The sequence below is a fragment of the Diadema antillarum genome, unplaced genomic scaffold (assembly GCF_040938485.1).
Source record: "Diadema antillarum isolate AM-2024a unplaced genomic scaffold, OU_Dant_1.0 seq00000466_RagTag, whole genome shotgun sequence".
Lineage (NCBI taxonomy): Eukaryota > Metazoa > Echinodermata > Echinoidea > Diadematoida > Diadematidae > Diadema > Diadema antillarum.
Genome location: NW_027271436.1, coordinates 520,743 through 592,831, shown reverse-complemented (window position 1 = coordinate 592,831; position 72,089 = coordinate 520,743). Strand labels below are relative to the sequence as shown.

The 72,089-nt window shown below is 36.1% G+C and overlaps 1 protein-coding gene across 1 annotated transcript; it reads left to right on the top strand.

The window, feature by feature from the left end:
• The first annotated feature begins 25,519 nt into the window (after positions 1–25,519).
• Positions 25,520–31,446, top strand: LOC139733252 (uncharacterized). Its single transcript, XM_071644091.1, has 4 exons — positions 25,520–25,728; positions 28,429–28,632; positions 29,271–29,337; positions 30,547–31,446. The coding sequence occupies exons 1-4, from the start codon at positions 25,648–25,650 to the stop codon at positions 30,789–30,791; spliced, it is 597 nt and encodes a 198-aa protein (XP_071500192.1). The 5' UTR covers positions 25,520–25,647; the 3' UTR covers positions 30,792–31,446.
• Positions 31,447–72,089: the final 40,643 nt, after the last annotated feature.

The window sequence follows — 72,089 nt, the reverse complement described above, 5'->3', positions numbered from 1 at the left end:
TACGGATGGATACATATTTGCTACATACACACCTTTTTTTTTTTAATGTAAAGTTCCAATAGATTCGCAATAATGAGCTAGAACACTACTATGACACCACACAGATAAATATTTTGGAATCAATCCGGAACATAAAAGAACTGAGAAGTGAAAGTTTAAAATGATAGTGCTTCTCCCTGTGTACTTGTAAAGTCTGAGTACCTAAATTGTTTATGCATTTCACTATTCATCCAAGAGGATGTTTCATCGAGAGAGGGCGCTCTTTTTCCATTACGCAGTTTTCTTCATCTTTCTTAATGTGTCCTCATCTTTCATAAATCCTCTCTCCAAGCCTCTCATCTTCTTACTTTACTCCTCCATTAATTGTCCTGTTCTTTTCATTCATTGTTTCATTATGCTATCTCTTCTTGTCTTCTTTCTCTTTCTCTTCTTCTAATATTTGCAATCCTCTTCTTACTGTTAAACATACTATCCTCACTATTTCCCAAACTTTTCCTCTCCCTAAGTTCTACAGCAATTTCTTTTTTAAATGCCCCATTTTTGTTCTTTCGAATATTTCCTCCACCCATGCTCTTCTGTGAAATCATACTCTCAAAATTACAATCATACTCTCAAAATACCCTCTACTCTCATAATTACCCCCTCCCCCACTCGATACTCTTAAAATTACCCTCATACTCAAAACCCACCCCATCTTGTGTTCCACCACATTATGCTTTCCCTTTTCATCTCTTCCTCTACCCGTATACCCCTCCTCGTTTCCTAGCCGTATACCCCTCCTCGTTTCCTAGCCGTATACCCCTCCTCGTTTCCTAGCCGTATACCCCTCCTCGGTTCCTAGCCGTATACCCCTCCTCACCATGCCCTCGCACCTTAACGCCATCCACCTCCTCCCCATGTTCCACCACCTCCTCCCCATCCTCCTCCTCCCCACCCCCCTCCCCACCCCCCTCCTCCCCATCCTCCTCCTCCTTCTTCATCACTTCCATCTCCGTCTGTCTCTTCTTCAGAGCTAGCCCCCCAACCTGATTCCTGCCCTTTACATGTCAACCAATCCATAAAGCATTCCCAGATTTCACCAACATTATCATCATCCTCGTCATCCTCTCCGCTTTCATCATCATCTGTTCCACCAGGAAGCCATCCAGGCCAAGTCTGGGCGCCTGGTCCTTCTTCTCCTTCGTCCTTTTCGCCGAAAGAAATTCCCCAAGTTGAGATGTTACCAAATTTGGCGATACAGTCTCGGAGCTTTATGCATTCCTCACTGAGAATTGTCGTCAAACCCTCCGTCGTTGATGACTCTGATGATGGAGACGTCGTTGGCGTGTTCGAGGTTGTCCTAGTTGATGAAGTCGATGACCTTTGCGATGTTGTGGCTTCGCTTTCCACAGGTGACGTAGTCGTCTTTGTCGTCAGTTTCGTGGTTGAAGACATCGTCGAATGCGTCGTAGAAATCACGGTAGTGGTTGGCATACGTGATGAAACGGAAGATGTGGTTTCGGCCTTGGGCGGAGATGACGTCATTTTTGTCGTCGACTGCGATGTTGAGGGTTTTGTAGTCGATGAAGTAGTTGTGGGAGTAGCTGCTGTTGTAGTTGCAGATGTAGATGACGAAGTTGACTTGCTACTTGTTGTAGTTGCAGTTGTCGAAGGCACCCTTGCTGTTGATGCTGTGGTCGAGAGCTTGTCGGTCGTAGGCTTGGTAGACATTCCCTTGGAGGGAGTGCTCATCGCTGTCACTGTGGATGCCTTGGCATTTACTAGCTTGGTGGTCTGCGGTGGACGTGTTGTGACAACCGATGTTCGTCTCATAGATTCCGGAGCGGCTGAAGAGCTTGTCGGTGTCGGGGTTGACAGCTTCTCTGAAGCGAGTGTGCTGCGCTGATCACTGGGCGGCCTATCTGATGACGGCATGACTGCCGCGTGAGTCGACGTGTCCATCGGGAGTGTTTGTTTCGGTGGTGGCCGCCGAGTAGACGGCCGGTTGGTCGTAGTTGTCGACTGAGTAGTCGGCGGTTTCGGTGTGCTTAATGTCCGCGTGCTCGTCATGGGACTGGTTTCAATCACCGGAAGTTTAGCCTCAGGAGATTTGGTCAACACGTCCTGGACATCTGTCGGACCTGAACCACCTAGCATTCCAACATTTGTCTCGCTGCTGCCCTGTAAATACCAAAGAGTTCGACTTTACTTTTAAACCCGCGAACGTCTGCTGTTTCACTAAATTACACATGCATCGGCAGTTTGATTTATATTGACCAAAATAAGTTGCACTGAATTATATACTTTCATTATTGATTTATTTAATTTCAATCTTATTCATGTCAACAATTAAAAAAAAAGATAAATTCCCCAAGTAAATCAAAAAGTGGATAAAACCAAGGTTACGAAACCATTCTTGTGACGGGAAAATATTTGTCCGTCATAAAGTAGCTGTAAGAATGGATCCATTGTCCTCCAAGTATGTTGAAGAAGTGCTTCCTCGTTATACCCCTGGCAAGGAGCAGTATTAGAACTGACTATTAAAGCTAAACTAGGTGAACAAGATCAGAGTCATGGTCATTATCATTGCTATTTTCATTATTTCTGTAATTCTTACGTATTAGTATTATACCGTGTTATTATATATATATATATATATATATATATATATATATATATATATATACTGTTGTTGTTGCCAGTCTTGCGGCAGCGGCACTTTTTTTTTTTACCTTGTCTTTCGTCACTATGACGCAGGCAAGAGATATTACGGCAATCACCGACACAAAAACAAGAACGATGAGTACAGCGATGAGGGCGCGCTTTAGACTGGTAGGAGTCTTGGTGGCAGTTTGGGCTGGTGCCTTCCGCATTGCCTCCGCGTCATAGCTGACAATCTTTTTCTGTGTAAAAAAAAAAGAAGAAGAAACAGATCAGCACGGAAATGACACGGACTACACTACAAAGAGCACACTATTATCGGACTCAGAGTTTGTAGTTTGCTGGGCAGGGGAAGGGGGTGTTCTGGGAGAGGGAATCTCGCATGCTAGGGGTTAGACTCGCACAGAACTTGTCTTCGTCTATTGGTAATATCTTTTTAGGGCCTGGGGAAGCATCACTCAAGAAAGACTTCGTGACCTCTAGGCGACTCTTACAAGGAGAAGGAAACCAAGGAAGGCGCGAGTACCCAACAAAATACTAGAACTTAGTGAGCTTTAAACGACAATGGGTGTCTTTTGACATGATAATTAAGTCATATACTGCAGATATACATTTATGTAAAACGATTCATGAAAAAGGATTTCATTTCATTGTCAAACTGTGTTTCCTGTGTAATACATATTCATGTTGCAATACCTTTACCACGGAAGTATATTTGCCGCTTAATGTTATGGAACCTGATAAGCAAAAAAAAAAAAAAAAAAAAATATGAGATTTGTGTTGCAAATTTAACACCGTGCTGAATTTGTCCCTTATAATGTGAAATAATCGGCTGAGGAGTCTGATCTTTGCTTGTCTGAATGAACGACACAGCTGCTAAAGACATGCATTATTGGCTGCTTTCATCATCTTTCCCCTGTTTGAAACGGCTTTCAAAAGCCGTTTCCAAAGCCCTTTAGAAACGGCTTCCAAAATAGTTACGTTTATCAACTCATCGCGAACACGAAAACTGCCCTTGTCTCAGCGTAACTGCATTGCACATTTAGACCCGAGGAGAAGGCATGGTTCGTAATCGCAGTACAAAGCCTTTTCAAAACAGCTTTGCATTATCTTATCTCGCTTCGAAGAGCTTCTAGAAACAGGTTTCTGGAAACCTCTTTCTCGAAAAGCACAAATTTGCGGCTTTCAAAAAGGATTTTCGAACCCCATAATGAAAACAGCTTTGCGTTTATCATCTCTAAAGATTCCCTGAAAGCCGTTTGGAAAACCTGTTCCTGCCGAGAAAAAGAGCTGATAAACGCACCCTGAGTTATCAGGGACGTTTAGATGATAATGGTTGTGAATTTCGGTCATGTCAGAAGCTGTCTTTCATGCGTGTCTCCTGCTGACTGCAAAATAATGAACAACCTTTAATTTGTGAATAATACGTCGACAATGGCTGGTGCATTAGGCTACGGTCACAACTCAAGAGCGGCGGCCGACCTATTTGTCGCCTGTTCTGCTGTCGCCGTGGGAATTTCTCAAGAGCTAACAAACAACAACAACAGCAACAACAACAACATCACGCTTTTGCTTTGGCATCTAACAGGTCAACGAGGTCTACGATGCTCCTGATATTATTACTCAATGCCCACGACAGCGAAGTTCACGAGCTTGACACTTTTGTGAAGACATGAATACATGAAATCCTGTATGCGAATCAACATTTAATTTTTCTTCTTCCTTATTGTTCTCGGACAGACAGACAGACAGACACACAGACACACAGACAGAGAGACAGAGAAGCAGACAAAAACAAACAAACAAACAAATAAGAACATCAACACCGGAACAAATACAAGTACAACACACGATCAGTCGTCTGTGGTTTAAGGGACAAAATACCGGAATGCAGCCTGTCATTAAGACTACTGACTACAGAGTGGAAAGCCAAGCAAGCATAAAATAAAGAGTTAAGAATGAAAGATACACATGGTCGGTGTTAAGGTTAGATCTCAAATTAACTATATCATTATATATAATGTTGGAAAAAATAATGCTGTTTGATAAGACACAAAAAATTATGACATGTTTAGAGGGGATGGCTAGTAACTGATCAGTGGGAATCAGTGGGAATGCTGGGGGATGATTGTTCCAATCCTTGTGGGATTCATTTAAAAGCACATAATATATCTATTGTTGTGTGAAAATTTTTACTTCAGAATGGTCTCATATTCAAGTAATGTGCAGTTTAAGGCCCCATTACTGTATACAGGCATGCTAACCTGGAAACATTGAACTGCACATTACTTGAATATGAGACCATTCTGAAGCAAATAATTTTCACACAACAATAGATATACTCTTAAATGAATCCCACAAGGATTGGAACAATCATCCCTCAGCATTCCCACTGATTCCCAATGATCAGTTACTAGCCATCCCCTTTAAGATACATTCGCATACTGATTGCGTCAGATCAAGCATTTCTGTGCCAATGATAAGTCAAGTGTGCCTAATGTCCACATACATCGCACTTACAAACATAAAACATCTATAAGAATTTATTGAGATATAACGTGGCATACAGATTTTAATCATGGTAATAACGTGACGCAATCACCTCACATTCCTCCTACTGCGTGATCTATGGAAGCTGTCACAGCACAACATTATTTAGATACGTACTCTACAAGTGTGTATTCAAACTATCAAGTCTTGAAACAAGATCTGATACGTAACATTCAGTGATTTCAGACTCATTGATATTACAGAACCGAGAGATGATACTAATATCATGTCATCTAATTGCAGATCATACAAATGTACATTAGGAAAAGTCTCACCGCAGTTACTGAAAACAACAATTCGAACATCGAGTTGATACTGCACATGAATTAAAGTGTTATATGCTCCCATTCCACTTTGATTACCGTTCTCATCGGTCACTCGTCGGAAGCAAAGTACACTGCATGCTGTTTCCGGCCATCCAACGTATTGTATCGCATCGCTGTCTCATGAAACCGACTTGGTTGATCGACTATCAGATGAGTGTCCAATGTGCGGCGCATGTTCCTCATTGGACGATCTTGCCTCGTCGGATCATCGCCCTATTGTGTCTGACGCTGACCTGACATAGTCGACCAACACAAGTCGTATTCACCAGACTGTGATCCAATACACCTTGGTGGGTGCCCGGAAGTGATAAACTTTGCTTCCGATTAGTGACCGATGAGAGAAAATCTTTGTTGAGGGGTATTAGGATATGAAACGTAAAGGTTGAGCATGATATTCACCACAATTTCAGACTCGTTGACGTGATAGGGCTGATGGTAGTTGTTATACGAGGGAGGTGGAAGCCCTTTCCCCTCTCCCTGCTCATACGGTGGTGGGGGCTCGTCATGCTCCGCCTGCAATTGAATTCAGCAGAGAGAAAAATGCATCAAATCATAGATGAACGTTTGTCAACCTATTACGGAATATTAAAGACATAGAATTTTAAACATGTGATAAACAAACAACAATTGGACGTTATTGTTTCTTGATATATGGAAAGCACCAAGGAAAAGGCAAGATCTTTTTCTTGAATAAACAGAATTCATTTTCTTGATGTCTCTTTTTTTGAAGAAATTGTTAGTATACAAGGATTCTCATCAGAAAACTAAATGCCACGTTTCCGTCCAAAGAATCCGTTTCCCCTTCCACAAGAGTTCCATCTTGTGCTGATGTTCATTGCATTGATTATCTTATAAATGTAAAAATATGAAAAGGAACAGATGGAAGAGAACATAATTATTCATTTATTTTGTTTGTTCGATTATTTTTTACTTTTTTTTTCTTTACTTGCGAACGCAAATGTTAGCAAATATTGTTCATTGCCCTTGTTTGGTATCTTTGGCCCCAGTATCTGACATGACCATCAATTCAATTCTTAATTCCCCGTTTCTAACAATAAACATGCACGATGAGAAGAACAGAAATACACTCTATCTAATATTAAACTTCTAAAACACTTGACATTATTGAGATAATGAATGTAAAAAAAAAATGTATATCGAATAACTGTCAAAGAGTGTGTGGGGGTAGGGTGTGTGTGTGTGTGTGTGTAAGTGTGTGTGTCTGTGTGTCTGTGTCTGTGTGTCTGTGTCTGTGTGTGTTTGACTTGAATATAATAATGGGGCAGTCATTATATAGTCGTCCGTAATAATTATATTGTCGATGGTGCTCATGAATATAAGGGGGGAAACCCCCCTTATCCACCAGGATTTCATAAATGGAAATTCCCACAGATTTTGACTGCGGTTTTCTGATTCAGACGAAAGAGCGGTACGTGTTATTGAAGTTAACAAAGGGCTACTGCACCTTTCAAACCTAACAAATGAATCGTTATGTCTATGAAATATTTGCTCTCCGCCATTACTGGATTTCTTCCAATTCACTTTAGAAATTCGAAGATAACATTAAAAAAAAGGCCATAAATGATTCTCCGAGACGCAGGCAGGTTATTCATATTGGTGTATTCACACGCCTTTTTACGACTGAGTGCAGTCTGATGTAAAAGAAAAAAAAAAGCAGATAAGAAAATGCTAAATGTACTATTGTAAGATAGACGTGATAGATACGAAGAGGAAGAATGATTAAGAAAATGAGGGGGAAATGGATGTCGCAGTGACAGAACGAATAGAATAAATGAAATTTGAAGAGAGAGAGAGCGAGAAGTACAAAGAAAAAGTACAACTGAAGAAAACGAAAAAAGAATAACAAGAAACAGAAAAGACACGTATTTCAAGCACAATATACACATTACCATATATTATGCATGCAGGTATACTGTATGTACGCATGCACATGTACAATAAAACCAGTAATCAATAGGTAAAATCAAATCAAACAATACAGTGGAATCCGTCGAGGCAATATAAGACATAACGAGACAGAAAGATACCCCATAGGACACAAAGACAAAGGAGGAGTCAGAGAAAAATTTATTTATATATATTAGATTCAAAAAATTTTTTTTCAAGAATCCAGTATTCGCGAATTTCTTCTATGCCGTCTCAGTCCCTCCCCAGCTCCAACAAACAGATGAATTACAATGGTCTTAAAAAACAACATGTCATTTCCTCTTTTAGGGCTCCCCTTCTCCCCCCCCCCCCCTCTTGTCACCAAGAATTCAAGTTCGAAAACAAGAAAATGGTATAATCTCTTCTTGCGCAGTGAGTCGTATTAGGCCATGTCAGAAAGCTAAAACGTCCCATTATCTGTTTTTGCCAGTGGTTCTATTCATAATCGGTAAACAGGGTGTGCCCTTTTTTTTCTTGTTGGATTAAAATTAGTCTCTTAGTTATGATCACGTAAATTTAAAGCAAATAAATAAAAGAAGAGAGAATGGAATAGGCGGGAGAATGCAAGGATTTAATGTAGAAAAAAAAAGGAAGAACTTTTGATAAGTATTTATTTCCTATAGTACGGATTTTACATCAGCAAAATAATTTCTAGATATCTAATTATTTGAATGAGGAAATGACATCCTTGTGTACAGTGTGTTTTCAAGAAGCCTTCTATGTAACCAAATACAACAACGACAACAACAACAACAGCAACAGCAACAAAATGGGAAATAATCACGAAAAAATCAGGTGAGCGTTGTAATCACCTAATTGTGGTCTTATCCCCTGTATTTCCCCCTTTTTCATGTTATTTGAAGGTGACAAAGATGAAAAGCTGTTTTGATCAATGAAGTTACTTCTAGTGTAGTCATGCGTATCGGAGGAAGTCCATAAAGGCCACATACATTAATTTTCCGTAATGTATTGTTACATGTCTATTTACTCTGCTTATAGTGAGAAGTGCAAGGTTCGTATCTAAGGCACTGACAAACAAACAGACAAACGAAGGAACGTACAACTATGCAATATTGAACGTCATGTGAGGATGAGTATACATAATATGTTCATAAGTGCTGTATATTAACATTTATGATGATGTCTACTCGACTGTTCAAGTGAAGTGTTAACTTCCATGTCATCGCTTGGTAGCTTGATAGTGTTCACAGAATAAAACATCCAGTGAAAACTCGGGTGTTGCGAAGACCAGCGACAACAAGACTGTTGTGGCGTTAATGGCCGTTCGTTTCTGGATAGGGATGGGTCGTAACACGATGCAAAGCTGTGTGACAAATTTACAAACTCTGTGCATAGAAATATAGGCACATATTTGCCATCATAAATTTGATTGCTATTACTCTTTTTATTATTACTTTTACTATTGCTATTATTAGTTCTTTTGTCACTCATACTATTATGTATTTGCATACATGTTGTCAAAATGTTCTAATGTAAGGAGTAGGGTGGTGGCGTGGCGCTGTTATTTTTGTCCTAGCACTATTACCACGTTCAAGTATTTTAAGCATTTACTTACTGCAAGGCGGTGTGACAACAAACAGCAGATTTGCGAAATGATCATTATTATATTAACATAAATGCTTTGAAAAGAAAACGGAATAGCATACTTTATGTTAGGTGTTAGTACCACAGGGACAACGCCATGTTTGCCAGCTGGCGAAGTGATTTATATTTTAAAAATTCAATTTTCATAAGATGGAGAGAGTTTATTTCAATCATTATTTTTGGATATCCCCATTAAACATGTTAAATAACTAAAATGCTTACTTTAATTTCTTTTTTTTTTAATATTACACTTGACAAAAGAAGAAAAGAAGATTATGACGCGAAAAAATCTTAATAAATTGCACATTTTTTACATACAATGTGGCATGATGGATTCATTTAATCATAAAAGATCAAAGAAGAAAACTAAACAATCAATGATAAACCTACAAAGATTGTAACTGTATATTGGATAGCCAAAATCAACAATGCACGGAATGGCATTGATGATTTATTTACGTTTCTTTTGATAATAATTACATTAATTCATTCGTGTCATAAGTGTGGTTATGATAAAAGTTCTTATTCACTGGAGAAAAAAATACAAAAACAAAAAGAAATAATCAAAATGGCTCACCAAACTTTCATATCGTATCTTACCTGAAGTCCAATTTTCTCTCAAGTAAAAGAGTCTCCTGGCATGAAAATACGATAATAGCAATAATTTACTATGATTGATATAAATGCACTTGACAGTGCAAATCATAATAAAATGACAGAAGGATAATATGGGATAATTTTGCTGTTACAATTCATCCAGCTTTAAAGTCTTTGAAACGTTCTAGTGTGTGAAACCTAAAACAAAGTTGTAGCTGTTATCAACATAGTAGTGTGCAAAAGAACAACAACAACAACAACTACACGTGCAGTATAAAAATTCGGAATGTAATAGATGTAAGATGAATTGCCACATTTGTTGTTTTCACACGATATGTCCGGCATATTATGTTCACTCTGTTTTATCAAATGGTAGTATTCAATTTTCCCATTCTGCTGTAATTACAGTTTGCAGTAATTGATTTACGTTTTTGATATCATTGATAGACACATTTTTCGAGGATGAGCCCTAAAGAATCCAAAAGAGGGAAGAAAGAGAAGGACCAAAACAATAACACTAAACAGGCATACGGGAGAGATTTCTTAAAATGACATTCGTAATGTGGTGCACCTCTTAATCGGCCCACAAACACCCTTCTCTCAAGTAGAATAAGTAGAGCACAATATCAACATTTCCTAATTTCTATGAAACTGGAATTCAAGCCTTCTGATTGGCGTAATAATCCCGGATCGGTTTTGTAATGAATCACATGTTCGGAGCGTGACTTCCAGCAGGCCAAAGACAACTGATCAGATCCACGTTGACCAATTACAGGACTTCAGAGCCTTATGGGGAATCGTGCCATCCAATCATGGTAAAGTCTTCTTCTTTTTACGGAAGTATTTTGCATTTTGGTTACGAAAGAATTACCCTCGACGCGGTAGACATGTAACGAATATAAAAACATAGATATATTTTCTAAAAAAGTAAATATTCAGCTTTACTCGATAAGAAAATCATTTAGGCTTAAAAAAAAAAAAACAGAACGAATGTTTACACCATTATATCAAAGAATTATCGTTCAACATGTATTTCATATTTCTTAACGTATTTCATTAAAACTAATTCTACGATATCAAGAAATTGTTCTTCCCTTTCCATTCCTGCTATAATCCTGATAGTTAATACCAAATCAAAGCAGCACTGAAAAAAGGAGGTGTTCAAGAAAAGGCCCCACTATTACGGAAGGAACGTACAGGCCGTGCGTATCATTCAAATAAGGTGGGGAAACAGAGTATAATATCATGACTGCTATAGGGGGATCTGCATCTGTATTCAGAACTGACTAGATGTGAAGGTCTACCAGATTCATGCAAGTAAAGAGGCGGAAAAAGAAGACGAAGAAAAAAAAACGAAATGAAAAGTTACTTGAAGAAGACGAGAATCATAAAGACCAGGGCGCAGCAAATACAAGGGGGGGGGGGGGGGGGACAATATGAAGAAGTTCCGATTGTGATGTCTGAAATTACGAGAAATACAGAAGCAAAAGAATAGAATTAGCAAGTGAAACAAGAAAGCATCCAAAGTATGACCTACGCGAAGATAGCAAACAGGCAAAGAGTCATTTTTAAAGCTAGTCATCATAGTGACAGTTGGGTCTTTCTATTTCGTCTTGTGAAATACATTCCAGAAACAAATTTTCACAAAGAGACATCCAAAATGAGAGTTAAGTTTGAATTTTTGGTGAAACTGTGATTCTATTTGCTCGTACATTGCATGCAATTTGCCGAATAAAATTATGTTTAAGGGAAATGGTTGTAGTTCCAAAACCAACACATAAAAACAAAACACTAAGCGTAAATCTTGGGGTTTTGTCAGATTTTGGTTGGCATATAAATTTTATAATATCACGGTTTAACTTCGAAAAGTCAACTTGGACCGAGTGAAATTGTATTTTAATAATCTTGGGGCTTTGTGTGTGTTATATTCTCCCGATGCATTGTTCGTAGCGTGTTTCAAAGTTTGGATGGGTAGAGTCAAATTCAAATGCACAGGATTGGAACTCGACACCATTTGTAGATATCATTTTCTAACTATGAGCAATTTTGACTATGTTTCGCTCGAAAAGAAACTGATGAACACAACAGATAATTGTAAAAAGAAAAAAAAATCAGATGATAAGCTGTCGCCAATTAACTCTTTATGTGCCATGGTGGAAACCCCCTGTGTGCCACGTTATTCTGGGACACGAAGGTAGACATGCTTTGAGAAAGAATTCTGTTTTTTTTCCAATTTGTATAACCTCTACAAATTTCTCTTGAGCTGGACATACTAGTGAGCAAAGTTAAAGAGGAATGCCAAACTTTGCTTCGATATAAATTGTATGACAAATCTATTTTCAATTTTTCTTTTGAATGACTAGTTTGCTACATTGCTGTGAAACTTTGACTTTCACACATAAAACCGTGACAGAAACTTAGAATTTACACGCAAATCTAGTTGGGAACACCGCTTGGTAGTCAATCACCACATAGAATGCAAGCCGTATGTGTGAGGAACAAAAGCGCGAGAAACGCTTTCATTGTACCGCGGGATTAGCGATTTATCGATCGGTTTTGGCGGCTTTGTTCGTTGAGCAGAATATGCGAAGTTGGCACGCCGTCGACTGAGTCGGACGTGCGAACGTGGCACATAAAGAGTTAAAGTCATAAAGACTTAGAAGCAGCGCGGATAACTTGATAAACAAAGATGACTCGTCTCTCATTTGTTCTTCGTATCTATTTCGCATCTCAAATCAAATCAAATGAAAATGAATTACATGTGTGTGACAATTCTAAACAATACATAACTCTATGACAAAGGAGCAATACAAAAGTGCAGGTTATACTCTACAATCATAACAAAAACCTTTATAAAACATTTATAGTTACAAATAATACAAAAATCGCACTTCATAATTCATAATTCAATGAGGAAGTAGGAGACCGTTAGCAGTAGAGTTTGAATGCACACTTCCAATATCATTATGCCGAGAATAAGCTATCAATATTTTCTTTAAGCAAGTTTAGAATTAGCAGGATATTGCCGTGAGTTCTTTTCTGTCTATCATTTCCATTAGAAAAGAAAGGGGATACATTTTTTACTGTCTTTTAGTTTTGATGAGATTTCAACACTTTATTCTCTATGATAAACTGAACAGGCAATGAATTGTTTGTGGTCAAGTCTACATCGTATGTGTTCATGTCTGTTTAATTTTTCTCTCAATCAATCCCATAAATACGGACGTAAAAATAATCTTACAAGAACCTTTCGCGAACAGTAAGCAGTGGATTTGAAAAGGCATTGTACAAGTTTTAAGATAATCTAAAAATTAATCCTTCAAAGTTGCTGGCGTATATAGGCGTTTTCACATCAGCCCGATGTTTCGAAATAGCGCGCTATTTTCTGACTTGGGAAATAGGAAAATATCTCGAACTTGGATTTTTTTCGGGCTGCTGTGAAAACGCCTAATGTGTATTTGTTGTTGTTGATGTTGATTGGAAGTGTAGCAAAGTAGAGATCAAATAAACTTCAATAGACTCAGAACTTCGAAGGTTTTTGTTTCTTTAAAGAGTGACATGCCCTTATCAGTCACATGTACACGTCAATCTCAAGCTGAAAGCTGTTTCCCTCTGGATCTGACCTGACGAAAAGAAAAATAATAAAACTAGCTGGTATTTTGTCGTAGTCATTGTGTTGTAGGTTAAAGGGATGGTACAGCATTGGTGGAGATGAGAATTGGGCTTTTAACTTTTTGCGAGATACCAAGAAAACTCTTATGATATAGTACAGAGCATACCATTTTAAGAGGAATTCCAAGTTTATGTGATGAAAATCGGGTTTGGAATGACTGAAACATCCAAAAACAAAGTAAAACAAAGCGATCGTAATAAAGTGTGGGTCCCACACTTTATTAGAATCGCTCTTTTTGGGATATCTCAGCCATTTCAAAACCAATTTTCATCAAATAAACGTTGAATTCCTCATAAAATTACATGCTCTTTTATATTTCATAAAATGTTAGAAACCTGAAATTTGGTCTCAACCAAAACTGTATGATCCCTTTAACAAAACATTACTGAAAAATGATTCTCCTATTTAATACATATAAACACCTGAGGGTTGGCCTGGTGGCTGGTAGCTCTCATAGGCTTCTGTACATAGCTGTTTAAATAAAGATTGTTCCCCTAAACGTGTTGCAGTTGTCAACAATAAAAAAGCAGCTCCTCAACCTTCGATAGCTATTTATCTAATCATTATGAGAGAATATACATGTAGAGTATATAATAGTCACTTAATAGGTGTGTTAAATCGGGGATTTTTTTATCTGCGTTATAGTTTTGATAAAAGAGTAATCAAAGCAAGAGAATTAAAAAGTAGAGCAGGTCGAAGGAGGTCTGGATGGAGAGAGTGTACCTACCGGTAAGGAAACTTGCTGCTGTTCTCCTGGAAGAGCCTTTATCCCCTTTTCATCCCCAATGTCTTGTTTGTCAAGCCTTTCTTCCTCCGCCGTATTCTTCTTTTCTGCGTCCTCGTCGGGACTACTCGGAAGTAATCCCAACTTCACCAACAGAAAAGATCATAAGAAGTATAATATATTTTGCTAATGTTCGAACTGCTCACTGTTGTACTTCATCTTTTAGGTCCTTTGTTAAGGAAAAAAGAATCATCGCTGAAATTCCACATGGTGCTGAATAGAAACATGACCATGATGTGTGGGTGATACTGAGAAAGACGGAGTATATGTAAACAAAAAAAAAAAGACAGAAAAGATCATAAGAAGTATAATATATTTTGCTAATGTTCGAACTGTCGGACAAAAAAGGTGAGCTATCATCAGGAAATACGGCGCCGAGCAAAAAATCATAATCATTATAGCGTTGTCGACGCACACGTGACTGTACATAAGGGGAGCGCAGAAAGGGCTGAAAACTACAGAAAAATAATTCAAAACAAATTCAACATGAACTTGATGCGTTGTTTCTTGAGAAGTAGGCTATTTTCGTTTGCTCGTTTCTTCTTTTTTTTTTTCATTTCAGGGGGAGGGGGAGAGAGATACCAGTGAGATAGATCGCTTTTAGATTTCTCGACTATTTTTTTCCCTGTCGGTTGTGATACTCATTAGCAAGCTGTAAATGTAATGTTTCATCTTTATATCTCCCTCCCTCTTTTCCTCTCCCTCTCTCTTAGCTTCTCTTTCTCCTTCTTTTTTTTTCTCTCTCTCTCTCAATTCAAACCGATTGATTATTACCTATTCAATCTGTGGCTGATTGACGCGGTATGACTCTTTTGTTACCCACCAAACAAAGGATTCTAGTCCATTACACTTACGCAAACTCTGAACCTCTTCCATAAAGGAAAATGAAAATAATATTGAAGACATCACGTCATTTGCTCAAGAGGGACTTTCCCTTCGTGCATGTATTCCAATAAATACGAGGAAGTATCTCTATCAAAAAACTGCGAACCATGTAAAGAAAAGAAAAAAAAAGAAACGATAGAAGGACAGATGTCGTATATTTTCACGGACATGTGATAAGTTACTTTGAAAAGGGGAGAGGATATAGAAGAGTGATACTGTTGAAGGCTGTAGTCGTATATAAAAGTATAAGGGCACTGAAACATGTCATTAAAAAAAATGAACATAATTAACTGCACTGAAATGGTTTGTTGAAAATTATGATTATTTTTTTTTTCTTCTATAACTCTGTTAGCTGCCGCGGCATCTTTGACCACATATCCAATCAAAGGCCTACAGATGAGAAACATTGGGTCAATAAACATCACATACCGCATCAAAAGTTGCGACTACTTTTTTCTTTCTAAGTGTACAATTTGATTTTGACTTTTAGTTAGTACCAGTCCTTTATAGTTGCATCATCACAGGGGTGTTTTCTTTTTTTTCTCTCGTTCTTTGAGATGGGACGGGCAGAAGAAAGATAGAATGTTCCATAATAAACGTGTCGATGCCGTTTCTTTCGACAATTCCATGCAAATACTTAGAATTAACAGCGACATGTACTAGAATGACGTGCACTCTGTATTAGGTATGCTACAAAGTGCCCTCATCACGTATGTCTAAAGTGTATACGGTTGGAGCAATACGAACTGATGTGGGCTTTCTTTTGCTGTAAATCAATATAGAAAATATCATCAGTTCATATATAATTCAAGTTTAGAAGAATCATGTACTTTGACAAACACTCACTATTGGGTATGACAAAAAGTGGCGACATTATTTATGTTTAAAGTGTTTAAATATGTATGGTTGATGCAATACGAAGTGATTTGGGTTTTCTTTTACTACAGTGTCCGATGCAGCCAACCTTCCCATAATATTTGATTTGATTTGATCTATTTCTGCTTAATTCCGTTACATCAGATATGATTATGTAAATATCATTTATGACAAACAGTATATTGATACATAGTTTTTAGTACAATTATACAAGACATTTAAATACAAACAGCTTATGGAACTTAAACAGAAGGGTCTCCAAAATAAGCCGAAGCTTGACGGTATATGGAGACTACATGCTTACCTACTCTGGATAGAATAGGGAATATAGAAAGAGAGAATAGGGAAGGGTAGGGGGAAAGGGGAAAGTTACAGAGTGTATGTGTACCACTCCAACTACTTTACAATAATAGTAATGATGATAGATACAATATGATAATGATATTAAAGTTAAGACGTTCAGTTGCCTTTGCCGGAGTAATGACCGTATATGCACTATGAAAATGATAATGTGTGAATACAAAGTATCCTATACATATTGTTATCTGATATGAAATGAAATATATCGTTCTTATTTCATGTACGCAGTAATGGTAAGGCACATCGTACACATACATATACATGCTCATACAATATACATTATGTACCCATCCTATACATACATATATATTCATATTCATAATATGGATAGATAAATAAATCGATATATTATGTATGCACACATACATGCATCATGTACCACGTACATATTCATATAGATTTGATTATAATACAATAAAGGAATCAGAATGTTATCCTGGGGAATATTGCTGAAGAAGGTTATTAGGTAGTTGTTCAGGAATGTTTTTTTTTTCTCGCGAAGTGTTTCTATACACTTAAATGGTAACATTTAGAATTTGTCTTCATCGCTGAAACGTATCATATAAACTGAGAGAACGCTCTCGACTTTACAAATTTTCAACGTTTATTCTTTTACTAGCGAAGATGATTATACTGCAGTATTTCCGTATATTATTATCTACTTGGTAAAATTAAGCAAGGGGAAAATGTGACTTGTACTTCACATTTTGGGTGACCAAGCCCCATTTGAGCTGTCTTTTCTTTCTTATCACAGATGCCATGGCACAGAACAAACAAACAAACAAAAAAAACTTTACAAAAATGTCAGCGGAACATTTTCAAGCATCAATTCTTTCTTTTTTTTTAATGTCTTTTGCCATTTTTTTTTTTTTGCCATTTATGCATATCACGTACGAGGATTGTGGAAGCATTCCAAGAAGGTGATCGGGCTGATCTTAGTAAAAATGGTAAAATGTAGTAATTTTCCTGAAACCCATGATTTATTAGTGTTGTCATTAGAACAATATTTTGGAGATTTTATCAGATCTTTTCTTTTGTGATTAAAAAAAGGTATATATATATATATATATATATATATATATATATATATATATAAAAGCACAATTGATAAAAGATAAGTCCAATTTTCCGCCAATGTTTACTCAACAATACCATCATGACCATATGGTGATCTGACTCATTTTAGCAACCACCAAAAAAAAAAATGGTGAAATTTGCTTATTATCGTGAAACCCTTGGTAATGAAACATTAATCTGGTCATCATAAATTATTGATAATTGAGGATTTGGATTTCAAAATCAACAAATATAGTCACAAATAATGAAAACAAAGTAAATTTTCCAGAGGTCATGAATCACCATTATGATTTACTCAGCGTTGCTAGATGGTGATTTTAGGAACCAAAAATAGTGACATTTGTTTTTCGTTTTTCTTTTTCTTTTTTAATCTCAGCTATGAAATTTCAGCTTGATCACCAAATAAATATTTGTTGATTTGTGTGTGTGTATTTGTGTGTGTGTAAATTCAGAACCAAGAAAAAATAGTCAGAATAGAAATTGTCAAAAAATAATCAAGTCGAAAATGCTCTTCGCGAGTAATTGGCGCTGGGCTGGCATTACGCGCACGCTGGGATAACTGCGTTACCCTTTCATTTTTACAGCCGTGATGACGCCCCAAATCAAATGTTTTGACGTTGAGGGCGTTGTTAACTGTTGAATGTGTTGTGAATTGATTCTGCCCTACGACGACGTCAATTTTACTAGCTTCGTTTGACATGCCAGTCTTCAGAAATCTGGAAAAAAAAAAAGTATGAAGAATTCTTGGCAGAAAAAACAACAACTTGTGCACCCGAAAAAAAAAAACACGTCTTGATGAAACTCCACAATCTTTAGGTTTATGAGCGAGGTACCTCTCAAATCGATTAAATCAAAAGCGTTGTTTCTGAACAAATCAATGATTTGCACCCACACATTTCTAAAGTTTTCAGTCTCTATCTCTCTCTCTCTCTCTCTCTCTCTCTCTCCTAGTGGAGCTTTGTTGTCTCTTCTCCTTATTTACATGACTTGTATGGCATTCATTATTGCTTGTGCTGGACAATCAAACACAAAACATACTTATTTTGAACTTGAATTAAAGCAAAATACAATGATTGATATTGAAGTGTAAACAATGTAATTATGTAATTATCAAGAAATTATTGCCATCTTTATTAACAATACAATTCACAACATGCAATACAAAATTAGAGTAAAGAGCAACACTGAACTACAACTCCAAACTACAAACCCACACTCAAAAGTACTGAACAAGATAATAAGTAAATGGACGGAATAGGATATCTAGGACTACATGTACATTAAACCACATAAGTTTAATGACTTTTTTTTTCAGTGGAATTCTGTACAATATATTATGTCACAGTCCATACCTACCAAACGCTTGTATATTTGCATAATTTTGGGCACAACTTACGGCTCAAATTCAATCAATGTATACAACTCAATACCCTATAACAGAAACAAACAATTGATTATTTGAACTGTATTAAAGGCGCAGTAATTAACAGTAAACGAAGCGCACGGGACTATACATAAAAATCACCTTCTTTCAGCATTATTTGTCTGCCCTTTCTTTCTTGCTCCTGTCCAGTAATTTTCATTCCTGTCCTTTTCTTAAGATGTTTGTTATGATGTCAATGAGTTCTCTTTCATTGGCCGCAATTGCAAATATGATGAGCTTTTACTAGACATTCGTCAGATATGCGTGATGATTTTGACAGAAAGCCAATAGCTTTTAAAGCCAACTTATACTGTTTACAGATTAGGTCAGTAGAGGGCTCAAGTCAATATTGGTGGCCTTTGATTGGTCAATTTCCTACGACGGCATTGCAGTTCAGTGGATATTCAGCATTATTCAGCTTAGTGGAGATTCAGCCTTTGTCAATACAGTTTGTATAAACATACAGTTGCCCTAAAAATGAATACGTAAAGTATTTTTAATGTAAAATGGATGAAGTGCTTTTTGAAACTGAGCCCTTCATAACGGAGTAAACTGATTACCTTGTTTAAGGCATTGGGTAGCGTAACTATTATGTAGTTTTTGGTGTCTGGGGAGTGTGTGAAACGGGTTCACATGTGTTAAGGGGGAGGGTAATGAGATGTGAGGGTGCAAATACAGTGATTTGAACGTTGATGGCGCGAAATAATACCGTCAGAGCCATAGCGAAACTATCATGCGCTAAATTCATCTTCTTTCTTACATTTTATTATGTGTGTGTGCACAATTGTATTCATAAACACACACGTATCCACTCTATACACACAACAGCCACGCGCCTTCACATTTACACATGCGAATACACGTATACACAGACAAATACGTTTATAATACAAAAACAAACATCCAAACATGAAATACGAAATATAATGATACGTCTAATTATAACTGGATCTACGTGTTTTGTGTGTATTATGCAGATGACAGGTGCATACAATGTCCTGGTGAAAACTTGTGGACATTGATAGTTATTTATTGACAGAATATTTCAAAATTGCTTTCATGTAACCGTCTTGCATTGACTGCGAAGAAATGCAAAGGAATGTTGATTTGGGTCACAAAAGAAATCAAAGGCAAGATGATAGCATATATGTCAGGTTATCACATGTAAATACCTCGGAGTACGCATTGATAACTGCCTCACTTGGGACAAATTAAATCAAATCGGTGAGAAATTGATAAATTTTATTAAAACGTATTAGCCGTTATTTTTCTAAAGAAGCAGCGGTCTATGGGGATTTCAGAATTTAGTATGGAACGGGTTAAGAAACGAATCATTTGTAAATCATGCCATTACTTCGGTGAAAGTTAGAACTAGTTTAAGATATCACGGTGTAAATTATGGAATGATTTACGAACTGACCTTGAAGGACAATTTCACCTTCATAGACATGTGGGTTGAGTGAATGCAGCAATCAGTGACACATCAGTGAGAGTTTGAGAAAAATTGGACAACCCGTTCAAAAGTTATGAATTGTAGAAGTTTCTGCTCAGTCACGCCTGGATGAGAAGACTACAATAGCTTGTGATGTCACATGTGTACAATGATATAAAGAGAGATAAAGAAATTTCAACATACTTTCACATAAATTTTCTCGCATAACAAAAGAACACTCGACTTCTTTTTTTTAAGAAGGAAAGGGGAATAATATCACCCTTACCATACATCAGTATCAAGTCGAAGAAATGTCCACTTTGTTAAAAAAATAAAGTATTGTGAAATTGTCTTTTTATTTTCCTTATATAGTTGTACGCATGTGACATCATGCACTGAAGTAGTCTCCTCATCCAGCAGTGACTGTGCAGATACTTTAAAAATTCGTAACTTTTGAACGGATTGTCCGATTTTCTTCAAACTTTTACTGATGTATTATACTAATATTGTTGCATTCACTCAATCCACATGTATATCAAGGTGAACTTGTCCTTTAAACCTACAATCATATGAAAATTTTAAAATGACTTGCAGCTATAAAAGTTAAGCTTTTTTGTCTTATTGTCTTATTGTATGGCTTTATGATTTGTGTTTATATTTCGTTTTGAATCATAACGTTGTAAATTGTTGGTTACCATTTTGTGAATTTGTTTGTTGTATTTGATTAAGTTATGTTTCTTCTATTTTCTGTATTGCATTGTGTAATCATTTCAATATGTTGAAAAAAAAAGCATTTGGCTGATTCTTGTTGCCGTGATTAAACAAATAATCATGACAAATAAATGATCATAAGAAATAAGGCAATGTAATTTGAGTTTTGTTCAGGCCATACAGGCTAGCTTTCCGATGCGTGAAATTTTCCAGATGACCCGCGTATTACTTAATTGTTAGCAAGAAAATGTTTGATTATTATGCATATTATATTATTTGAGGGATGGAGATAACAGGAGGAGAAAGTATAGAAATTTTGATGAATGATCCCAGAAAAACAAAAAGAAAAAAAAAAACGAAGTCAAAGAAACTAGTCACCAAGACGACATCAATGTATTATCGATCATTGTGCCAAACTGTTTTTGTTTTTGTAAAAGGTGTTATCAAGGAAATGAGAAACACACAAAAAAATGATGGTTCTCAAAAGTCAATGTAGACATGTACACGTTGTACTGTTTTTCCTTAAAGACACATTTTCTGTACCCCATTATAGGGTGCCGGGGAAGTAATAAAAACACTAATAGGGATATGAAATAAATCAATCTCCAAGAGATTCCCTTGTCATCAAAGGCGGATTTAGCAAATGTTAGAAAGAAGCTCTTCACACAGGCTAACATATGATCATAATATTGTACTGTGCACATATTATAATGCATGCATGCAGTATGCATGTCAGTAGGCATGTATGCTGTTCATTTTTTTAATGGCATACATGATATTCAGTTTAAGAGTAAAGGTTTCATCGTCATCTTTAGGAACCTTTTCTCCAGCAAAATCAATTCATTATGATAAACTTGAAGGAAGGCACACATCTTCCGCAGATCAATAAATAATTTACAGTAGAATGCATGTACACGTATATGGAAAGCACAGCGAAGACCCAATTCAAACCCCAATCATTAGAAGAGGCGTTACGAAATGTCAATACACTCGTCTGCAGGTTTCTGCAGGTTTTTTTTTTCTTTTGATACCGTCGTATAAAATCAATAATACGTATGTGATTCTTTAGGCGTTCTCTCTCTCTCTCTCTCTCTCTCTCTCTCTCTCTCTGTATAAGTGATGGTGTGCGTGTGTCTCTATGTGTGTGGAAGTGTGGGTGATATGAAGGAAATAGCACCATCTATACTGAGATATGTCAACAACAGTTGTGTGTGTTTGTAAATGTGCATGTATATTTGTCTGTGTCTGTGTCGGAGCCGCCAGGAGCAGACAGTATACTGTTTAATACGCACATTGCTTCGTATGTTACAAATGATTTAATTTGCCTTCTCGTATAATGTATTTAATGTACTATCAGCACAGTGTGTATGTTCCATGTAGTTGTTCGTGAGCATACACCAAGGCACACACACACACACACACACTCACACACACAGACACACACACACACACACACACACACACACACACACACATATATATATATATATATATATATATATATATATTCACTCCCTCTCACTCTCTCTCCCTCTCTCTCTCTCTCTCCCTGTCTGTATTTCACTCTCTTGTCTTCTCTCATAAATTACAGGTAGGCCTACCTACTTACACAGTTACACAACATATGATCGAGTAATTAATGTAAATATGCTCGCAGGCAAAACGTATAGCCTAAATACCACTACATGAAGCAGCCATTGTCCGTTATGCAAATACGAGGTCGCAAAGAATCGAAACCGAATGTATATTTATAAATAACATATTATAAGCTGCTTCCTTAAAGGTCAGTTTCCTGCATATATGTGATCCTGAAATTTCTCTGCATGGTGATATTAGGTGATATAAAAAGTAAATGGGTTGAAAAGAAAAGACATAATTTAGCTTCAGGGATACAGTGTATGGAAAATGTAACAGTCAAATGTGAGATTGAATGGGAAAGCATGATATAAGTGAAGACGGTGTCTTCTTGCGTCTTGTGTCTGCTTATAAAATGCAAGCCCAGTCATATTAAGCAGGTAGTGTCTCTATAACATTAAATTTTGTTTAAGGAGGCGATATCCAAAGATATATTAGAGTAATATAAAGATTTTTACATCTACATGTACATGCTCATATATACATACGTATATATAAGAGAGAGAGAGAGAGAGAGAGAGAGAGAGAGAGAGGAGAGTTAGTTGTTTTGTTGCGTGGATTGAACTCTGAGTACCCTCTGTCAAACATCCGGGGTCTTCCAAGTTCAACTTGTTGACAAAAAGGCTACTTTAATAGTATCAGCCTTTGTTCCTTTTTCATGCCCCGCAGCGTTCCATTTGCCCGCATTTGGCGAATTTACAAGAAATCAGTTCTCCCCACAGACCCGCATTCTGTTGTTTACAAATTAATAATCTAGTTTAGATAGAATATAGACACGCACCCACATATGAAAAGAAGCAAGCCACAAGAACGGTTCGATTAACATTGACGTTTGTGTAATAACGACAGCATACACGTATGTTGGCACCGTTTCTTATGCAATGTAGCTGTTAAATGAGCATGGATATGATACAGTTATTATTAATTGTCGCACAGATTTCCTCATGAAAGCGTAAGTACTTATTAGAAGCTGTCACCGTAAAGGTTCTTGAAGCCGTAGACTACGGGCAATAAGCCCAGCACGCACATCTTCACGGGTTGATGCCTCGCGAACAATGCGAATACAATGCATCCCTGGACGTACATTGATTGTTGACGTCACTATTATATATCTGTCGCCTTTTTTACCGTCCATCATAATGATATACCTCACGCACTTGTCGCAAACCAGTTTGTGCTTGGCACGGAAGGTACGGGGCGCCACGAGTGTTATGCAAATAGCTATCGTAGTCTCTTCACAGTGCGTCGAAGAAAAAAAAAGGCTATTCCCTTCCTCCTGTTGGTGTATAGGAAGATCAGTCATGCCTCTCTGGTAAAACAGAAAATGACAAAAAGACAGGAAAAAAAAGAAAGAAATAAAAAGATAAAGATAGAAAGAGAGGCCGAGAAAGGCTAAAGAACGAATGTCATTTGTGGTACATGGGTAAATTGAAAAAAAATGGTGATAGTTATCTTTACATTTGCCTAAGTAATGAATTTATAGTGTACTCATGTACATTCATAATTATAATTTACGAGTCAGCCAGAGGAATACTGTTCAGTGAAAGATATGGATGCAAGCATATAAACACACATACATTTGTACATATTATATATCTAAAGACATGAAAGAAACGCTAACAGAGTTCATACTACGAAGGATTTACAGTAAAAATGGAAAACGAAGGAGCTATTGATTCGATTGCAGTATTTCCTAATGTAAACCATGTATTTCAGGAACTACATTTTACATTTATAAATACTGTGATACTTTTGTAAATAATCGAGATAGAGATCGAGAGGGGAAAAAAGCTGAATAAATCAAAGTAAAGCCGGCATTTTACACTCTCACAATTTGCCAGACGTGTGTAGAGAAACTCAATAACATTATTTTTTTTAAATTTACATTTCGTCTATACAGGCATACGTCCAGTGCTGGTTTGTGTACGTTTAATAACCTCCCACAATATCCCTCATTCATATTGTTTACATGGATTCGACACAGGGTTCTGCATGTGAAATAAAAAAGTATGTGTATATTATATCAAGCCTTCACATTCATTACATAATAATCTCATTCTTTTCGTGTCAAATACATTTTGGTTTCATGTAATTAACAGCAGTTTTATCAGTCTCGAGAATGATGCGTTTCAATTCTAGCAAACTATACTTGAAAAACAAAACCTCTAAAACAGATTAAGTGAAATGCTTGTCACTTGGGTTACTGATAGCTCTTACTGAATTGTCTCTGGAGTTTGCCTTAGAACACAAAAGATAGATAGCTGAAGTAATATACATAAATGTACATATAATTATGTATATGTATATGTATATATATATGTGATAAAAACCTAAAATGGCAATAGATCTAATTGCCATTTTAGGTTTTTATCACATATATATATATACATATACATATCTATCTTTTGTGTATATGTATATATATATATATATATATATATATATATATATATATATATATATATATATTTATATTTATATACGAGAGCTGCCAAATGGTAAGAACGCGACTTTCAGGAATAAAACAAGGATTATAAAATGACGAAGACAACATTTCAGCAAACGGTTTCTGTGCACATAATATACCATTCATGAACTCGGATTACGTTTGATCACTCTCATGATGCAGTTACCATCTTTGCGCAACAAATTATATATTTCCACTTCTTTTGCTGATTAGTTACAATAAGGTATCCACATTTATTATTTAGCCAACTTAAGATAACACAGAGGCTACGCAAAACCACAATCTATTAAATTCATTGATGGCGTAAAATCATCGGCAAGGAAGGATTCACGTAAAGTGTCTACTCACTGCGTTAAGTAACGAATGTATACACATAGAAATTTAAAAGAGAAAGCGACCTGAAAAACAACTAGCAGAAACCAACAGAGCGAGCTCGAGTTGGTGGGTATGTATAATATGAATAACTCTCTTCCTTTGTCCGTGGTTACAAAAACCCCTTTTGGTTGTCTCTGATGCGCAGCACTGGTAATGACTTAGCAGAGACCGATTACAATCACACCAGCGACAGATCACTAGCAGCTGAGGATTGAGGAGCTCACCTGTGGAAGCAAAGCTTCTGATCTATTTCAAACCAGTGAAATTTAGCCAGGTACACCAAGATGGTGAAACCAACAATCAGCACCATTGATCCTGTGCAGGAGAAGGCGGCGCAAAAGGCCAAGGAAGCCGGTATGGTGGAGGTAAGTGCTTGCATCACCAATACACATGCAGCTCCTGTTGAACATGACGTTGTCATTTTTTGAGATTAGCATCTCCAGCTGATATCGGGGAAAACAAACAGCGGCCGGGCTTATTAAATCCTAGCTTTTTATACTGCACTTGATTATTTCATTACACATGCTTGGATGTAGTACATGAAACAATTCCCCATGTTACCAAGCACGGCCAGGCACCATACAATCTTCATAATATCTATAGCTGTTCATGGCGCAGCAACATAATTAGTGATATACGAAGGTAAACAGGATGAAGCTTGTGTGTTGAAGCGGACAACGTCAAAGCCATAGTGATACAGTACACGTACAGGTTGTATGTGAGGTCTTGATCTTATCTCAGCAATTTGTAGGGCATCATTTCTCTCTCTCTCTTCTTTCGTTCTTTAAAACAACAACAACAACAATTTCGCGCTGGACAAGAGAACATTTATAAATGATCTTATTTACTTGCCTAATTGGGCACATGAAGTTATCATCTTAAAACGAGGGGAAATATTAAGAATAAGCAATAAGAATAAGCAAAATATACCAGTTTGGAGATGTCCTGGATGGTAACGTTCTGACCAGTATCTTCTGTTCAGCTGTGTAACAAAAGCATTTGAATTCATAAAAACAAATCACAACTTTTTCAACATCAAATTCCCGATCACAATCTCAAAGAAAGAAAGCAAAAGATGGTGGTGTTTGATCGCGAGACTAATAAGAAACAACAACAACAAATCATTCTCTCTCTCTCTCTCTCTCTCTCTGTGTCTTTCTCCCGGTTTTTATATGTCGGGGAAGTAAAAATGAGAAAAATGCTAATTCTATGTGCTCGTCATTTTTTCTCAAAAAGTAGTAGTGTAAACCCATGACGTAATAAACATTATATAAATATGGATAATTTATAAAACAGTCTGTCATGTTTTCCTTCAATTTGACGATGGGACCAATAATGTAGGCCTCAAATACGTTACTGCTGGGAAGGGGGTGGGGGCATATCGATAAAAGCGCACAAAGCCAAGCAGACTTCATACAGTCATTGCATTTCTAAGTTAAATGCGTGGTTACGATGTATTGTTGAGTTTAAATAATGTGTAATACTATACATAAAATCTGCACATGGCAATTAAACGACGAAGTTTAAGAATAGAAACATGAAAACCAACGCTTTATACAGATCGGTGTTTCCACAAGCGAAAATTTAAAAACAACTTCTTACATTTTGTGGTTTACGATGTTCAGCTTCCTTAAAATCTACAATTATTTGGAATAGATACATTATTAAAGGTCTACTTGTATAAAAGATCCCGTTTACCTTTGGGAGCAGTGACTTTAAAAAAGAACATTCAAGATATCACTTTTGATGTACATGTGTAGGTCAGTTGTATCACAAAACATCCTGCCATATAAAATCTTTGCAATAAAACCTAGGAGATATTACTATTTTACTTATTAAACAACAAGTGTACACGATTTAGTCTGGAAACAATTTTGTTATAACTATTGTTCACAATTTGTATATTAATCAATATCTAACATCGATTATACTGGTTCAAATTTTTCCTTTGGTTGCTTCTATCCCTAGCTCACATTTTAGAATCTTTTTTTTTTAAGCAGTAATGCTTAGTTGTTGTTGTTGTTTTTTTTTATTTGCAAATGGTCGAGGGTTAATCTTATTGGACTATTGTCATCATGAACTTACTTTCTAGAGTAAAAAAAAAAAATAGACAAGAACATTTTCTCAAGTTTGTGCTCACAATCAATACGTTTTGTTTTTGTTTAAAAGGGGGAGGGGCAAAGCCGGTACATTATTTCTCAACATCGTCAATTGCAAGACCGCAAGGCGCATCATGCATACGTCATGACTTTTCTTTCTTATAGTCAGTGAAGCATGAAACCTTTGTGCTCAGCAGTACTCTACCTCAACGACAGATCTTTAGGAAGTGTGTTGGCTTCTAGGAGGAAAAAAGAAGGCAAAATAAATGAGATTTCTAGGACACTTAGACAGACATTGAAGTTAATTGATGTCCTTTTTATTCATTTAAGGGAACAGCGTGCATGATTAATATAAATCAAATATGGTTACAGTTAAGAAAGCACAGAAGATGTTATCATTATTATTATTATTATTATTATTATTATTATTATTATTATTAATATCTTATTCACAAATTAAAATGTTTATTTATTTAGGAAACCAACTGAGTCTACACTACTTTTTAGAGTTTACTTAAATAATTGCAAGTAAAATGGGAAAAATAAAATTAATCTTATGTTTAATGTCTTTAAAAAAAAGAACCAAAGAGAAACCGCATAACGTAAACCTGTGATACATTCAGGTTCGCATACTTCATAAATTGTTGAATCACACCAGTGGAAAGTAAATCACGTAACACATTTTTCAGACTCTCTATAAAAGTCTGTGCTGTCTTCTGTGTCAATTGCGTTTGTTTGCGTTTTGTTGTTGTTGTTGTTGATGTTGTTGTTGTTGTTGTTGTTGTTGTTGTTTAAACACGAAGAATTGCATGGTAACTAAGATTTGATGATTTTTTTTTTTCTCCTGGTCAGAATTTCAGCAGAAAATAAATGAACCGCATTCAGTAAATTCCCCTTAAAGTTCTTTACTTCAGTACCTTACAACACGCTGCGAAGTATATGATTATGTACAACCTCCCTTTACAGATTCCCATCAAAACCGACAAAGAAGAGGTAGAAGTACTGACTGCCGTTGAGGGCGGCAAAACCTGCTGCACCAGACGGGTCCGCAAGTTGGTGTCAGCTCTAGTCATCGTTGTCATCCTTATTGCGCTCGCCGTCACTCTGGCGGTGGTATTCCTTGGAGGAGGGCCCTCTTGGCTCTGCGGCACAAATTACGCAGTGGAAGAGGTTAGTTAACCATTTTTGTTTCAATGGGTCAGAATGTGCACAAATTTCACATACCTATGGTAAATAGGATTGTGCCATCACACATATGGCTAAAATGATAAATTGGGATAACAAGAGGAAAAGAAAGAGATCTATACAAATTTGATGGAGATACATGGTATTTAGAGAAAAGGAAAGACATGTATGCAGAAGGAGATAATATGAAGAGAAAGATGAAATGAGAGATATACAATGTAAAGAAATAGAGGTACACGTGGACAGAAATATATTGGTATATAATGCCTGGTTGAGTTGGAAAGATATATAAATAGAAAGACAAATGGAGAAAAGAAAAGAGAGAAAAGTTGAGATTGAAAAGAATTAGGTCGAGTGAGAGATTATTACGTAGACAGTGGGAGGAGAGAGTGAGAAAGGGCGAAAGCAAAAAAGTAAAACATTGTTATGACTTGTGTGTGTGTGTGTGTGCGTGATAATCATTATATTAACATATTATATACGAGTGTACACTTCAAAATAATATGGAGAGAGTGAGGTGAAACAAATAAGAACTCTTGTTCCCCACTTGAAATCGCATCATTTTATATCAATATCAACAATATATAATGTAACTGTATGAACTGCTCGGTTTTAATTCACAGAGCGACCACATGTCATCATGGGAATGGAAAAAAGGAAAAATGGGGGACATGGACATGGGCTACCCAGGTAAGTTCGCTTTTCCTCTCAATGGATCTTCTCTTCTTTAATGAGATCGCAGACATTTAACGGTAAGATTGTGCATTTTGACATAAGAAATAACGAAAACGCATGATTTCTGCTTGCAACCAAATCTTGGGATTGCCTGACCATCTACGACCGAATTTTCGTATGATGACAGTCACGACTCATCAGCATGATGTCGTGCTAAAGTCATGTCTATAAATCTGTGCAACATCGAAATTATTCAATTTGACCTCGAATGAAAAATGAAAGACTTGCTTGAAATCCAGCATTTTGAATTTTCAACTACATGCTATCCAAATCCCAAAGTTGAGGAAATATTTTCTTTTTAGAGATTAGCTTAAAGGCATAATTTACCATTTGCAGATGAAAGAAAAACCCAGCATTAGTGCTTTAAAATAGTTCTAAAATGTGAGTTAGGGATAGAAACAACCACTGTGAAAATGTTAATCAGTATAATCAATGTTAAGTATTGTTAAATATACAAAATGTGAACAATGGTTATAATAAAAATGTTTCCAGACTAAACCATCTACAGTTATGGTTTATTGAGAAAAATATTGACATCTCCTTATATTTTAGGCTTTATTGCAAAAATTTTAGATGGGAGGGTGTTTTGTGGTACAACAGGCCTACACATGCATGAAAGGCGATATCTTGAACATTTTTCAATCACTGCTCCCAAAGGTAAACCGGACCTTTAATGTTAAACAATTTTTTTTTCTTTTGTTTCATTTGTATTTCTATTCAATAACTTTCCTATCCTTTATCTTTTCTTATTTGGGATCAGAGTGAGATTGTTATATCAAAATGAAAGTTAAACTGATGCTTTCAAGCACAGAAATAAAGAAAACGTAACATCAATGACACTTATTATTTTCAAAACGGAGATATGTTATCGGATTGAAAAAAAAAGATAAACTTGTGAGATATTATCAAAAGATAAGTGATCATTTTGAAGTCTGAAAATATTCAAAGGTTTGAAATGAAATTGAAGTTGAATCTTATGAGTTGCTGGTTGAAAGCAGGATGGTACGATGCTCTTATGTTTTTTTGGAACAATTTGTCACATCGTTGCACTAGAGGGTAAGAAAGGATGTCCGAAAACTGTTTTTTTTTTTCCTGCGGCTACACCCTAAAAGTATGAAGTAAATTAAATAATGCAAAACCATTAATTTCGTGTGTTCACCTCAGGCAAACATGATTGGCACGATGACGACGATGACGAACGCGGAGATGATCACCACGACAGGGATGATGACTTCGACAACGATCGCGATCACGATGATGGCGGTAACTGGGAGCACGGTGATCGAGACGACGACGGCGACCACCCACGTCCGCCGCACCCACATCCACCCCATGGTCATCATGGTCATCACGGCGATCGTAGTCATGAACGACCAGAGGAAGACGAAGGGGAAGAGCGCGACGTCTAGAAATCATGCTCATTCATCACAGTAGCTGATCGGTCACAGGATATTCTCATGTTTTATCACCGTAGTCCGTGAAATCGATCAAAATTCAAAAAGTGGATATATTTCTTCACCTCGATTTTCCTCTTTGAACCATTATAAAAACGATACATAAGACCCTAAATCATGCTTTTAAACACAGTGTATAAGGTTTGTGTTAGTCATTGCATTCACATCATATCAATTCAAAGAAGCTGTAAGTACTACCACATTGTAACAACATTGTTTGAACAAATAAAATACTTGTGTTTGTTTTGATAGTTCTTTGTTTGTATTAAGACACAGGATCACATCAGGAATATCATAGAAAACATGTCACACGACTGCACATAATTGATGTTATTTTACCTGGGGGAAAATACACTTAAATATTCAGATGAGGAGAGGGGGTTGAGCAGATTTAAAACGTGCTGACTCCTCAATGGAGACATGTTTAGTTAAGGGAAATATTTGGATTCAGTGTAAACTCTTCAAACTTGATCAAATTCAAGTTGTTTGATTATGTCTATGTGCTATACTCGCAGGAAACTTTACATCACCATGCGATGTCACAACTGTCAACAGTACAACGATAATCCAAGGAAAGTCAGTTTTTCAGTGACGGATCGGGGAGGGAGGGGGCGCATCGGGCCCGCCCCTTTACTTTCTGGGGAAATAAAAGACATAGAAAGGGAAAATGAAAGGGTCTCGTCCCCTTTTAATTTTTGCACAAGTGTCGCGGAAAAGAAAAGAAAAACCTAAAATGACCCAGAAATATTTGTTGCCCCCCCCCCCCCCACCTTCACGGAATGCTTGGATCCACCACAGGTTTTATACTGTCTTTTTTTTTTTTTTTTTTTTTGCTTTTTAGGACATTGAATGTTTACATGTAACTTCACATGTGACTAAGTATCAAGTAGTCCAGCACTTGACGGATTTTCCATAAGACGCGTAATCACGTTGTTTTCAGTTCGTCACATAAGTATGTATACCATTCGAACTGTTTGTTTTTTGTCAAAGACGTAATATTAGACCTTCATAATATTTTGTCATTAAACGTATACATGTAGAGTAAGTTCTTCATTGTTTCTTGACTGAGGCTGAAAAGTTAGGTGAGAACCCGACATGTGTAAGAGTCACGTCAAATCCGTAGGCCGTCGGTGGCGGGTACTGGCTTGTAGGACCACGCACGAAAGTTCAACGCTACAGGGGTTTTGAGTAAAACAGTTTGTCCGAATCTGTCCTTACGACGGGTGCAAAATGAATTTAGAAAGCTTCTCTATACTGTATGTGATCTTGCGGCTTAAAATGTGTGAACATGATTATTGCATGGAAAGAATCGCGCCCCCTAGCGCAAATAATACTCATTACTATTAAAACGAAGAATCGCCAGGTACCTTGCCCTGTTCGTGACGTTTAGCTTGAAACTTCAAGATTAACACTGTGTCATGACTTAGAATTTGCAGTCGGTCCACTTCCGCAATAGGACATAAAACAGTTTATTCATGATATTCAAATGCATGGCATTTTTGTTTCTTTACCAAAAGACAATAAAAATAGGTTGTTCCGTTCATCTGTGTATGCGAATGCTTAGAATGCATCTTACACTGGCACTTTGAGTCAGTAAATGCTCTGTCGGGCAGTCCCCTAACTAAACATATTTCTTCTCATTTCTAGTTGTCTAAAAAAAAAATCAGACCAGTATTAGTCCTTTGTTTGCAATTATGATATTCAAGTAAACTGATCAATGGCTTCATAGGAACGCTACAGAGAGTTTTATACCACTTTCCTGCATGATTTTCAAGAACATTTTCCGTTATAATTCAAGTACAGATGTATAACAGAAGATGAAAGTTGATCCTCTTTTCACTGCAAGTTTTATTTATATGGTAACTTTTGGAAGGAAATATCGTCCTAAAGTACTTTTGAAATTGAGCCCAAAGCCTACATTCAGGTGGTATTTCATTATATGTTGCTTAATGTTTCAATTTATTTTTTTTTAATTTTTTTTTCTATGTGGGGTGGTGGATAGGGAGTGAACGTTGTTTCCTTTAATGCAAACCATTCAAGTAGTAAGTGGCACTCCAATATTTCACCTTGCTTTTACATCATTTCTACTAATGGAAACGTATTTATCACTCCTTGGTGCGTTTTATGTCAAACCTTGTTGTCTTTGAATATGACACTACTCATAACATATAAAATGTCTGAGAATGAGATAAACTTATAAGTTTAGTTTATTGATTTATATTACTCGATTCACTCATTGGAGACATATTTCTTTTCGATTACATTGCTTCTCTTTGTAAGTTCAGTAGAAGAAAAAGATCTGTAAATAAGAAATCTACTAAAAAGTTGTATGAAAATCATAGTTTTTAAAATATTTGCCTTGTTGACTTGCGTCTTTTCAGATTTGACTGCCTGTACAATAAGTTGTCTAAACTCTGTATGTACTGATAGATTTTGAAAGACACTCTTTTTGTCAAAATAATGTTATCACTCATGCATTAAAATGCATTTTCACAAGTGACATTACTGGTTTAATATGATCAATTTTGTTTTTCCTCGTCCTCCAGATGCGATAGTGGTATGGTTTTGAGTTTGGCTGCTTTTTTTACCCCTCTCTCTCTCTTTTAAAAGAATATAGAGATTACGCTGTGTATTTAGACAGTAAAAGAAATGGAAGATTTTACAAAACAAATATGATCTTGTATTTGGGATTTGGTTGATATTATGGGTTTTCTGTTGAGCAGAGAATCCCATTTCTGTTACAATATTTTGTTTCCACCAAGTGCAGGGTGCTGATATAATATAAACACACACACACACACACACACACACACACACACACACATATATATATATATATATATATATATATATATATATATATATATATTGTAACAAAATTTGGTTGAATCGATTGTTATTAATTGCTTCCAACTACAACTTGTTAAAATCGATTGTACGTTTAACAGTAAAAGAGGGCGTCCTATTCATTTCAACAGTAGTGCCGTATACGGTACTCTCAATAGTCGTTGTTATGGCATAATTCATTATCATAATTTAAACATTGATGTTAAATGATTAGGTATATTGTTGGAAATTTATGAGTTGGCACCATCGTAGTATTTATATGTTTGTTTTAGCCGTCGGTACATACCGTTAGATGGAACGATGAACCCCAAATATGTTTAGAATCAATAATTATATCGAATTTACTAACCATGACATTGTAGTAGGTTATTTGAATGATACCCGGAGGATTCGCTCTGCTCTACAAGGCCGTGCGAAATTGCATCCTCTATCCTTTTTCTTAAGGAAAGGAAGGATTTAAAATGACCGCTGTCCGACTGTGTCGCCAGCAAGTAGCCCGTAGCAGTAACAGTACAGTAAGTGTTTGCATGAGTTCATTTGCTTTTGTTTCATTGCTGCTTGGAAGCACCAAGTAAACTGTTTATACGTTCATAGAACATTGACTCTTTAAGGGGGTATCTCACTGAGCGGCGAACGTTTGCGAACGTAGCGAATTTGGGAATTCGCCAGGGTTCGTAAACGGTTGCAAAAGGTTCTTTAACATTCGCAAGAAAGTTCGCAAACGGTTTTTATTGTCGCAAACAGTTTTTCTTGTTGCAAAGAAATTTTGAACATGTTCAAAATTTCTTTGCGAACCTTTGCGAATTTGTATTTTCGCTAACAGTTGCAAACATTCGCAAACATTCGCAAAACACTCGTAAGAATTCGCAAACGGTCGTAATACGGTGTCGCTAACGTTTTTATGTGATTCGCCACTGCTAGCGAACAAGTAACCACACGGTTCCTATATGAAAGCTTCTGAAACAGACAAGGTTCCACTCTAAGAAAGTTCTTGAAGCTCTTGACATCTCCATCATGATTGTAATTGCTTCAAAAGCTTTTCATATTGACTAAAGTCTGTCCTCTGCAACAAGCACTCTCTGAATCTCTTTATTTTCTTCTTCCTTTCTTGTTTTTCTTTATTTTATTTCTCTTATGCTGCACAATTACCTCTCTTAAAAAGAAAGAGTGAAAATGTTCACTCTTGAAGGAGTGAATTACAGAAAATAGTGAGTTTTGAGTGAAATTGGAGTGAATTTTGAGTGAAAATATCTATTTTCACTCATTTTGGAGTGACCTCAGGGATCACTCGAAAATCTTGGAGTGATCCCTGAGGTCACTCCAGAATGAGTGAAAATGAACATTTTCACTCCAAATTCACTCTAATTTCACTTGAAACTCACACTTTTCTGTTATTCACTTCTTCAAGAGTGAACATTTTCACTCTTTCTTTTTTAGAGAGAATAGCTGTAGCAGCAGCCTGACAAAGCAGCTCTTCAAGGATAGCAACACCTTGAGCCTCTTCTTGGCAGAAATTTATTTCCATATCCTGGAAATCCATCTTGAATGGTTGTCACAAGAGATCTGAATTCAGTGGAAGGTTTTATGTCGTTATATGGGTCTTACTATACACAATCGCCTGGTACTTTTCTAGGTCCAAGAACATTCGCAAAATTGTCGCAAAGGATTTGCAAACAGTTGCTAATATTTGCAAAACTGTCGCTAACATTTGCAAAATTGTCGCTAACATTTGCAAAATTGTCGCTAACATTTGCTAACATTCGCTAATAGTCGCCACCTGTGTTCGCAAACATTCGCTAAAGTGTTGCTAATTGTCGCTAAACATCGCTAAAAGTCGCTAACTGTCGCTAATGGCAGAAGCGAACTTTGATTTTTCGCAAACATTCGTCAGAAAAGTTGGCGAATCTCAAATTCGCTACGTTCGCAAACGTTCGCCGCTCAGTGAGATACCAGCTTTAGTCTCCTTCTTTGAGTTTGACTTATAAAGCAAGTAGTATTTTGGTGGTGGCGCAAGCAATAGAGTTCTACCAGCAAGCAGCAGTGGATTTGGGGCAGTGGTAATGTGACTTGTCGCATAGTCCGTACCCAATCCAAGTTCCAGTCGTCGCCGTTGGATTTCGGGTACAATGTATAATGGTAATGTGACTTGTCGTATAGTCCGTACCCCATCCAAGTTTCAGTCGTCGCTATTGGATTTCGGGAATAGTGGTAATGTGACTTGTCGCATATGCCCGTGCCCCATCCAAGGTCCAGTCATCACATTACCTGTGCCACCACATAGTTGTGAATTGTGTTCCACGGTAGCGTGACCAAGTTGGTAGCAAAACATGGTAGCAGAACTTGGTAGCAAAACATGGTAGCAAAACATGGTAGCAGAACTTGGTAGCAAACCTTGGTAGTAGAACTTGGTAGCAAATGTTGGTAACAAAAATAGGCGTACAAATTTAACATCCTCAACAAGAGACGCTTGGGAGTGAGATACGTTAAGGGAAATAACAAAGGGAGTTGAAAGTACGATTTTGTTTGAAAGAAAGTCAATGGATTGTTTGCTTTCAGGGCAGTGACACTACCACCAGGCTATCCCTGGTTTGCCGGAAGCGATACGATGAACTTGGAACAAATACCCAAGGTCCGAAATTTCGACATTGTTATGTTATTAAAGTAGTCCAAGGCGGACAAGGCATAGGATAAATCAAAGAAAGATATTAATCAGAGGGGTGAAGGCTCAGGTTTGAGTTTCTTCAGTTTGTCTCCCTCTACAAATGAAAATTTGTTAAAATCGCAACTGCCGATCTGTAAATTAACAAACATGTCGGAAAAAAGGAACCAGTCGGACTCGAACCTGTCATCTACTGCTTTCCTGGCAGCGATACTATCACCAGGCTGTCCCTGGTTTTCCGGAAGCGATACGATGAACTTGGAACAAATACCCAAGCTCCGAAATTTCGACATTGTTATATTAAGTAGTCCAAGGCGGACAAGGCTTTAATGAAAGCAAGAGAATATTAATCGGGGGGGGGGGGGGGGGAGGGGGTGAAGGTTGAGGCTTATTTTCTTCAATTTGTCTCCCTCTAAGAAATACATTTTGTAAAATCGCTACTGCTGATGTGTAATTTAACAAACATGCCGGAAAAAGAACGACCATTTTTTTTTAAACGAATGCCTTCTCCCACGCAAAGGATTTCTGATTCAGACTAACAGGAAAAATAAATGAACAGCACCAAAAGCGCTAACTCAAGAAATATGACGGAATTTCATTAATACGAAACTATTTATTTCATGTGTTAACCTCAGGAACATATAGTTGGTACGATGATGGCGACGACAGGGATGACGACATCGACAACGATCTTGGTCACGATGATGACGGTGATGGTGGTAACTGGTAGTATGATGACCGAGACGAAGAAGAATAGATCGACATGTAGAAATCATAGTTACTCAATATTGTAGAATATAGGTGGAAGAATATCCTTATATTACCGTAGTCCCTTATATAAATCAAATTAAAGTATTGAGTAGGGAAATGTCCCGCACCGCCATATTCCTGTTTGAAATGTAACAAAGGAAACACTAGATCTTCAATAACGATTTCAATACAATATAAAGGTCTACATTTTCTTTTTTCTTTTTTTTTGTTGATCGTTGCATTACATCATATCGAGTCAAAGAATCTCCAAGTTTCACAAAGTTATAACAATGTAGAATTAAGAACAAGGTCAATAGAATACTCATATTGTGTTTGTTTTGATATTTCTTTCGTTGTGTCTTTAGAAGACACAAGTTTGCAACAGGAATACTTTAGAAAACATGTTACAGGTCAGAACTTAACCGCTATATACCATAGTGAAATGGATTCCTTCAATATTAATTGAGGTGAGCGGGTGGTGGACGTTTTGACACATCTTGATTCCTCAAAGAAGACTTGTTTTTTTTTTCTCTCTAACGATCAGACAAGCCGACCAAAAATTGCAGTAAATTCTCTGCGAATTATTACCTACATATTGTTTTCCATTTACCTTCCTAAATTGTTCCTCTCACTTCGTAAGCTCCTGTACTGACTCTGCTTAGCTTTACCTCTAATTGGGAAATACACAAATAGCAAGATGCTTTGATTCAGTGCAAACTCTTAGATCATTATCAAATTCAAAGGTTTTGATTCAGTCTACATCCTGCCCTGGCTATATTCGAAACTCTCCAACAACTTGCGATTTCACAACAGCACCAAGAAAAAAGGAAATCTCGAAAAATTAATTTCTTCTTCCTCTTCCAGAACATCGAATATGTTCTATCTGTCCGTATTAAGTAGTCTACCTCTTGATGTATTAAGTGTATTGGTGTATTGTTATCTTGAGTTTCCAAAAGACGCTTAATCATGGGCAGAAGGTGTTTGTAATATTCATTTCGACTCACATAAATTACGTGTCTGGCATAAAAACATTTTCGTCATATATCATTGGTTTATTCTCTCTCTCTCTCTCTCTCTCTCTCTCTTTTCTTTCTTTAAAACACAACAACATTATATTATGTGCGGTAGGCCTTAATCACGATAGTATATCTTAAACTGTATTGCAGAGTATGCCATTTATTATTTCTTTGATTGTGGCATTAGACCCTAATGAAGTTTGACGGCTGCAGCAGCTCTGCTGTTTAAGCTCTTCAATGGCTTATAGTAGTGTGACCAAACTGCCTGAAAAGAACTGCGCCCCCTATTGTCAATTGTACGCGTTTAAATACTATGTCAACGAACATTCGCTAGATACCTTGGCTCTATAAGTGACGTTCAGCGGTCGCCTTTAAGAGTAACACTGTTTCATAATGGAGAATTTCGAGTCGTCCCAACGTATGAAACAAACCAATTTATTATATATTTCATACAATTTGTAGATACGTTCCCCACAATTATGCAAGCTAAATCTTATGTCGAGTTTTACCTCAGGCATAGCCTTATGACGAGCAGCTGTTTATGATCGCGGTCTCCTGTTCTTTTTCTTTTCTTGCAATTACAATACATGTACCAGAGAAACACAATTTTTGTTTCCCCTATTACCTGAATGTTCGTCATTGTAATGATTTTTCGGTTAATTTATGATCTCGTGAAGAATCTTTGTGTACAACGTATTATGCATTCATGTCTTGAAGATGATGTATGCATGTATTTTAATCAATAATTGTGAGGCAATATACTAAACCTTATGCATCGTGTAATGCTATTTTCAAACTGTATATATTCTCTTGTAATGTGTTATTTACAACAACAACAAAAAAACACAGAAATAAAACCACACAAATAAATTTACAAACAAAAGCGTCGTGATTTTCTTTTTCTTTCCCACGATTAACCTAATAACAGACTGTTCTCTTCATTATCTGTGCACGATTATGCTCAAAATACATTTTACATGAGTCAGTAAGTGCTATGTCCAGCATACTTCCTACATTTATTTTCTTCCCTAGTAGAAAAAAAAAAAAACGTTTTAGAACACTTCATTGAATAAGAATATTTTGGTTTAATGGCATTACAAAATACTAAGTGTGTCAAATCGAAGTGCTACTGACAGAGATGTTCTACTTTCATGTATGACTTGTTTGGAAATCTACCATCATTAAACAATGTCAGATGTATGATGTGGCTTTTGAATCGAAAGATCGTATTAAAGTACTAGTAACATTACAGGTACCGTTTACCACTGAGAGCAATGATTTGAAAAATGTTCAAGATATCACATGTGATGCATATTTGTAGGTCAGTAAAAAACTGTTGTATAACAAAACATCCTACCATGTGAAAAAACAAAACATCTTAATTAAGCCTAAAATATAACGAGAAATAACTATTTTTCCCACTAAACGATAACTGAAGGCGGTTTATTTTTTAATAGTCTAGAAACATTTCTATTGTTCACATTTTGTATATTTAACAATACTTATCATTGATTATACTGATTAAAATTTTACATTGGTTGCTTCTATCCCATTTTAGAACTATTCATTAAGCACTAATACTGGGTTTTTGTTGCATCTGCGAATCTTTAAACGCATGGTCGACATTAGAAGAGCTCGTATTTCATTTTTTCCATTTTTTTTTTCATATTCGCCTTTTTTTTTTGGGGGGGGGGGGCTGGTGGAGGCTGGGGAGTGAACATTGTTTCCTTTAAAGTGACTGTTCAGTACTGGTTTAGGTGAGGATTCAGCTTGTAACGTTTTGCGAGATATCTAGAAACCACTCTATGAAACGTTAAAGAGCATAAAATTCTAAGGGGAAGCAAAAGTTTGTTTGATGAAAATCGGTTTTGAAATGACTGAGATATCCAAAAAACAACGTAAAACAAAGAGATAATAATAAAAGCCGTGGCCTGACGATTTGATTAGGATCGCTTTTTGGATATCTCAGCAATGTCAAGACCAATTTTGATCACATAAACGTTGAATCCTTCTTGGAATTACATGCTCTTTCATATTTCATGCGAGGTTTCTCATTATATCACCATAAAAATAATATAAACCTGAAGATAGGTCTCAACCAAAACTATTATGTATATGTAACAGACAAATTCAAACTCCTCGCCTTGCTTTCATATCCTCTCAAGTAAGGTAACGTATTTTTCACAGTAAAATTGATGAGGTTAATGTCAAATTATGACAATGTTAGAATATGAAAATATCGATGACATAGATTGATATCATCATTTCAAGGCAACTTATCGCTATTTTTTTGGTCTAAATACTAAACTGCATGAAGTTTTTGAATAGATCTAACTTATACGCTTAGTTTATTCATTCTTTTTTTTTTTTTTTGCTTAACTCGATTTATTAATAAAAGATTTTTTTTTCTTTTCAACTTTCGAAGTGTGTAGTCGTGAGCAAGTACATTCAGAGAGCAAAAGAAACGAAAGCTTTTGTGAAATGTGTGTGCATTTTGTATATACAGCCTTTTATATGCGGACATGGCATTGCCTGGTGAATCGTTTCAAATTACTGGTTTTCTGTGGAGACAAGTATCAGAACAGATACTGTTTTATACTCACATTAAAAGTAGCAAATGCTACAGTCGATTAGATATGTTGTTGTTTAACGTTTTGGTTAATTTGTTTAGAAATATTTATTGATTAAAAATTCAAGTACAAACGGTAAAATAAAGATTTTAATCAAAAGAAGGGAAAAACGTTTTCAAAACTTTTTAAAGAAGGTCATCATTATCAGATAGATAGAGATGAAACTTTCCAAGAAAGTTTTAATGATTGCAAAAGTGGAAATTAGCAACTCTTCAGACAATCTTGATAGATGAGGAAGTACATGAATAATGTGAAACTTACAACAGTGAAAACAAAATCTGACACAGCAAAACTATCATCATCACCTGTCGTTTACTAAACGTCTGCCCAAGTCACGTCTCACCAATATCAATGGCTATCAGATCCTTTTTTAAGCCAATGCTTAGCCCACGCTTATAGCAACTATCGTCGTTGACACCACGAAGTGGCACTTTGGCCAAAATCGCGTAGAAAATCAATTTTCTGTTTTCTTCATTTTTGTTATGTATTAGTTATTCTCTATCATTTCACAGAATCTCAGGTTAGAATTATGCTTATTTATGCAAAAACTGGTATTTCTACAAGTGGCACAAGGCACAAAAACGCAGATCAGTAATTTCACAAAGGTGGCACTATCGAATGTGCCGCTTCGTGGAATTAATTGCTCTGTGTGTTGGTTAGTTCACGAAGCGGCACATTACATAGACGCCCTGTGTTAAGACGTGCTACGCGCATCGTACGCGAACCAATTCCAGCCAAGCTACGATAATGATACGTCAATATCCAATGAAATACGAAGTACCATGTCATAAGAAGGTAAGAACTCTGGGTAGATTTTAGTCATCTATGATAAGGGTGTTTATTTTGTCATACTTGAAATATTTGACTTGACATTGCAACGCTATAACGTAAGATTAGAGACGTTCAAGACAAGTGTCTGATGTTCCTACTGTACAACGCAACTTTCAAGTTAACCTGGGCCCACGTACTGTGATCCCTGTATGCTATGAGTTATCAACAACCCCCCCCCCCGAGAAAACATGTATTAAATTCACGCTTTGCCAGCATTACCATTTTTTTCCCCTGGACAAACGTGTGCCCATTTAGACTTTCCCCTTTTTATTTGCTTGTCAGTTGCGTAGAAGTAAATGTGTATGATGTTCGTGCCTGTAGAAACGTCTAGTTTGTAGGCCGAGATGAAGTATTAATACCTGTAGTACGGGCTGTAGTCCTACGCTGTTAGGGCTCAGAGGGGTCCGTTTTATGGAGTCATTACATATTTGAATCTCTCATAGATGTGTCTTATGAGTGAAAAGTCTCTCCTTAATAGGCTTTCATGAAACGGATCACAATCTTGTAATTTACCTAGACATGAAACTAATATGCCAGGGAGCAAAACATAATATGATTATCTAGGCCTACACCCTCATTTGACCTAATATCAAGATGTAGATAGACCCTATACCACGATGAAAGAAAACTCTAGACACCCATTTAAAATGAAGCAAAAAAAAAAAAAATCACAGGTCTGTTTCCCGGAGAAAGATGGATTCCTAGTGTTCAGAGAATTATGCATTCAGGTTTTCAGGGAAACATCTTCACAGTCTTGTGCTACTTCATCGTTGAATACATTTTGTGCAATTCTGGCAATGCATTTACCAATTTGAAACGTAACAGAGCAATTCAGAGTAATTTTGAAATTGTGTTTATTTATTTTTATTTTGGATAGAAAAGGCCCTGGATGTGTTCAGATTTCCAAGGTCACCAAGTCACATTATTCATGTAATAATTTGCATGTCTGTGTTTCTGCAATTTAATCAATCCAGATACCAACAGTGCAGTTCACTTCATCTCCAGAATCACACCTCTACAGAAAGCAGTTCGGATTCAGAGGACAATGTTTCACCGCCAGTACCGTGTAACAAAAGTGTACTTCAGCAACAAGTGGAGAAATTATACATGCCAATCGTTGCAATGTTTTTCTTTTTTTTTTTCTCAAGACTCTCAAGCATAAACACCCCTCCCTAACATCTTTACCACCAATGTTTGACAGTGATGTCAGGCCTTGCTTGAACTCATGTGACCATGTAATTATTTCAAATGCTCTTTAGGTTTATAATTATCCTCTTGTCGTAAGATTGATGATGAGTGACATGTTTAGCTAACAAAAGCACATGCCTGGAGCAATGTGGTTTTCTTATTTAATTAAAAATATTCGAAGAACTATGAATCAAACAAAATTTGGTACTATGTTTCACCACTGTAAATGTGACCGTGCATCACAAAGCGAACTAAGAGTCGCACCCCTTGATTTTACGCGAGGACTCAAAAAAAGTAAAATGGGTCAACCGAGTCAGTCTTGAGTTTTTCATATTTTCTGAAAGAGCAATCCTTGTACATTATTCTTCAGTTTTGGATTATAACATGAATGGGAGAGTGTGTTTTCAGCAGTTTTTCTACAACCATTTTTTTTTTTTTTTTTTTTTTTTTGGGGGGGGGGGGGGGGTAACAGAATGATCAGGTATGTCTTAGGGTCCTCTTTTCATTTCCTGAAATCCTTTACTCACTATTCACTTTCAAGTTTAATAACTTTTGAAAGGATAATTGTACTGCTTTGAAAATCGGCATTAATTGAGGGCAGAATGTGTTAATAGAACATGTGCAATTTCAGTTCAATCTGATAATTCCTTCATTGTTGTCCCGGTGGTTTACATCCTGCGTTTGTCCCTTTCATTGCATACGACTTGGTAAAGATTAATTGCTTGAATAAACCCTGTTCTTCAAAGTCTCTTTTCTCAGTTCAATCTTTTTTCAGAGTGTGTGCTTTCTTTCTAGTATTTAGATAGGTTAGGGGAGACCATTTGAATTTAGTTAAACATCATTTTAAAGCTCAGAGTCTGCTCTAAAAGAATCTGCCCTCAACTGAAAATCAATGTCTGGCGACTTTTTGCCGGTTTTGTGATGCAGGGTCACAATGTAATATAGAATGCGCAACACATTACAGTTAACTCCATATTTTAAATCAGTTAGCTTAATGATAGTATCCATAATATTTATTATATATGATATACATTGTATTATTATCTCTTGTGTATTTCATTAAGTTAAAAAATCATTCCTTGAATCATTTCATCTTTTTGCCTTTATTTCCACATTGAAAAATAATTCATTTGTTAAAAAAAGAAATAAAAATTCGTAAAGTTCGAATTTACTTATGCCATTCGGTATACCGTTCCGTACCATTCTTATTGATTTAGTGCTTATCGATTCATATTTTGACAAACATTCTGAAACAGGTAAAATGAATAATTACATATCCAAGTGCACGAAGAGGGTCCAACTGATATACTGAAAAAAAAAAAGAATATTTGCTAGGTAATAAGGGGCATGGTCAGTTTCTTGGAATTGTTCTGGTTTTGAGGTTGTTGTTTATATTTGACATTAAAAAAAAGGTTATTTATTCATTTAATTATTTCACCTCTTGAGCCGTTATACACCACTCAAAGTCAGAGATTTAATTAAACGTAGAATTAGTGATCGTTGGTGCGTTTTAAAGTGCTGATATGCAGGTTAATGGACGTTGGTGTTAATTAAGGGGACGCAGGTATGTGTTCCACAGAATTATTAATTTTCTTCCGCTTATCTGAATCTTAATCTGGCAGAGAAAAAAAAGAAACTACACTGTATTGTTATTTTAACCCGTTCCGCAGCTAGCCTTTCCTACAACGTGTGTACAGAAATATACTTATCTATTCTGTCAAATACCTTCAGAATATGATTATGTTATAACAATAAGCGGACAATGTAGTTTTCAAATGAACTGTCAATTTTGTAATACTAAATTTCAATTACATGTTTGCAGTGTAAGCGCTTATTCAAGTCTGAAGTGGTGTAAAAGATCATTTTCATTGCTTTATCAACTGACCATTTTTCTTTGTCAGTGTAGAACGAAATAGAATATGAAGTGTTACAGCACTTAACAAAAAAATTGTGGGGATCGATTTTATCATTTCTTTCGTACATTCTTTATTCAACCTTTATCATGTGGATTTGGTTTTGTTTTGCTAGTTTTTTTTTTTCTTGTATAGACGAATGAAAGTAGTGAGTATTCTATCAGAATAATAAGTATGATAAAAAGAGACTGAATACGGGCAGTTGATGGGGTATGAGGAGGGCATGAGATTGCTTCCAGGAGAGAGAGAAAGTAGACTTAACTGTAAAATAAAGTCTGCATGTGAAGTTATTAGACGTTAATCATAACTGTGAGCATCGTGAAACATAGAATTAAGCAAGAAAAAAGATCAGTATACATTACAGTAAATGTACAGAAGTGAATAATGCTGATTAGGAATCAACCCCTTGTCATTATATAAACACAGAAAGCCCTGAACATAACAGCAACACTGCTTGTTTTTTATTACATGGAATTGTTCTTGTGATATATAGCCAAGACGACATTTGGGGTTTATAATGAAATGGCGAAACTGTCTACATCTTTACTGTAAAGGCTGCACGAATGATTGCAAGTAATTTCGGAAATTGCAACACGCGCGAATACCTCATTGTTGTGAACAAGGCGCACGTACGGTACGTCGTGCGCGCGTGCAATGTGCCACTTCGTGGAATTAATGAAACCTCGATTTGGGCGTGTGATTTCGTTCACGAAGCGGCACATATGTTTGCAACTTTATGGTGTTAATATATTTTCTCCTCGATTTGAAAAAATCATAGTAGCCGGTGAGAAAAATACCCTTCTTGCTTTTCTGATCAATAAACCATACATATATCCCCTAAAACCGATCGTAAGAGCAATTTCAAGATCGCATCTCAGAAAACTTCGTATTGTACTCGAGTTATACACAGGACACAATGGGGCGCGACCCAATGTGCCACTTCGTGGAAACAATCGAACCGCGGTTTACGCGTATGATTTATTCCACGAACCGGCACAATTGTTTCCTGTCTCGCCGTCGCAATATTTCACCTTCATTATTTAAAATTGGTATGTGACTGTAAAGAAGAAGTTCTCCTCTTTCCGTTCATGTACAATTTATCATGTTTAGTTACAGAAATCCACTCGATTTGACGATTTCAAAAATTGTAAAACTTTAATTGCGTTTTTCTCGAAACGCGGTTTTCGTGAACCCCGCGCCAAAGTGCCACTTCGTGGTGTCAACGACGCTATGTGTAGGTGACACAGATATCTATAATAGAAGGATGCCCTCAATATTTGATTTAATCTTTTTTTGTGTGTGTTCATCTGGTAAATATGGCTTTATAGTGAATTGCATTTAATGAATAGGCTAAAACATACAAGTGTCGAGCCCAGCTTCAATCAACTAATCACTTACTCCCTTGGCTTTCTTGTCTCACTCTGTCTTAAGTGGATTAGGCCTAAATTTTGGACTCTTGGGTTGAACTGTGAACGGACGACAATGAAGCTTCATTCCAGCGATACCTTGAGGAGGACATTGGATCGATGAAGAGAAAATACAGGAATCGTCATCTTTGTCGAGTAGTCTGATTCTTCGTTTCGTTGTGGTGGTCGGATATTGATATTTTGATAAACAGATCTTTTTTTTTTACATTTTAATAAGTATCTTGTCCAACCTGCAGATGCTCATGCACGTCTCAATAATTTCCCTCAAAACATAAGACTTATCCATCGCGTTTTATTCATCACCTTCCTTTATTCACCCCTTCTAACCACCCCCCCCCCGCTTCTCTCCCCCCCCCTCTCTCTCTCTCTCTTATGGCCTCTTTCTGATAAAAACGTTTGTGACGTAAGTTTCCAGATGATGTTGAATGCAGTTGTGCGTCCCAAATAGGTTTTTGATAATTTTATGATATATTTCGAATATGTGTTTAGGATGAAATGAAATGAACGATTAACTTCTAAATACATATCATTTACATCGTACAGTGTTTATATCAAGTAGACATAATTGAAGTATATATAAATTGCTGTTCAAGTGTGACATGTATTACATTCTCATTAGAGTGCAGATATGTCATAATTATGACATTTCACATAAATTTACACATAATAAAAGAAATGACTAGTCAGCACTTAAAAAAAAATACTGTAATGATACATTACAACAGGTAATTAATGTGACATCACCACTATTTACCGTCAGTCGATAATGTGAATTATTTTCAAATTTAGAAGAAATTTTCTTATGTAAAACGGACAACTAGGTGTGCATTGCTTATTCCCTTTATGGAAAGGGAAATAAGTCATTAAGCCTATAGGTAGGGCTCGACACTAACGGTGGCCCGGTGGTCCGAGGCCACCAAAAATGAAAGTCGGGCCACCAAATTTCAGAAAAGGGCAAATTTGGTGGCCCACCTCGGGCCACCAAAATTTTTTGAAAATTGTGTCAATAAATTCGTAACTTTATGCGCCGGAAATGCATAAATGCATGCAGTGAGTGTGAGACTTTTTGAGACAAAAAATGGACTTTTATCAATGTTTTTTTTTTTTTTTTTTTCGGGCCACCAAATTTTTCTCTCGGGCCACCAAAAATTTGAAATTGATGATTTTGGTGGCCCCATCGGGCCATACACTGCTACAGGAAAGTCGAGTGTGCCATGTAAGAGACATGTTATAAGGGATGGACGCAGCGAAATGGCAGTGATCGAGAATTTGTACACGACACTGTATTGCATATCCTGGCAAGATTATTGAAACAAGGGGGGGGGGTCTGTTAACAAGAGGATTGCCAAGAATACCAAATCGGTGACATCGAAACCTGCTTAGAAACACAAACAGGAATTTAATACCTGACAGACAAGATTTGCTTTAAATCGACATTTGACCCTAATTTCCGGATAAATCTATAATGTCTTTAGCATGCTTTCTTGTGAAAGCAATATTATACATGTCCTGTATATGCCTCTTTACATCCTACGATATTCACTTCCTGGTATTGATTCTTTTAACCCTTTCTGTTCTGTGTCAATTAGTAAAATGTGCATAAATTTCACACGAACCTATAAGACAGGAAATTAGAGTATCAATGATGTAACAAAAAATGGTGTGGAAACAGGGAGACATTATCAATATAATTTTGAGGAGGAAATCTGCTGCTATTTTATAGATGCAATCAGTCGTGCAGTCAGCTATGCACTGAAACGCAGTACGCAAGAGAAATGAGCTTCTTGAACGCTGGAAAGCTTGGAGACATGGAGAAAATAAAACATCTTAACAGAAATAGGCGATGGGTGAGGTGCAGAGGAGACTATTCTTTACACTTTCCTCTTTGGAAAAAAATAGAAAAATAAAGAAAGATTTCAGTAGGACGTATCGATCAGTTTCCCTAAATTTTATGACTAATTAGCGATATGGTATTACCTTATGATTTTGTATTGGAAGTAGTGCTTTATTGATATACATATGGCCATTTCTATGATGCCCTCCTCCCCCCCCCCCCCCCTCGAAATAAATCTCAACTCTTTTATGACTTGTAAGGATGTGATAAACACTATGAATTCATGCACATTTTCCATCTTACCAGACATGGTTGTGCTTCTCGCGTTTGTATAGCACCGTGCTTCTTTAATCTTAACACTCGATTCTAATACTTGGACCTAGGCTCAACAAGCTTGTTTTTCTGTATGTTCCATCATATTTCTTTAGCATTTATTCTCAGATCCCAACTTCAATAGATTGAGCACTATGTTTTTTATCTTTGCAATATTCTATTATCCTCCCATATTATTTTTGTATTATTTTACTTTGTTATATTTGATCTATTTTCACAGAGAAATATAAGAATAATCAAAAATCTAAATTTTATCAAAAAAAAAGTGTCTCTTGATCTACAGACTCGTTTTCAATAATACAGTGGATTTCAGTGTATACATTATCTCAAACACAGCGCTTTTTTTATTTAAAACTGGAACAAACAAAAAACAACAACAACAACAACATTTGGACGGAGTTGTTTTATAATGCATCTGGTCTGGAGTTAAAACACAATGTACAATAGTTTTGATAATGATGCTTTGAAGATGATCTATATCAAAATACTGTACGCTGTGACACTGATGGTAAACAAAATGTATTCAATGACACCATCATTTCCTCCATTTATCTCAGCTTACACCATCCGATCTCATGCATTCTTTGTGAAAACAAAAGCGAATATCGTAAGCATGCAAGACCATTTGATTCCCAAATCATTACGCATTAAGAAAAACAAAATCCTTGAATTAAGACGTGCAAATCAGAAATACATGCAGCGAAGTAGGAATTGCTTACAAAGTGAAGAGTTTTCATCATGTCTAGGATTGATTTGTCAATTGAAGCAGATTAAAGGAAAGAGAGAAAGACTTAAGATAGAAATAAATCGAGACGTAACCTCAACCAGGAAGTAACTGCGCGGAGTATTACTAATCCTGCGTGTGTCGGGATCGTAACGGTCATTTGCAGTATACGTGCTTATATTAACGGCGCATTTTGCAGACGATTCACAATGTTTCGGACACCGACCAGTTGCTGCACATTAATTTGTTGAGAAGTTGGTCATTAGTGACTTTTGTCTCCCAGGGATTCGTCGAGTTTTCTCCAGGATCATCGATCCATCTTCTACTTAAAACCATCAACTATTCTTATTCTGAAAGTATTCAAACTTTTATGATATAATACAACATAATAATGAAAAGTAAAGTACAATGATGTTTCATTGCATTTGTTTTAAATCATGAAGTAATAATTTGACGCACCTTTTAAATCACTGATTAGTTTTTCCCCTGTTCTCTCTTTTAGATTTCTACCAATGTGGATACTCTTGCCCTTGACAATGATGACTGAAGGTCGAATTTTGCTACACGTATGCGTACTTTTCATCGGCATACAATGTATCGGTGAGTAAACCTATGGAAAGACCTCAGATACTTTCTCGTTTGCCAGGCTCTTCTGTTTTCAGCAAAAGGAAAACGTCTAACTTGGTGATAATGACCATTGAAAACAACTGTATTTTTATCATGTAACCAAATATTGCTGAAAGTTTGTCATAATGTCTGTTCTTTGATAGAGGCTCTGATCAGATAGTCATTTTAACGAAGGATACTGTTGATATTGAATATATTTTGATAATGATGTACCGAAAGTAGAATTCATGCATTACATGACAGGCAATAAAAATTCATTTAATGTTATTAAATTCAATTTTCTTTCTTTTTTATTTTGTTGTGGTAATCTTAAGAGTCATAAAGCACACAGTTTCTTGTAAACAATATCTTGCCAAAAATACATTCTGAAAATTGCATTCAAAAAAAATTACAGTTTCTCTTTCTCTGTTGGTCATTCTCCTCCCTATCTATCTATCTATCTATCTATCTATCTATCTATCTATCTTTCTATATTTTTGCTTCTCTTTGATTCTTATTCTTTATATTATGAATCCCTTTATCCCTTTCTCTCTCCTTCTCACTGTCTTTTCTCTTTTTCTTTTCTGTCATAAAAATTAGATGGCATCCAAATGACACTCGATGTACCCAGCCCTCTCCCGGCTAACCAAGACGTAACGGCTGTGTGTTCGGCAGAAGACGTACACGGTTCTTACCACTTGGCTTGGTATTTGAACGGCGTCCAAATAACGGATGGCGTTACCACCACTCCCACGGTGAATCGAGTTGCAAAGCTGGTTAGACAGTTTGGAAAATCTAATCCGCGACTTAATTCAACATTTTTCCGTTACCTGGGGTAGCTTATATTACTAGATATACGAAATATACCACATGTTTTACAGTATTTGTGCATTTTGAATAAAAATTAGAAGAATTGTGTATTAATTTTCAGTACATTTTCTGCCCATCCGGTCCGCGATGCGTTCATGGAACAGCGCCAGCGTCTACTTCGTTGTCCTTCAACCCTGTGACGTCACGTGACGTAGTTGACTTTCGAGAATATATTGCTGGGGTGTCTGGTGAGCTGTTCGATTGTGGAACAGATAAACAGATCATGTCTAATCACAGATGATACAAACACACACACACACACACACACACATACTTATGTATATATATATATACATATATACATATATATATAGAGAGAGAGAGAGAGAAAGAAAGAAAGAGAGAGAGAATGCGAGAAGGGGTCTCGACCATATACAACACCAATGTAGCTCCTTCATAATTATATATATATATATATATATATATATATATATATATATAATATACAATATGTTGAAAGAGAATAATTACAATCCTCCGATTCCATCATCGATATTTAAATGATTCGGCGTAGCGAGTTTCCCAGAGTTACACTGTTGTCTAGAAATCGAGGTTTTTTATATTAAATACGTGCGTCAATAATGTAGGCCTTAATAGGCGCTACATATCTGGTCCTCGTGCAGGGAATATAGGGATGATGCACATCAAATAGGTTGTAGTAGTCATAGATATGGCTTGTCAAAAACCGTATCAGTTTACAGGCCAACACTAATACTGTTCATCCGAAGTCAAGAAATGATATCAGATTATTTAATATGAAGTGTGTAGAGCATGGTACATTAACTAAGTGTGATTTTAAACTTAAATCACTCAACATGTAAAACAGAAAATACTTAAACATCAAGTTAATTGTCTTTGATTTTTTTTTTGGTTCAAATAGTTATGGTGTAGAGAGGAACAAAGCGATACAAGGCCCTTAAAGCGAAGAGATTCACTAGGTGGAACTCCAACTGGCTATAATCTTGACATTTGTCCATTTTCTGTGGATGTACAGAAAAGAAAAAATACCACAATTACATTTTTTCTTTGATAATCAGGATTTGAGGCCACCATCTTTCTGAGCAATGTTATTATCCATTTCAAACCATAACATTTTAAATATTGAGTTTATTTGCCTGTTTATTCATGTTTGAAAATGGAATGAACTTTCGCCTTTGAATGATTTAATTTCATTTCAGCTTTTTCCAGATTTGCATTAAAATTGAAAGTACCAACAGAGGTTTAAACACAACAGCATGAGGGATATCACAATCACGGATAAACAAAATAAAAATCATTGGAATCTTTACATGTCAATGCCTGAATTAGCGATTTCGTTGATTGAATTGCACACTAATTACTCTTCAAAGAATTCTTATCTTTACGATAAAAAGAGGGAAGGCGTGGGATACTTTCATTTTTTTTTTTTTTTTTTTTTTTTTGCAGGAACAGGATTTCATACATGTACTGGTTGATATATAACGGAGTTCTGTGACGTATATATGGAGAGGTACATGTTAGGCGTTATTCTGTTGCGTGTTATAAAGATGTACGTCTGTTGTTCATCTAAACACTGTTATTAAACAGAACAGGTTTATACATTTCAAGTGTACATAATATTGCATGCATGAACTTTGTTATTTACGTAGAAGAACAAAAAGGGGTCGGTGCATTATAGTGCTAACCCACACAATGTTCATTTTGAGATAATCGCTTTTGAAAGTTTGGAAAAAAAAATCGATAAATCAGGTTAATGACTCGAGAAGGCCAATTTTTTCGTATATGAATTTTTACATACTCAAGATTGAAGAGTGTCTTGGGAAATTTACTAAACTGATATTTTGGTGGATTCAAGAGGATTTTTCAAGTCACTGTCATTGTCTTTGAGAAAGAGGTGAATCTTCAAAGCCTGTTTTCTCGCAATTTTGTCAGGCTAACATCTTAAAAAGTGCATTTTATTTATCTTTCTATGCCCACTTATGGTGCCGAAGAATACAAATGTTTTATATCAATGGAAAGCTTAGGAAATGGGCAATGTGATTCAGTGAAAACATGAATTTTCAAAATTTCCGACTTTTGCCTGAAACCGTTGTCGCCGGTCACATTTTGAATTTGTGGCTTAGCACTTTATTGCTGCCAAATCCGTCGTGTATACAGTCAAATACTCTTTATTTTGTGAAAACTCACAAAATATCAATATCTCTTCGCTAAAAATGGAAAATTAATGTGATATTTGAGTTTCCCTCCTTTGTGACGTGAAATTAAAATAAGATATACTTGTTCTAACTGTCTGTATTGTATGATCTGTGTGAATTATGAAGACAAACTTTGCATATTTCAGACGCACACACGCGCACATATACGCATAAAGACATCTTGAAATGCGGATATTAAACAATTTCAACAATTCAAGTTTTAAAAGACAAAACATTCAGTGTCATGCAAAATAATAATATGATTTGTTGGGGGTGGGGTGGGGGAGGTGTTATATCTCATTGAGGATTTTACATCTTCCTTGTACCTAAAAGCAGGGAAAGAGTCCCTTCTTCAGCATTATGCATATAACGCATTTTAGATTTAGAGTATCTAGATCAGAGAAAATAAAGTAAAATGGTACATGTCAACATTATTCCAGAGATTATCATGGCCTTTGTTAAAGGGAATTAAATACCATAAAGTAGACATTAAGGCCTTGTTTAGCTATATTGGTTTTCTTGTTCAGGGTATCAAAATCATCAATAGCACTCTAAAATCCTTTTTTAATTTACCAAAAAAAAATAGTGTTGCATGAGAATTATGCCTGTACATACTTCAATGAATCCTCCTCCTCCATGTTCGTTGGTAAATGCAGGCTGTGTGAAATTATGCAGGGAAGTTCTTATCACAAAATGAATTACTAACTCCTAATGGCCAAAAATCCATGAAAAGAACATTTTCAAAACTTGGGAAAAATCTCTTGGAAGTCTGAACACTTATAGATTTCGTATATTCGGACAGACCATACATGCTGAAAGACAGTGTGCCGAATAAGACCAAAATAGTCTACGTATTATACCAAGTTGGTGTGTTTATACACATATATTTTACCCCATATGCACGTTTTCAGACTACATTTGGATCATGAAGATCATCTAGGAACAAGAAAAAAATGTTCTCATATCAAAGATGTTACGGTGACAAAAACATACATGAAAACGTGAAAATCGATATGCTTTCAATAGTTTTATCAATCACAAATCTCCATATTAATTTGAAGGAAACTTTCTTTTTTTGTAAATTAATCTTGAAAACAACCCTGTGAAAAAAAAAATTACTGGAATTTGTAACAGAATACAGCAAATACATTTTCTTTCCAACACGGAGACTTCTTCATAAAAATGCATGATAAATACCGAGTTTAAAGGGTAAATTCAGTAGTGGAAAAAAAAGGGAGCGATTGACTCACAATTAAATTGCGTTAAAAAAAGCACTATACTATCAGCATTGATGCATTAAATTCCGCTTTGATTGCTTTCAACGTTTATTGATTTAAATTGAGAAACCGTATATGTATCAACAACATGGAACTATGAATTTTATACGTTAGCGTTAGATTTGAAAAATAATGTTTGCAGTTATAATGTAACATCCTTTCAAAGGATGTTAACTATTTATGTGCCTTGGTGGAAACCCCCTGTGTGCCACGTTATTCTGAGACACGAAGGTAGTCATGCTTTGAGAAAGAATTCTGTTTTTCCGATTTGTATAACTTCTACAAATTTCTGTTAAGATTGGCATAATAGTAGGCAAAGTCAAAGAGGAATGCCAAGCTTTGTTACGATATAAATTGTATGACGAATCTATTTTCAATTTTTCTTTTGAATAGCCAGTTGCTACATTACTGCAAAGGCATGACTTTTTCACATAAAACCATGACAGAAACTTAGAATGTACGAGCAAATCTAGTTGGGAACATTGCTTGACCACCACATAGAATGCAAGTTGTATATGAGAGGAACAAGAGCACAAGAAACGCTTGCATTGTGCCGCGGGATTAGCAGTAATTAGCGGTTTTGGATATCGTTCGGTCTTGGCGGCTTTTTTTTGTTGAGCAGAATATGCGAAGTTGGCACGCCCTCGACTCAGTCGGACGTGCGAACGTGGTACATAAAGAGTTAAACAAGTAAGTATCGTGTCTCGGTTATGTAAGAAACTACAGGGAAGCACAGCCGTATTGACAGCGGCAGGATTTTTTTTGGAAAATTTGAGGTAAATTAATCGATATTAAAAATCAATTTTGTTTTCATCCATTTTGTACTGTCTGTAGCTAATCCTCCTAATATGGCTGGGAACGCATAGCAAAATTGCATTTTATTCAAAAGAAGATACAAATTAATTAATGACAATTTCAAATGTTGTTTCACTAGTGATGTAACTCTGTAAGAATTACTAACATATAAGGCACATGTCCAAACATCCAGCTATCGATACATTTTTTTTAACCCATATGAACGTTTTCAGATCAAACTTGCATCGGGAAAGAAATCATAAATTTAGAGACAACACACTTATTACAATAAGCCATTTCGATGAAAAAGAAAAACATAACAAATGAAGATTTATATTTTGAATATTATTTCATAAGTTATTTAACTAGTGATTAATGTTGAGGAAGCTTTCCTTTTGAAGCGAAATGTCAGCATGAACAAAGTGCTAACCCAATAATGAAACTTTAAGGTGCTGGGACAGACCATGAATGTTGATTAATTTTCTTATAGCTCATAATGCACAATGCTAAAATACTCCTAAAACCAGTGATTGTGGTATTTTTCTGATAAGTTCAACAAAAATTTAAAAAAAATGGCGAAAAATGTCATGATCAGTAGAACTAGCATCAAATAGTGCTAACCCCAACAGTACAAAAAATAACCAAAATACTCATTAAATGCTTAAAATTTCATTAATGTTTATCTCATCTCCATTTTCATAACTGGCAGAAGGGTCAAGTTTTGTTATGAATCAGAATCACTCATTTTTGTAGATTAACAAGTTTCCTCACTGTTCAGATTTAGATATTTTTATGACACCCTTCTGTCTGCTACCATGGAGGTCGCCATCTTGAAAAGTGTGGCTTAGCGTCATATTTTTGCCTATAAGATGTGATCAATTTTCGGGGCAAAAAGATGCCTGCATTAAAAACCCATTTATTGCTTAAATTTCAAGATGACATTTTAAGGGATTGTAGAGCAGTGATTCAGGATGGTGTAAATGCATGTAACTCATTTTTCACCAAAGATATCGTGCATAGAGATCATAGGAAAGTAAATGTAAACATCTCTGAAAAAAACCCGCATATTCAAATTTGTACTTTCTTCTTGACTTTGTTACGACAGAGGCTGTGAAACAGACACAGGTATTCCTGCTCACAATTTGCTTATTTTGCAGCAGCTGAGAAACAAAACATACTGAAGAAATGAAAGATGGATCACCTACAGAGACATCAATCAGTATCATGTCTGCAGGATTTAATACAAACATCATTCAAATGCTATGAAATATGATAAATATGAGGAACCTACTAGAATGTAAAGATTTTATAAACTATAGGTCCTTAGATGAAAATACTGGTCATATCAAACAGACAACCTAGTAACAAAAAATATTAAAGAAAGGAGTGGGACGTGAAAGAAAAGATAGCAACAAATCTAAAATTGCTTATTCTTTCCCGTTTTGGAACTCATCGCTTATGATTATTGACAACTAGAATAAGTACTACATTTAAGATAATCTTCATTTTCCTTTAGGCGGGCTCTTTATTTAGGATTTGGAGAGTATAATTTACACTCATTCACGAGAGCAAAACAAGTTGGTGCAGTGTCCTTCTGGTGCTCCTGTGGGGAATGCCAACTGCGATGTAATAAATATAAAAAAAGAACCCACAGATTTACAAGTCTCGCAAGGTTATTGTCTTTGTATTCAAAATACTCTTCAATCCGTGAACAAGGTTGTAGGGCGTGGCTTATCCCTCAGGTATACGTCCTCATACTCCTTGAAAAACATGGAAAAGTGTGTGTGAGTGTGTGAGTGTGTGTGTGTGTGTGTGTTTGTGTGTGTGTGCGCGTGTTTGTGTGTGTCTCTGTGAGTGTGTGTTTTGTGGTGTGTTTTCCCACTCGTTGAGTGAATTTTCTATTGTGTTTCACGTGTGAATTAGGTCAAACGTTTTGGCATTGGAAAGGTATTTTTGTCTCTCAATAAAGCTCTATAATCTATATACGACGCGATTCATTGCTCACGTGAATGTAGTCTTGCTGTCCAGACCCTCCACTTGTACTATTTCTGTAAACATGATATTGACGCCCTCAACGTCAAAGACTGGAACAGGAGTAAGTGATTTTTTTTTTTCCTGTCTTACAAAGGCCACGACTTCGCGGCCGGGGAGGGCGCATTTCTTAAAAGGAGTCCATTCGGCGAAGGGTCCGGAGACTAGACTAACGTGAACGATGTGATTTCACTTTGTGTTACAGGTGTTTATTGAAAACTGGCAGGCAATGGGTGTCCAGGGGTCTGGGCAATTACCTCCCGGGTAATTACCCCGACACTTTCCCCGACTCTCATCCATATCCTAATACTGGACCTGATCCTAACCCTTACCCAGCTCTATACTCTAAACCCTAACACTAATCTTTTCTCTCACTTCATTACTAACCAGTATTCTAGCCGGTTGCTCTGATACGGCTCAGAGTAGACTGTTTCAGGTAGGCCATTGATATTTTGAAAAGGGAACATACACCCAAAGAGCAATGGGGATTGAGTGAAAGCAGCAACACCTGCCATTAGAACACATTAGTGAAAGTTTGAGGAAAATCGGAAAAAATCGATGCAAACTTTACACATTCTTATAGTTTTGGTGTTGGAACTGCTTGATGAGGAGACTACTAGACACTATTAGGTTAAGGCGTATCTGTGGACAATTTCAAAAAAAAATGTAAAGGGAATTGCACATCAATAAACTTTTCTAACAAAATAAAAGAGCATTTGACTTACCGCTTTCAGAAGGCAGGTGGAGTAATTGGAAAACTTTATTATTATTATGTCAGTATCAAGTGGATGGAATTTGTAATTTTCATGAAAATTGAATATTTGTGACCTCGTCAACACCCTAAAATATAGGTAAAGGACACGATTCGTTTGCAGATGACTGATTTTCTCATTTACTAAATTGAAATTAATGAAATACGTTGTCAGGCCAACTAAACAACAGCGCGTATCCGGAAAGGCATCACACATCTAGGCATACTTATCTCGCGTATCTGTTTGTGGTTTCGCCTCGTTTTATTCCATCTCTATATTGTCACCACCACCACAATAAAAACAACGACAAGGTTATGTTATATCATATAAATGATCATTTTCATTGAAGAAGCAAACCTTTAAGTTTGTATGCTGCACAATTCTACATAAATGGGCAAAATGTATAGCTTTTGCTATTTATATAGTTTTTATGTTTACACAATAACTGTGCTGTAATAAATCGTACGTTTTGTTTTCCCCAAACTTGTATCGACAATGACAAATGGGATATTTACAATTGAATTTGAATGCACCATATCACTGAATTTCAGGTCTGAATATGAAAAATCATAATCGTGTGGGGGAAGGAACACCCTCCGCCTAAAGTATCCAACAGCTCAGTCTCTCAGTTACCTCGCACAATACATAACTATTTCTAGAGTTTCGCCATCCCTTCCCTCTCTCCCACGTCATTGAAACGAATCGACGCACGACAGACGATTGCAATTATCTGAACACACATTAATTGGAGCACATCTATTAATTGCTTTCATGCTTTTAATGAAAGGAGGAACTAAATGCATGTATGTATAGCCATACGATGTATATCATGTGCTTGCATGAATCTTCTCCTTTTCTCTGTCTTTCATATTGTTCCATCCTGCATTCAAAGTGACTGAGAATAAAAAGTTTGACAATAGAGTTTGTTTTTATTATTATTATATTACAAAGCAATACACCTTACTATTATATGAGTACATAATATTTAAAGGAACTTTGAATAACTAAATTTTCAACAAAACATAGATACGATTATAATGTTACTAATTTTTGTTTCAGATGAATAAACAAGGTAGCAATACAACTTAATTTTGTAACCCTATGGAAAAAAGAAATTCACAAGAGAAGCACAGTTTGTGATTTTGGAAAAATGAGAAAGTAGAGTCAACTCAAGATCCGTCATAGAAGCCATGAATGGAAATGTTGATACTATGACATCAGGCAAAACAAACAGATGGTTAATGAGGGCTTGGGTTTAATTATTTCGCCTTACACCCCCCCCCCCTCCTTTTTCCACGAGACTGTCATCAATGGGAAATCGTGTTCTTGTTGGTTTGTTTGTTTTTTCCTTTCCTTTTGTGTGATTGTCTAACAGACCTGGGGCCTGATATTTGAAGACCTGAATATAAGAACGACCCAAGTCCAATTTTTGGCCAAATTCAGTGTGACATGGAAAATTGTAGCTTATGCATGGACTCATCTTGTGTATAAATGATAGATCCTAATTACCCCCGGAAGTGCCTGAAATAAATGAGTTAAATCTTATATGAATGTAAGAATAAAGGACTTGGGTCATTTTTACATTCATATTATAGCGCCCTCTCTCGTCCTTCTCTCATCTCTATGGCAGAATGTCATGTACGTTGTATATGAATCAAAGAACGACCCAAAACCATATGAATCAAAGAACGACCCAAGTCCATCACACAAAATGGCCTCTCCACAATTAATGTAAATGTTAATTTTCATAATAATATATGTGTTAATTTGTGTATGTGGCCCTGCACCTCAAAACAAACAAAAAGTCGCCAGACATGAATTTTTTGTTAAGATCATATTCTGAAAGAGCAGACTTTAAGCTTTAAAATGATGTATAACTCAAATCAAATAGACTCTCCTAACCTATCTAAATATTGGAAAGAAAGCACAGATTCAGGAAAAGTGGGAACTGAGAAACGAGGCTCTGAAGTACAGTGTCTATTCAAGCGCTTAATCTTTACCAAACCGTGCTGGCTGTGCGATGAATGGGACAAAAATAGGAAGTAAACCACCAGAGTAACAACAATGAAGGGATTATTAGATTAAACTGAAATTAGGCATGCCTCATTAACGCATTCTGACCATAATTAATGCCAACTTTCAAAGCAGTAGCACTATCATTTCAAAAGTTATTAGAGTTGAAAGTGAAGAGTGTGGACAAGGTTTTTCCGAAATGAAAAAGGGATTCTAAAGACACACCTAATCACACTATTCTACCAAAAATTTTCGAGATAAACTGCTAAAAAAACACACTTTCCTGCCCGTTTTATGATACCAAATTTAAGCATAATGTAAAGGAAGACCCGTTCTTTCAGAAAATATGAAAAAAGCAAGTTCGGCTAGGTTGACCCATTTCACTTATTTTCAGTCCTCACGCAAAATCAGTGTGTGCGACTTTATGTTCGTTTTGAGGTGCACGGTCACATATACAATGTTGCCTTCCCATCACAGTTAAATAGAATATCATTGGACAAATAAAAAAGATATGAAGTTTTTTTTTAAATTTACTCGAAATGGTCTTCCATGGACTTGGGTCGTTCTTATAGTCATATACCCTTTTATACTTACAATATATGAAGAGTTTGCCTCAAAATTGCACTTAATCCATCATTTTTCAATGGATTAAGCGCCTTTTGGAAGCAAGCTTTTCGATATTATAATGATATCCTTGTAGGCATTTTGTTAAAGTGTTATCTAAACTAATCTGCTACCTTAACCTAAGCAGTTGTCTTATAGAGGGACTGTTTTAATTCGAGAAAAAAAGCCCCCCCAAAATGCCCCAAATCGCAACATAAACAACGCAAATATGCGAAAAAAAAAACTCTTCACTGTGGAAGGGCACAGAGCCTCTCCTACACACTCCCAACATCGCATACTACTGTAAGAACCACAATGTATTTAAAAGTCAAAGTCAGGTCTGTTCTGTTCGGCATTAACCTCCAATTACTACATACCTTTAACTAAGCCGAATCAACATGAAAATAAGTGTTTCGTATTATTTGTAAAAGCGCACGCTATGATTTCCTATCTCCACTTCAAAAGAAGGGCATCTAACCAATCCTGCATTTTTGTCAAAGCAAGTACATTCGTCTTGCCCTTTTCCGTTCTCGCCACCTTTTCACCTCCGCAACCGAGTACTTTTAGGGGTAGTGCTATGTGAAATTAAAGAAGAAGATTAAGAAAATACGTCATGCAATTTTCAGAAAAATTTTCTCCCTAACTTCGGTATCCTTTTGTTGTAGCGGGTCACATATTCTTGGAATTTTTATGGTCCTTGAGCAGAGAAACCAATACTATGAAAATCTTAGACAAATTACCCTGAACAGTGACATTGAAGCTTCACAGACATGTACAGTAGCAGTGTAATTCCATTACAATACTGCTTGCTTCATGTTCACCTGTGTAGAATCTGTGAATGTCTTCTTCTGTTGGTCTGCCTCCTTGAGCCCCACTTCATCCATTCTCATGGAGAGGCTGTTATGTCGTCATCCTTGTCCATTGCAATTCGTTTTAAATTTCGAAAACATTCACATTCCTCATCCCAATCACTATAAATTTTGAAACTCTGTACCCAATACGACTAATTATTCATAGTTGTTCAAATATACAAATCTGAACATTATGCTGAATCACTCAGCTATGAGTGATGAGAGAGTGGTGACACAGTGTCCTGTCTTGAGGCATATCCACTGCGGGCAAGATCGAGAACCCGAGCCACAAACCTCATCATTAATCTTGCACTCAAGATCTCGTCCACTTCGCGGCAACTATGACAGCACTACACCACCGGCGGAGGAAAGGGTCTGCAGATTTTAGATGTTTACGTAACAATCCACTGTAAGAAATATGCAAAGTTAACCATTGAAACTACGATTGAAGAGAAAAGGGCTCTTACGACCTTTTGAAAATATGCGTTCATGCACAGCAGGTTGTTTTTATTTTTTGCGTGCTTCAGAGGTATCTAGGATCATTTTCTCTGAGATAATTTCGTCTTTTCTTTTTTTAATGAGAGACAGAGAGAGAGAGAGAGAGAGAGAGAGAGATAGATAGAGAGTGAGACAGAGAGAGAGAGAGAAGATTCCGCGAGAGGAAAAAAAAAACATATTCACACAATTGTTTTATTTTGTTTTTAGGTCTTTAATTTTGCTCGATTGATTGTTGTTGTTGTTTTTTTTTTATTCGAAGGGGGTTAGTAATCGTTTGGAAGGCCTAATTATCTTGTAATCCTGTCAATTAAGCGGAGATAGAGATTGAAGACATGAATCTTGAATGTGTTCAATGGTTAGAGGTTTTGCTGGATTCCCTTTCCCAAGGCACGAACTTACTCCCGCAAAGTCTCTTAGGGTTAAACATGTATGTCAATGTATAGAAATTGCCAGTGGGGTGGGGTGGGGGTGAGCAGTGAGGGGGTACGAGAATAATATTTTCCGCTATTTTCATTCCTCTTCGGGTTCCACCTGGAATAGTGCTGTGCCCCCGTCATGTTGGATAGGCAACAGCTACAGAGTTTATCTATTTTTTTTTTCGAGAAGAGCGCATCACGTGACCACCGCTGAAATATAGCCTAGCATGTTTTGCTATACTTGGTGGCACAAATGCCATTAAACAGCTTTGCCTTTTGGGGGAGAGACAGGACGCTCGTTTCTATTCATTCACCTATTTACCTGGTTGGACGAAGCATCTCTTCTTTAATCTCGAACAAAATCTTGTACTATTGCATCTGTGATCATTTACTCCCAAAGTAGATACGACAGGGTATCAGCTCTATTGCTGAATGTTTTCTGACGTTCTTTCTATATTTCTTGCGTGTGTGTAGTCCTCCTAGGAAGGAACTAAGAAACAAACAAACAAACAAACGTTTGTGGCGTAAGGAAGAAAAAAAAACAGTGCCTTGGAATCTGGTACCTCTATAAGACAATTTGACTGACACATCGTCCTGTACCCTTGTGACTAGGAAACTTCAGGTGAAGATACAAAATGTTTAAGGTAGGTAGAAAGGATATATGATGAGTTTGTTCGCAAAAACCGATAAGTCCATATTTGCCAAACGAAAATATTTGCGATTAAAGGTCAAAAAAGGTAAAGAGAATAATTTTAAAAAATATCTTCTCTTGACCATCACTTCGAAAATGTACCTTTTTATGTTGTGACCGATATATCATAAAAAAGGTATCATTTTGTACTTTATGACATAGACCGTACTTCAAAATCTGCAAAAATGGACTTATTGGTTTTTGCGAACAACTTCTTCATATAATTATACCCTATACCAATCGAATTGAAGTGGTGATTTGATGACAACCAAGCCCACGGCCTCTTTTAACGTACAAATATCATTTCTGATAGTACCTATTAGGGTTTCGGAACCCTAATGTGTGTGTGTGTGTGTGTGTGTGTGTGTGTGTGTGTATTTTTTGTGTTTGTGTGGGTATGTGTGTCGGTGTGCGCGTGTATTGTTTTATTTTATTCATTTTTTATTTTTTTGTTCAGTTTACGGCAAGTTTTGGGAAACGATGTATTCGCAAGAGAGTGTAAGAGAGTTTATGTAATGAAGCGAATATTGATTAATATGATTAAGATGGTCAATTTCTTATAATTCGTTATGCTTAATTCAATATATGTATATACATTATATATATATATATATGTATATATATATATATATGTATATATATATATATATATACATACATACATAAATATATGTGACCGTGCATCACAAAACGAACAGAGAGTCGCACGCACTGATTTTGCGCGAGGACTGAAAATAAGTGCAATGAGTCAACCTAGCCGATCTTGACTTTTTCATGTTTTCTGAAAGAGCAAGTCTTCTTTTCCGTTATGGTAACATTTGGGGTCATAAAACGGGCGGGAAAGTGTGTTTTTTAGCAGTTTATCTCGGACATTTTTGGTAGAATAGTGTGATTAGATGTGTCTTTAGAGTCCCCTTTTTACTTTCTGAAAAACCTCGTACACACTCTTCACTTTCAACTGCAATTACTTTTGAAAGGATAGTGCTACCGCTTTGAAAGTTGGCATTAATTATGGGCATAATGTGTTAATGAGGCATGCTCAATTCAGTTTAATCTGATAATTCCTTCATTATTGTTACTCAGGTGGTTTACTTCCTGTTTTTTTTTGTCCCATTCATCGCAAAGCCAGCACGGTTTGGTAAAGATTCAGCGCTTAAATAGACAATATACTTCAGAGCCTCTAATCTCAGTCCACACTTCTCCTGAGTTTGTGCTTTCTTTTCAATATTTAGATAGGTTAGGAGATTCCATTTAATTTAAATTGTACATCATTTTAAAGCTTTAAGTCTGCTCTTTTAGAGTACGGTCTTCACTGAAAATTCATGTTTGGCGAATGCCCCCTCCCTCCCCCCCCCCCCCCCGAAAAAAAAGGTGATTTTGCAGCAAATGGTGTGTTGTGAATGTGTGTTTGTGTAATAAGATGGTTGGTTGGTTGGTTTGGTTTATTTCTGCATTTTCTTTCTCCGAATACAATTGCAAATGAAAACAAAATGATACAGATACATACAAATCAATACAAAAAAAAAATCATTTGCGTAACAACATTCAGTCTGAAGTGGCATAATTATGAATCAAAATAACATATTAAGGCTTACTGTATCTAATAACAAAGGAGAAATCAATACAGGGGACCGTCATCATAAGCAGAGCTTGACGTGGATGAGGCCCTATCTGAATATGTGATACCAATGTAATACAACACCAATTATATAATTATGTACTCATAAAACTCTTAATCTTAATACACAAAACACATTTTGCTACAGAAAAAAAAACAGAAAAGAAAAATAGTGACTTGGCGCTTTAGAACAAGAAAAAAAAACAGCACGCAGCACCATTGACTGCTGCATGGTATAGTAGACAATAAAAGTGTAGGTGTGTGTGAGTGACAGTGCGTCGTGTGTGCAGGTGACAGTGCAAGAGAGAATAAAGGCTGTAGCATGCCTATTTTGGGGGTAAGGTATACGCTTTAATGAATGTATGCAATATCATTATCAAAGAAAGGAAAGGAACGGGAGGGAATGAAAAAAAACACTTTGCATGGATCAGGGCTTACTGAGACTTCAGAAAAAAAGAAGAAAAAGTACATTGATCAAAAACTACTAACTGGAGACATATTTCAATAATAAATACTTTTTTAAATGAGCTTTAAAGGAAAACAGTGAAGTACACTGCTTTAATTGATCAGGTAGGTTATTCCAGACATCGGGACCGTAATGTCTAATTGATTTCTGAGCTAAAACAGTTTTGGGGTTTACAAGGTGAAAATCTGTCGAACGGCGAGTTGGATATGTGTGTATATTCGAATTTAAGTGAAAAATATTATGAAATAAAGAGGGAAGTTGATTTGTTGCATACTTGTACATAAATATACCTGTTTGTAAAATGTGGATGTCCTGAAGCTTCAAAGTATGCAAACGATAAAATAAAGGATCTGTATGAGATAAATATGTGGAATTAGTAATAATACGAATAGCACGCTTTTGGAGTAAATACAATGAATTCAGTTTAGTAATACTACAATTTCCCCATACAATATTTGAATACAATATATGAGGCAAAATTAAAGAATTATATAAAATAATCAGGGATCGTTCTGATAAAAGATCTTTCAACTTCCAGAGTACACCAATATTTCTTGATAGGGTCCTTTGTAAACAGGATATATGTTCGTTCCATGTTAAATGAGAATCGATTGTAATGCCTAAAAATCTAATAACCTGTTTCTCGCAAAGAGAAAACCCATCAATTAATATGTTGACATTAAGATCCTGTGAGTAGGGTTTTCTAAAATAAACGAAATTTGTCTTATTAACATTCAAAGATAACTTGTTTGATTTAAACCAATTCAATATATTCAATAATTCAGTGTTCAAACGATTAACAAGTGTCCCTATATCATAATCTGATGTAATAATGGATGTATCATCAGCAAAAAGTATAAAATTCAAAGATGGAGAAGAACCTATAATATCATTTATATAAATGTTAAACAACAGAGGCCCTAAAATGGAGCCTTGAGGTACCCCACATTTAATATCAAGTTTGTGTGATTCATAAGACTGAAAACTAACATACTGTTGACGGTTTTGCAAATAATTTATAAACCAGAGCAGAGCGTGACCTCGTATACCATACGTATTAAGTTTATGTATCAATACTTCATGGTCGATGGTGTCGAATGCTTTCGACAAATCCATGTATATACCTATAACATGCTTTTTATCAGCAAAAGCTTCAATCATTTTATCACACATGTGAGCGATTGCATAGTCAGTAGAATATCCACTTCTAAATCCAAATTGATTAGGTATCAATAAATTATTGGTTTGTAAAAACTGATATAACCTTTTATACACAATTTTTTCAAGAACTTTGGATATACTTGGTAATAATGAAATTGGTCTATAATTACTCATTAATTTAAAGTCATCTTTTTTATGAATGGGAATAACTTTTGCAAGTTTGAATGAGTTCGGAAAAATGCCTGTTGAAAGAGACATATTAAATACGTGAGTTAGAGGGCTTGCAATGTAAAAGATTATTTGTTTCAATAAATAAGATGGATATGGATTTACACTAGATTAATTAAGATAGCTTTTTCAGAGAGTTATGCATAATTTCTTGTCATTTCTCTTTTGGAGACATAGTATGATTTGAAATATATATATTATATTTATATATATATATATATATATATATATATATATATATATATTGTACTGTTTTGGGGGGAAATGAGCAGCACAAGAGAGAAGAATACATTTTGTTGTTGTTATTCATATTAATTTTATTTTCAACAAGGACATGGTATTGAATAAAACTGAACTAAAGAAGAATATCAGTATGTGATCGTGTGTGTGTGTATGTGTGTGTATGTGTGTGTTTGTGTGTGTGTGTGTGTGTGTGTGTGTGTGTATGTGTGCATGTGTATCATGTCTGTGTGCGTGATTGTGTATGTGTGATTATGAGTGTTTTATGCGCGGGTGTGTGTTTCTCGAAACAACGCTGACACAAAATGGGGACCACTGTGTTTCCTTTGTGAAGATTTGTTTCGAATCTCCATAACAGCATTATTTTTACCCAGCTTTGAAACACTTTAAATGGTAACATGAATGAAGTGCTTTTCGGCTAGGACCAATCGGAATTCATTGCATGAGTCATGAGAGTTACATGTACTGTTTATCATTGTAAAAAAAAAATGAGATGTTCCCATGAATAAACGACATTCTAACAATGTCTGCACCTTAGTTTGCACATGAGGTTAATGATATATGACCGTGCTTTTAAAAAAAAGCGAAACAAGTCAACCAAGTCAGTCTTGATTTTCTTTTTTTTTCTGAAAAAGAAAAAAAAAACATTATTATTTTTCTATTACATTAATCATGAACAGTATGTTTTTATGGAGCATGATTGATTTCACCTTGTCTGTTTGCTTGTTTGTTTGTTTTGGTGTGTTTGTCGTTGTTGTTATTGTTTTTGTTGTTTCTGTTTTGGTCCCGTGTATTACACAGTTTGCGTGGTTCGGTAAAGATTCACATAGATTTGGTCTTTACTTCTGAGCCTCTTTCTCAGTTCTCACTTTTCCATAGTGGGTGCTTTCTTTCCAACGTTTATTATATGGTTTGGGAGTGTTCATATGAATTTATTCATACATCATTTTAAAGCTCAGAGTCCGGTTGTTGAGAATCTGCCCTAAAAACAAAAAAAAACATATTTGGTTTCCACACATATCTTATCCCGTTCCTTCCGCAATTCTCTGAGTGCCTTTAATGCCCCAAACGAGATTCTTTTCGCCCGTCGACAGAGAGGCACACAGGTTGGTAATCCAGCTGTGTGAAGGCAGTCAAGCGGTTCATTGTGTCCCCGTTTCAACGGTCAACTACATATGCCCGTGAACAATGGAAATATCGATCGGGTGCGAGGTATGAATAGAGCGTGCGCTGATGAGCTCTCAGAATCTTTTGTTCTGCACAAAACCAGGTACCTGAATTAGGTGACTGGGGTCAGCGAACCCGCATTTCTAACTGATCTCAGCCTTGATCATTATGTACATGTTCGTACGAGTTTATTTTAGCAGAACAGGCAAAAAACTAAATCAGGAAAAGGTACATAATACTGTAAAACCCCCTTTTTTAAACAGCAGGAGAACAAAACCTGATAGAATAAACTCTGATCTTTTTATCAAACCCACTTTTCTGAGCATTTTGACACAAAGAAACATGAATTTAGGCCACTGAAGCAGGCACCCTTATCTTCATTTTGGGAACCTGGTAAACCAGGTTCCCGTATATCAGTTGCTCCCATGGGAACCTGGTAAACTTGCAGGTTCCCGTAAGGAACGGGTTATCTTCTTTATTGAATATACTTATGAACAAAGTTGAAGTTATGTTGAAATGGATAGTTCATTGGTAAAAGCGACATTGCATTAATTTCTGGTGCACTTGCTCAAGTATTTCATTTGTCAGTTTATTATGGCATATTCTTAGAGATGATAATATTGGCTAAAGTTATTTAAGTAAATCTGTTACTTGAAACACATCACCATGTAGTCAACTGGCAAAAAAAAAACAACAACAACAACATGAAGACATGGCGGGCACTAACATACTGTGACCCTACTTCACGAAACCAACAAAAAGTCGCCTAATGTGGATGTTTTGGTAAGGGCATATCCTGAAAGAGCAGACTCTACGTTTTAAACAATGTATAACTCAATTCGTACGGATTCTCGTTACATTTCTACATACTGGAAAGAAAGTTTTAAAAAAGTACGAACTTAAAAAAGGAGGTTCAGAAGTAAACGTGACCGTGCACCTCAAAACGAACATAAAGTCGCACACACTGATTTTGCGTGAGGACTGAAAATAAGTGAAATGGGTCAACCTATAGCAGAACTTGACTTTTTTCATATTTTCTGAAAGAGCGGGCCTTCTTTTACATTATACTAAAATTTGGTATCATAAAACGGGCAGAAAAGTGAGGTTTTTTTAAGCAGTTTATCTCTAACATTTTTGATAGAATAGTGTGATTAGGTGTGTCTTTAGAATCCCTTTTTCATTTCTGAAAAACCTTGTCCACACTCTTCACTTTCAACTCTAATAACTTTTGAAAGGATGGTGCTACTGCTTTGAAAGTTAGCATTAATTATGGGCAGAATGTATTAACAAGGCATGCTTAATTTCAGTTTAATCTGATAATCCCTTCATTGTTACTACTCTGGTGATTTACTTCCTGTTTTTTGTCCTATTCATCGCACAGCCAGCATGGTTTGGTAAAGATTAACCGCTTGAATAGACACCGTACTTTAGAGCCTCTTTTCTCAGTTCACACTTTTTCTGAGTTTGTGCTTTCTTTCCAATATTTAGATAGGTTAGGAGAGTCCATTTGATTTGAGTTATACATCATTTTAAAGCTTAAAGTCTGCTCTCTCAGAATATGGTCTTAACTAAAAATTCATGTCTGGCGACTTTTTGTTTGTTTTGAGGTGCAGGGTCACAAATGGTCTATTCATGTGATGTAATTGTATTATACGCTTTATGTATATATCAACAATGATGTATTATTGCATCTAACTTCTCATTTTCATATGTACCTTGTCAAATGACGTTCTGCAAGTATTACAAATATCCTGTACATATGCAATGTATATTATTTCTTTGTTTATTTGATGGAAGAGAAAATAAAGTTGAATCTTAAATCTTGAATCTTGAATCTTTACCCGGCCGTACTAGTTGTGCAATAAGACAGGATGTAAACTACTGAAGCAATAACAATGACGATATAATTATCCAATGCAGCTGAAATTCAGTATGTTTTATTAACACATTAGCCCGAATTCACGAAGGTGGTAGAAATGCTTGTTTAAAACATGGACAAAGAACCTGGAGCACCAAGAGTCGCACGGAATATATCCTTACGAAATTGGTCATTTCGTCGTCAAAATGACCGTTTCGTTAACGAAATTATCAGTCCGTGGACGAAATGTTCATAACTTACAAAATGTCATTTCGTAACAAAATAATAATTTTATCGACGAAATGACTGATGTCGTAACGAAATATCAAATGCGACACTTGGTGCTCCATGGTTTTTATCCATGATTTCAACCTTGATTTTATTAATGAACTGTTTTCATTAAAGAAATGAAAATGGGACTCCATAAAGCCACATAATTACACTATTCTACCGACGAAAAAAAAAATCAAGAAAAAATGTAAAAACAAAAGAAGGAATTCATCAAAGGAATAAGCTTTTGTCAAAGGAAGAACTCAATTTTCCCACTGACATACTGTATAGATTATCATAAAGCAACTCGCACATCTTAATGGTTCAAGTTTCTTTGCTCGCAAATCAAAGTGAAAGACAAATCTCTAAAGAGCACAAATAAAATAAGCAGAGGTTAATTTAGAAACACTTTGCTGCGTTTTCTTCCATGTTGTTGGGTTCGGAAGCTCTTCTAAGCGTTCTGTTTCCCCTAGCACATGTATTGTACGACACGGTATTGTCACTTGAATCCACCCTTAAATATCATAACACTTGCATTGTGTGCTGTGTATCGTGTGCCTCCGGAACAAAGACGTGGTGAAAACATGAAATACGAATATGCAATTAAATTGAAAGCTGAAAGGCACTGTGTTTTTTCGTGTTGAGCGAAAATACTCTCGATATTAGAGTCGTTTTTATGGCAGCACTAATTTGTTTAAGAAAATGAAAATATGCCATGAGTTGTGATGTGGAAAGGAGTTACATAAAAATATATATATCATGGAGTAGTACATACTACAATACCGTTTCTTGTTAGACCTTGGGGTCTACCTTTGTTATGGTGGATTTCAATAAAATTAAATCCAAATCGGAGGCTGATTGCTCTGCAGTTATAATGCATGATTTACACTGACATCGATCCTTCCTTTACCCTCATTATTGTTAACTTCATCATTATTACGATAATCGTCTCTGTATCAATCACTTTTGTAAAGAAAAGACGAATGGCAGTCAGGTTGTCAAAAATTCTGATTGGTTTAATAATCAAACCTCATCTGATAGCTGGCACCATGCATTATTCATGAGCTATACACGGGGTGCAGCGGGGAAGCTGAGCGGGTTCTGGACGGGATGCACCACTCGCTTTCACCCTTTTGGAGTATGCTACTGTAGGTGCTAGAGATTAGTCTCATACCTCAGCCACGGTGTTTTGTCTACACAGACTCGTTATACAATCCGTAAACATACCTAATTTCGGGTATGGGGTTTGTAGGAAAATGTACTACCATTTCAAATTAAAAGGGATTGAATGTACGTTTTTGACGGTTATACATTTTATCATGTATCATCTTATCATTGTGCAGGTTTTCCGAGGCTACTGGATAATATTCGTAATTGTACTGGTCAACCGTGAAGGTAAAATCATAACTGTTCTTTTTTTTTCCCGCGCATTTGGCAACGATATCATTCGTATTAAAAAAATAAAAATCGACAGACATTCATGGAAGTTATGATATTCGGCATTGACTATGATTCGGACAATTGTGATAATTACCATGGAAATGAATATTAAGAACATCGTTTTAACTTCATCTGTACCGCAAAACAAGCTAACTCCATTTTTGTTTTAATTGATATATCATTTGTCACTAAAGCTGCTGAAAAAAAAATCGAAGAAAATAATAAGAAATGCGGGATATTTTCAATCACGACTTCGAAAATATTCCGTGTTTTGTCACAAGTGAGGTATTACTGGAAAGGTTTGATTTTACTCTATCTGATGATGGACTTAAAGACTTTGAAATATTCAAAAATGGTTATATTAACCTGTTCTGTACGGAAACCTGGTGGCCTTTGTATTAAGTCTATGGGCATGTCAGTATTCAGTATTGAGCAGGTTAAATCTTATTTTATCAAAGCTTATTTTGCAAATAAACTCATCATATAAACTTCATAGATAAGGATAGAAAAGATATAATAAATTTGAAATTGGATTTTAATTAAATTCAAATTAGAATTGGGATATAATTCAAAAGAGATAACCCACTTCAACGGCGATATAACTGAATTTCGATATACTGTATTTGAGGGGGTAAAGTGTACAACAGTGTTCAAAGGCCAGCTATTTCAAGAATACATGGTTTATTCCATGAAATGTTTATTGAAAAAAAAGAGGCTCACCTTGCTTGCGTCACCCTGGTTGCGGATCAGAGAGTTAGGTTCCTTGGATTAAAGGTGAACTCTACACAATTGACATTTCCAAGTTTGTTTGTTTTTTCTTATAAGGTACGAAAGCAATTTTTCTGTTACTTTTTGTTTCATCGTGTGGTTGTTTTCTCACCAAATTTTATTGAAAATATCCCTTCTATCGATGTTTTTGCACGAAAATATTGTGTTAAATAACCAGTTTCCAGCTGCAATCTCTGTTGAACACATTGTTTCCTACTTTTATTGTCATTAAATGAAAATGACAGATGAAAGACATCGATTGTTACATTTTCATCTAGCAGGTTACAATGCCGTGCTTAGGATGTAGT

Coding starts and splice junctions, on each gene's coding strand:
- LOC139733252 (XM_071644091.1), top strand. CDS start 25,648: ATGGTGAAACCAACAATCAGCACCATTGATCCTGTGCAGGAGAAGGCG. Junction 28,633..29,270: donor CAAATTACGCAGTGGAAGAG/GTTAGTTAACCA, acceptor TTTAATTCACAG/AGCGACCACATGTCATCATG. Junction 29,338..30,546: donor CATGGACATGGGCTACCCAG/GTAAGTTCGCTT, acceptor TGTTCACCTCAG/GCAAACATGATTGGCACGAT.